Consider the following 72,089-nt stretch of genomic DNA (forward strand, 5'->3'; position numbering starts at 1 on the left):
GTAAGGTTTGATGATTTATAACCTTTCCGGGCGCAAAGCAGTTGAATATGTTTGAATATGTTAATCCGGGTAAGGTTTGATGATTTATGACCTTTCCAGGCAAGTTTAGTCATTTTTGACTATGTTTATAATTTTCGGGCATGCTTTGAAGTGTTTACACTTTCCGGGTAGAGTACACTGGTGTACTCATTTCCCGAGCAAGCTTGAAGTCTTGAGATGATTATGTGTTATAGCTAGCTTTTAACAAGAAATTCTTGTTTCGGGCAAGCTTTTCATTTTATATGCTGATTGATTTTCCAAGAAAACTTTGTGAACTTAGGATTAGTACACCGAGTAAGCTTTGTGATTTGTGTGAATATGTTGTGAGGAATGGTTTGTTAATCTTTCCGGGCAGATTTAGATATTATTGTTTAAGTTTGTCACGTTCGGGTATTGTTTGACATGTTGAAATCCCTCGGGTAGGGACATACCTGATGATTGATTATGTGTATCCTAGTAAGATTATTGCTAAGTTAGGTGTTTCGGGCAAGCTATTTGAAATTTTAACTGTGGCACACTTAACTGTTTATGTGTTTTTAATTTCATTCCTAGCAAGCTCTGTGATATTTGTGTTTATGATTTCTTTGAAACTACTAGTGTTTTCAGGCAAACTGTAACGCCCTGGAATTTGACTGGTAAACTAAAATCAAGAAATCATCGGAAACTATACACTTTGGGTTCTGGACGATAAGTTCGGAATCCATATCATTGGAAAATCTGTTTATTTCAGCTAAAAATGTTTATTTCATAAAAAGAACTTTTATGTTTGAAAAAAAATATTAATTTTGTGTTTTCGAAAAATAAAAGGTTTTTATTTAAAAAGATTTCAAGCGATTACTTGAAAAATGATTTTTATAAAATTTTTACTGAAAAGTTCTAGCTCGTTAAAACTTATGAACTCAGCTAGCCTTGACCCGTAGGTAACCGAAACCCGAACCCGATAGAACCGAGTATATAAGCGTAGTGCAAGAACAAACTCCACCATTTTCTTTCATCTCTTCCACACCCACACCCAAACACCCCAATTCTAGAGAGAGAGTAGTGAGAGAAAGTTGTTCAATCCAAAATTCGAGTTCACCAATCTGTTTACTGTTGTTTTTGGTAAGAGCTTCTTAAAAATCATACGTTTTAATCATCAAATCCGGCCCCGAATCGAGCAAAAACCCCAACTTTTGTTTCAAGTGTGTTCTTGGTCAAAAATCGTCATTTTTGGTGTCAAAAAGCATACTTTTGTTGTTATAAACGTTAGGAATCAATAGCCCTATGAATTCCGAGCATTTCCATGTATAAAACATTGATTTTGGGCGAAAAATCATGAAAATCTTCAAAATCCCGTAGGTTTCTCCGTCATCCGGCTTGAAGGAGTCGAATAGGCCCTATTCGGTCGAATAGACCAATCGAACCATCTCCTATTCGGTCGAACAAGAGACCATTCGGTCGAACCAGTGGGCAAACGAACAGACTAACCGAATCAGAATACACATTCGACCGAATACGATTGTATTCGACCGAATGGACATCCTACTCGACCGAACGAGTCCTCAATCGACTGAACGTGTTCTTCCCAGCCCCTTTGACCGAACCAGTACCATATTCGACCGAACAAGTAGCTGATTCGATCGAACCTGCCCTTATTCGACCGAATGTGCCAGAATCAGCTTGTTTTCAACTTTAAAACTTGCTTTTGCTCGAGGTCGCGTAGGCTTATACTCTTAGACTTAAAGCGTGTTGTTAACCTATTATGTCCTTGTCTAGACTTAGAGGATCGACGTTTGGCAGCACTCGACCACCCTAGCAACCATACTTAGCCAACAAGGTGAGTTCATAGCCCCCTTTTTCTTTTAAGCTTTTCAAATCATTGGGGTGGAAACATGGTAACTGTACACGTTTTGACAAAACTCATTTATTCAAACATTCTTTATCATAGACATTCTTGGCAAATCTTTTGCAAACAATGAACATTGGGGAAACAAGTAATCATGGCGGGTTACTCATACCTTAACCTTCTCGGAAGTTGTGTATGTCTAATCAGTTATTCAGGAGTAAACATGGGAATCATTGATCGCTTAGGGAACATTGGACGTTTGGAAATCAAAGTCATGTGCCCGTTATACATTATCATGAAAACACATCATTCATTGGACAGTCTAGTGGTCATGTGAACATAGGCAGTATAGGTCACACTAGTGCATATGTTTGGTCTCCAAGTGGTCGATTGGTAGACAGGCCGTCACTAGATGTGGGATTCTAAAGTGTTCGATTTAGAATACACGTGACCTATGGGGTTCTTAAGTGTTCGATTAAGAATCCGAAGGATTTCCTAAGTGATCGATTAGGAATCCAAGAGATACTAAAGTGGACGCTTTAGAATTCTCTCATGGTATCCAAAGTGATTGATTTGGGTTACCATCATAGAAATCAAGTAGCATCGTGTGGTCTTGTGTGGGTTGATGTCAGGTCTCGTGTGATCATTATGCATTATCATCATTATCATCAAGACATGGTTACATATGATTCTTTGGTATCTTTATACACATATCCTTGATATCATTACACCTGTATGCATGGAAACAATACTTGGGATCATTATACATAACTCTTGCAGTCTTGGTTGAGTTGATAAGCATACTCAAGCATAGTAGGATATGTTGTAGGAGTGGTGGGTTAGCCGATGGTACACCCTATACATAAACCCCTACAACTTAGTTTAGTATGCTTGAGTAGGGCTTATCACTACATTATTAGTTGACCTATCTTTATACCTTGGATTTACAAATATAAACAAGCTTAGCAGAGTAGGTTGTAGGAGTGGAGGGTTAGCCGATGGTACACCCTATATATAAACCCCTACAACCTAGTCTGGTACGCTTGTCTTGTCTTACAAACCTTTTCAAAACCGGGCTTTATACCCAAGCATGGTATGATAAGTTGTAGGAGTGGTGGGTTAGCCGATGGTACACCCTATATATAAACCCCTACAACTTAGTCTAGTATGCTTGTGTATAATCCCTTTTTCCTTAAACCTATGAATTCACTCATATACTTTATGTAGTTGACGCTTTTGTTACATGTTTTCAGGAAATGAAGCAGGAAGTAGCAAATAGCTGATAGAGGCCTTAGATGGAAGACATTTAGGATTGATGTTAGCATTATCCGTTGTACTGGAACGTATTTGCTACCTGTTGAATTGTTGTAATGTTGACATGTTTTAAGTTTATGCATTTAGACTTTTAAATCTATTGTGCTCAATCAATCACGACCCCGTCGCCACGCCTCGGTTTTTCCGACAATTACGACCGGGGTGTGACAGATTGGTATCAGAGCCACAGGTTATAGGGAATTAGGAAACCAACCTAGACTATAACCTAGGACCCTTGACTCTAGATAATTCATGCATCACTATCACATGCCCACACTTATATGCTTGCTATGTGCTTATGTGTTGCATCATTAACTGTGAATCTAGTAGCGATGTACTCTTTGGCAATTCCTTATCCAGTTATTCTTTATTCTCAATTTATCTAATGCGCATTCTTATTCTTTTATAGAATGCCTCCTCGTCGCTCATCCGTCAATGCTGACCCCGCTGACCTCGCTGCCCTCATAGCGCAGCAAATTGCAGCAGTTCTCCCGGGTCTGGTAAACAACATGAGGCAAGAAGGAACCTCGGGTGCACCACAAGCCCCAGAACCGAATCCCACTCTTCAGGCCGATAAGCTCTATAAGGCTTTTACCAACACTAGGCCTACAAGTTTTAGTGGAACCGAGGGAGCCGCTGGTCTTCTCCAGTGGTTCGAGAAAGTCGAAGCTTCATTCAACATGTGCTCCTGCCCGGATGAACTCTGGGTCAAATTCACGGCGAGTATGTTCCACAAACGGGCTCTCACGTGGTGGAATAACGAGATAAGAACCAGGGGACGAGAGGCGGCCCTAGCCCTGCCCTGGGCTGAGTTTGTTGAGCTAGTCACGCAGGAGTTCGTTCCGAGAACCGAGATCCAGAAACTGGAGGCTGAGTTTAGGGCGCACACGATGAAGGGCGCGGATCACATGAAGTACACGGAGAGATTTCATGAACTCTCCTTATTGGTGCCCCATATGGATACCCCAGCTTCTCGCGCTGTCGAGCAATACATCAGCGGTCTTCCGGACTCCATGAGGGGCATTGCGGTTGGAGTTGACCCCACTACACTTAAGCCAGCGATCGATCTCACTGCCCGTCTGACCAGGGAACAGCTCAAGTCTGGTGTTCTGCAACGGGATAAGGGCAAATCCTCCGAGGGGAAAGCGAAAAAGGGGAGCAATAGGAAGCGGAAAGCGACCAACTTAGCTGCAATCACTGATGCTACGCCTATCAACTCCATAGCCCCCGCTCCAGCCACAACAGCTCAGGGAAGACCAAGGAAGGAATATACTGGGCTACATCCCAAGTGCAACTTATGTTCTTATCATCACCCAACTAGAGAGTCGTGCCGCAAGTGCACGAATTGTGGACGATTCGGGCACCTGGTGGAGCGATGCAGGAGTCCTGGCAACCAACTGGCTGTGGGGAATGCTAACCCTCAGCCTAACCCTGCTCGAGGCTGCTTCGAGTGTGGTGCTATGGACCATTACAGAAATCGATGCCCCCGCGTCACCAACATCCCTCCGGCTCGCGGGAGGGCTTTTACCATTGGAGCTGCCGAAGCACGCCAAAACCCCGATGTTATTACTGGTACGTTTATTCTTAACAACAACTGGGTGTCTGTCCTATTTGATACAGGAGCTGATAGGAGCTTTGTTTCTTGCGAATTGGTTCCTTTGCTGAAATTAAAAATTTCCGAGTTGGACCCTGCCTTTTCTGTTGAACTTGCTAGTGGAGAGTCCAAACAAGTGAAGTCTGTCATCCGAAATTGCACCCTTACTCTTGTCACCACATCGTTCAGTATTGACCTTATACCTTTTCGTCTTGGAAGCTTCGATCTAGTTGTGGGAATGGACTGGCTGTCCAGCAATCACGCGGAAGTAATCTGCGCCGAGAAACTTATTCGTATCCCTTTACCTTCTGGCGAAATTCTAACTATTCAAGGCGAAAAATCGGGTGGATGCCTAGGGATCGTCTCTTGCTTAAAGGCCAGTCGGTACCTTCGAAAGAAGTATCCCGCATTTCTTGCTCATGTTACTCTTAAGGAATCCGAAGACAAGAGACTGCAGGACATTCCAGTTGTGCGTGAATTTTCTGATGTTTTTCCCGAAGATCTGCCTGGACTTCCTCCTAGCAGGCAGGTGGAATTTCGTATCGATCTTATTCCTGGTGCTCTCCCTATTGCTAAGGCACCGTATCGTCTAGCTCCGTCGGAACTTCAAGAATTATCAAATCAGCTTCAAGAACTTCTTAGCAAGGGATTCATTCGCCCTAGCTCGTCTCCATGGGGAGCCCCAGTACTCTTCGTCAAAAAGAAGGATGGGACTTTCCGTATGTGCATTGACTACCGGGAGCTTAATAAACTCACCATCAAAAATCGGTACCCGTTACCGAGAATTGATGATCTCTTTGATCAGCTCCTGGGTGCTACGTTTTTCTCTAAGATCGATCTGCGTTCTGGTTACCATCAGTTGCGTGTTCTGGAAGAGGATATCCCGAAAACTGCGTTCCGAACTCGTTATGGTCATTACGAGTTCATGGTTATGCCTTTTGGAATGACCAATGCTCCCGCCATCTTCATGGATCTGATGAATCGCGTCTGCCGTCCATATCTTGATCTGTTTGTCATTGTTTTCATAGACGATATTCTCATTTATTCTCGTTCGAGGACCGATCATTAGCTTCATCTCAGGCTTATTTTGGAGCTTCTCAGGAAAGAGCGACTATATGCCAAGTTCTCCAAGTGTGAATTTTGGCTAAGGGAAGTTCAATTCTTGGGACATGTCATCAATGTCGACGGCATTCACGTCGACCCTTCCAAGATAGAAGCCATCAGAAATTGGGTAGCGCCTAAAACACCTACCGAAATCCGTTCATTTCTTGGTCTGGCCGGTTACTACCGCCGATTTATCTCAAACTTCTCCAGGATTGCCTTGCCTTTAACCACTTTGACCCGAAAGGGGAACCTTTCGTGTGGGGACAAGATCAAGAGGAAGCTTTCCAAACTCTGAAGAATAAGCTTTGCCATGCACCGATTCTATCACTTCCGGAAGGTGACGATGACTTTACCGTTTATTGCGATGCTTCGAATCAGGGCCTCGGTTGCGTTTTAATGCAACGAGGGAAGGTCATCGCTTACGCTTCTCGACAACTCAAGGTGCACGAGAAGAACTACGCCACACATGACCTGGAGCTGGGTGCAGTGGTGTTTGCCCTGAAAATCTGGAGACATTACCTGTACGGTACGAAGTGTGTCATTTATACCGATCACAAGAGCTTACAACACATCCTCAATCAGAAAGAGTTGAACATGAGGCAGCGACGCTGGGACGAACTTCTCAGCGATTACGATTGTGAAATTCGCTACCACCCGGGAAAGGCTAATGTGGTGGCTGACGCATTGAGTCGTAAAGCAAGGACCCAGCTGTACTCTATTCGGATTCAATCCAACCTTCCTTCCTTAATTCGTGAAGCTCAGAATCAAGCGCTTGTGAATGGTGATCTCAAGGGCGTTTTGTCATGTGGAGCCGAGCAGAAATTCGAAACCAAGTCAGACGGCATCCTCTATTTTCTTGACCGAGCGTGGATCCCGAACTCTGAGCCTCTTCGGACACTTATTCTAAATGAAGCCCACAAGTCCAGATACTCGATTCATCCTGGCAGCAACAAGATGTATCAAGATCTTAAACCCCATTATTGGTGGCCCGGGATGAAGAAAGATATCGCTTCGTACGTGAGGAGATGTTTGACTTGTTCGCGAGTCAAGACAGAGCATCAAAGGCCGTCTGGGCTACTTCAACAACCTATTATTCCTCAGTGGAAGTGGGAAGAGTTAGCTATGGATTTCATCACCAAGCTACCACGGACGCCTAGCGGTCATGACTCAATTTGGGTTATTGTGGACATTCTAACAAAATCCGCCCACTTTATCCCGGTTCGTGAAGACTACACTACGGAAAAGTTGGCGCGGGTATACATTCGTGAGATCGTTTCCCGTCACGGTGTGCCTAAGGGCATCACGTCTGATCGTGACAGCAGTTTTTCTTCCAGGTTCTGGAAATCTTTGCAAAAGGCCTTTGGGACAAGTGTGAAGCTTAGCTCTTCCTATCATCCAGAAACTGATGGGCAGAGCGAGAGGACCATTCAAACCCTAGAAGATATGTTGAGAGCTTGTATCCTCGATTTCGGTAGTAGTTGGGAAGCTCATCTGCCACTGGCAGAATTTTCTTACAACAATAGTTACCACGCTACCATTAAATGCGCGCCGTTTGAAGCTCTTTACGGCCGCAAGTGTCGCTCTCCCTTGTGTTGGTCCGAGACCGGGGATTCACAGATCATCGGCCCCGAACTAATACAGGAGACAACCGATCAAATTGCTTTCATTCAACAGCGACTCAAAGACGCTCGTTGCCGGCATAAGTACTACGCCGACAAACGACGCAAGCCACTCGAGTTTCAAGTTGGTGACCATGCCATGCTGAAAGTTTCCCCCTGGAAGGGCATAGTCCGTTTCGGGAAGAAGGGAAAGTTCGCTCCTAGGTATGTTGGACCATTCAAAATCCTTGAAAGGATCGGACCAGTTGCCTATCGTCTTGAGCTGCCACCGGAACTCAGTAGAGTTCACAACGTTTTTCATGTTTCGCAATTAAAGAAGTGTCTTGTTGACGAGGCCCTTCACATTCCCGTCGACGAGGTTCGAATTAGCGACAATCTGCTTTTCGTTGAAGAACCCGTCGAGATCATGGATCGCGAGGTCAAGAAGACCAAGCGTAGCCGCATACCGCTTGTGAAAGTTCGATGGAATAACAAACGCGGACCCGAGTTTACATGGGAACGCGAAGATCAGATGAAGGAGAAATACCCTCATCTGTTCTCTTAGTCTATATTCTTGTAATCTAATTGTCTAGAAGTCAATATAAATTTGCATCATGTATCAAATAACTGTGTTATTCAATAAATATCATGTTGCCTTGTTATGCTTATAAGTATTCTTTTATTTGCATCCACAAATTTTGGCTACTCAGGGCTCATGCTGGAAAGCACAAATCATATCTACTCAATCATATAAACCTTGGGGAAATTATACATCATTTAAGCCAAAATTTTCCATCATTCTAGCATTCATGGAGCATGGTTGTGTGTATGTGTGTGGTGTTGTGTCAAATTTTCTAGCCGCACGCAATAGAGTTTATACATTGATACAAGGTGAGCTCGTAATTATAGTCCGGAATATAATTGCATCAAGGTCACAGGTGTATACGTGTATAAGAAATATGCTATTGTGCAACTAGGAGTTGTGAACTCAAGGTTCGTGTAGGGAATTATTCGACAAAGGTTGAAGGAGTGGTGGGTTAGCCGCTGGTACACCCTATATATAAACCCCTTCAGCACGAGTTGAATATGTCTGAAGCGAAACTTGGAATTAGGGACTTATAGTTAGCGTGGCAGCTGTGAGACATTAAATTCAAGAATTATTGAGGGAATTATTCACAGAAGATTGAAGGAGTGGTGGGTTAGCCGCTGGTACACCCTATATATAAACCCCTTCAATCTGAAATGAATATGTCTGATGTAAAGCTTGAGGGTGATGCCTTGTAGTTGAAAATAGTGTGTCGTCCTGTGTGTCATTGACCTGATAGGAGTCGAAGGAGACACTCAAGTAAGGTTGAAGGAGTGGTGGGTTAGCCGCCGGTACACCCTATATATAAGCCGCTTCAGCTTGATTTGGGTGGTATCTGAGACAAATATTAGAAGTAGTGGCGCATAGTGGTCATCATGGGATCATGTAATCTTAATCATCGTTGCATCAAGTATACTAAAAATCTAAATTTCGGGACGAAATTCCTCTAAGTTGGGGAAGATGTAACGCCCTGGAATTTGACTGGTAAACTAAAATCAAGAAATCATCGGAAACTATACACTTTGGGTTCCGGACGATAAGTTCGGAATCCATATCATTGGAAAATCTGTTTATTTCAGCTAAAAATGTTTATTTCATAAAAAGAACTTTTATGTTTGAAAAAAAATATTAATTTTGTGTTTTCGAAAAATAAATGGTTTTTATTTAAAAAGATTTCAAGCGATTACTTGAAAAATGATTTTTATAAAATTTTTACTTAAAAGTTCTAGCTCGTTAAAACTTATGAACTCAGCTAGCCTTGACTCGTAGGTAACCGAAACCCGAACCCGATAGAACCGAGTATATAAGCGTAGTGCAAGAACAAACTCCACCATTTTCTTTCATCTCTTCCACACCCACACCCAAAAACCCCAATTCTAGAGAGAGAGTAGTGAGAGAAGTTGTTCAATCCAAAATTCGAGTTCACCAATCTGTTTACTGTTGTTTTTGGTAAGATCTTCTTAAAAATCATACGTTTTTATCATCAAATCCGGCCCCGAATCGAGCAAAAACCCCAACTTTTGTTTCAAGTGTGTTCTTGGTCAAAAATCGTCATTTTTGGTGTCAAAAAGCATTCTTTTGTTGTTATAAACGTTAGGAATCAATAGCCCTATGAATTACGAGCATTTCCATGTATAAAACATTGATTTTGGGCGAAAAATCATGAAAATCGTCAAAATCCCGTAGGTTTCTCCGTCATCCGGCTTGAAGGAGTCGAATAGGCCCTATTCGGTCGAATGGACCAATCGAACCATCTCCTATTCGGTCGAACAAGAGACCATTCGGTCGAACCAGTGGGCAAACGAACAGACTAACCGAATCAGAATACACATTCGACCGAATACGATTGTATTCGACCGAATGCACATCCTACTCGACCGAACGAGTCCTCAATCGACTGAACGTGTTCTTCCAAGCCCCTTTGACCGAACCAGTACCATATTCGACCGAACAAGTAGCTGATTCGATCGAACCTGCCCTTATTCGACCGAATGTGCCAGAATCAGCTTGTTTTCAACTTTAAAACTTGGTTTTTGCTCGAGGTCGCGTAGGCTTATACTCTTAGACTTAAAGCGTGTTGTTAACCTATTATTTCCTTGTCTAGACTTAGAGGATCGACGTTTGGCAGCACTCGACCACCCTAGCAACCATACTTAGCCAACAAGGTGAGTTCATAGCCCCCTTTTTCTTTTAAGCTTTTCAAATCATTGGGGTGGAAACATGGTAACTGTACACGTTTTGACAAAACTCATTTATTCAAACATTCTTTATCATAGACATTCTTGGCAAATCTTTTGCAAACAATGAACATTGGGGAAACAAGTAATCATAGCGGGTTACTCATACCTTAACCTTCTCGGAAGTTGTGTATGTCTAATCAGTTATTCAGGAGTAAACATGGGAATCATTGATCGCTTAGGGAACATTGGACGTTTGGAAATCAAAGTCATGTGCCCGTTATACATTATCATGAAAACACATCATTCATTGGACGGTCTAGTGGTCATGTGAACATAGGCAGTATAGGTCACACTAGTGCATATGTTTGGTCTCCAAGTGGTCGATTGGTAGACAGGCCGTCACTAGATGTGGGATTCTAAAGTGTTCGATTTAGAATACACGTGACCTATGGGGTTCTTAAGTGTTCGATTAAGAATCCGAAGGATTTCCTAAGTGATCGATTAGGAATCCAAGAGATACTAAAGTGGACGCTTTAGAATTCTCTCATGGTATCCAAAGTGATCGATTTGGGTTACCATCATAGAAATCAAGTAGCATCGTGTGGTCTTGTGTGGGTTGATGTCAGGTCTCGTGTGATCATTATGCATTATCATCATTATCATCAAGACATGGTTACATATGATTCTTTGGTATCTTTATACACATATCCTTGATATCATTACACCTGTATGCATGGAAACAATACTTGGGATCATTATACATAACTCTTGCAGTCTTGGTTGAGTTGATAAGCATACTCAAGCATAGTAGGATATGTTGTAGGAGTGGTGGGTTAGCCGATGGTACACCCTATACATAAACCCCTACAACTTAGTTTAGTATGCTTGAGTAGGGCTTATCACTACATTATTAGTTGACCTATCTTTATACCTTGGATTTACAAATATAAACAAGCTTAGCAGAGTAGGTTGTAGGAGTGGAGGGTTAGCCGATGGTACACCCTATATATAAACTCCTACAACCTAGTCTGGTACGCTTGTCTTGTCTTACAAACCTTTTCAAAACCGGGCTTTATACCCAAGCATGGTAGGATAAGTTGTAGGAGTGGTGGGTTAGCCGATGGTACACCCTATATATAAACCCCTACAACTTAGTCTAGTATGCTTGTGTATAATCCCTTTTTCCTTAAACCTATGAATTCACTCATCTACTTTATGTAGTTGACGCTTTTGTTACATGTTTTCAGGAAATGAAGCAGGAAGTAGCAAATAGCTGATAGAGGCCTTAGATGGAAGACATTTAGGATTGATGTTAGCATTATCCGTTGTACTGGAACGTATTTGCTACCTGTTGAATTGTTGTAATGTTGACATGTTTTAAGTTTATGCATTTAGACTTTTAAATCTATTGTGCTCAATCAATCACGACCCCGTCGCCACGCCTCGGTTTTTCTGCCAATTACGACCGGGGTGTGACACAAAACTTGTTTTCCGGGCACACTTTGTATTCCGGGTAAACTTTTGTTCCCTCAATATACTTGGTAATTTCAAAACTTGACTTTCCTATTACACTGTCTGCTAGAAATCCTTTCCGAGCACACTTTGTGTTCAAGGAAGGTTATTCGGGTATACTTTGCATAAGAAGGTTGTTCGGGCAAACTATACATTTGAAAGATTGCTTAGGCACACTATGTTTCCAGGTATGCTTGATTGAATATGTTGTTAAGTATGATTGATTGAGTATGATTCTTATTTCATTAGGGTTTATGCTAGACTAAGTCATTTAATTTGAATTCAAGAAATTTATATGGGGATCTTAATTGATTCCTAGTAAGAATGTTTATTTGATATTTCATACTTGATTATTTGCCTTGTGATTAATTTCTCAAGAAATCTGGCATTTCGGGTAAACTTTCTTCAATAGTGTCTTGACTTTAAACTTATTTAGCTTGACCAAGCAGGGTTTGATGTTTTTACTTTAATCAGGTAAGGTTTGTAAGTGGAAGTATACCGAGTAGACTTTGGATATATTAAACTTTCCGAGTAAGGTTTTGTTAACTTAAAAGATAAATATTGTTTTTAATATATCAAGTGGATAATGTTACTGTTTGACAGCTAATAATTCACAAAATGATAAAAATCATTTAAAACCCACTTTCAAAAGGTATATAAGAGGGAGTTAGGCAAATTTTTCAACATTACTTTTCCATCTCTCTCCTTCCACTGCAACTTCTTACTCACAAAGAAACCTAAACCGACTCATCGCATTCATTAATAATCCAAACCCTAACTTGAATCAGCCCTCTAATTCCGACTCGGTAAGCAACATTAATGTGTTTTCTGATCACGATTAGACTATAATGGGCTTTGATTATGTATCTGATTACTAATACTCTGTTTATGTGTTTAGGTTATAAACTTGTCGAAGAACAGGTTCTTGATGATTATTTCTCTCTTTCTTCTTCATTTTTATAACTTGAAATTATCTAAAGTACTGAATTTTATGACTAATTTCACTTTGAATATGTTTGTTTATGTGATTTAGATATGGCAGACGATGACCCCAAATATGTCTTCGAACCAAAACACAATATGTGTGCACTGTTACAAGTCACACCTGACAATGAGCCAATGGCAAGGATGATAACATGGATACGGTCAAATGTCAGTTTTGCGTTCACTGAAAGCACTGTCATCTACAGAAATCATTCTTTGGATTTCTGGAGATCTGCAAAACTGGTTGAACACATCAATGGTAAAAGAATCGAAACAACCATTGCTAGACAGGAAATACACATTACAGAAAAATTGATAAGAAGATGTCTACGGTTAAATGATGGTGATCATAATTCTATAAACTTCAGCACACCTCACTTGATGAAGATATTTGAAGAGACAATGGGGTATCAGGGAACTGTACATGATGGACAGTTTCAAAAGGGTATGTTCCCTATGTTGTACAGGTTTCTTATTCACCATGTGATACATGGATTTTCCCCAAGGAAGGGGTCATGGACCTTGATGATTCATGATCTGGCAAATGACACGATTGGAATTATGTATGATCTACCCTTCAATTTTTCAAAGATGATATTTGAAGGATTAGTAGGAAACTTGAAGAAGGCTGAAAAGAAAATATTTTTACAATATCCAAGGTTCCTACAGATAATCTTCGACAGTGAACTCCAAGATCTACCAACTGTTGGAACTACACACCTGTTGAAAAAACCCTGACACTTACAGAAGAATCAGAAATCCAGGTGTTTCTAATATGTATAACTCAAATGTCCCATTTGAGATATTTCCATGGTTGTTGGACCATGATCTGAATGTGATGTCAGTACCTGAGTTAAGCTCAAAGGAGGAAGGAGGAGATGATGTAGAGGATGATGATGGTTCTGATGATGGAAATGATGACATAGATGGAGATGAAGGAGGAGTTGGGGTAGCTATGGACATTGTTGCACTTGATCAGGGGGGCAACTTGAGCAAACAGAACAACCTATTCCAACACCCCCACAGTCACCACCACACATTGACCAACCCATTATTCCATCACCACCACAAACTCCACCACATCAAACCACCCAATCCCCACCACAAACATTAACCGTAAGCCTACCAAAAACATCAACACATACATCCCCACCGCCACAAACACCACCTACATATAGCGCAACTCACATAGATTCTTTCATTCCAAGCCCACTTCATACACAATCACCAACACCATCCATATTTCAAACCCACACCACAAACCAAAATAGCCTGAATATGAACAATTCACTACATCACCACCTACAACACCACCCACTGACACTGACCTGCTGATCTTGTTAAAAGAAAATGCTGAGCTAAAGAGAAGGAATGAGGAGGTGACAGAGGAGAATGTGATGCTGTTAGAGAAGTTGGTACAAGCAAACTTGAGAATTCAAGCCCTGGTGCAGGAGGTTGAGAAGACCTCAGCTGCCCCAAAACAGGGGGAGAATGAAGAAATACCAACTGTCTCTGGTGTGAATGTTGAAGAAACTGTAACAGTTGTGGAGACTGCAGACAGTTTGAAATTGATTATGATTGATTATGATGATGGAGAGGAAAGTAGTGAGGAGAGGAGGATTGAGGATGATGAATATGAGGGTGATAGATCAGATGTGGGTGAACATCTATGACTACAATGAAGAAATAGTAAATGTGGAGAGGGATGGTGAGAATGTTGAGACAGAGGAAAGGGTTGAAAAGATGAATGTTGAAGAGAATGTTGAGACAGAGGAAAGGGTTGAAAAGATGAATGTTGAAGAGAATGTTGAGAAAGAAAAAGGAGTTGAAAAGACAAATATTGAAGAAAATGTAGCTATCACTGATGTGGCTACTGATATTCTTAATGATATGGCAACTGATGTCTTAACTGATATACAGACTGATGTTGAAACTGAAGTAATGAATGAAGGAGATACTGCTACTAAGGAGCTGATAGTCACAGAACCAGTAGGACTGAACAACCTGAATGCTCCAAGACTGTAGAGTATGATGAGGAAATGAATGAGCTTGATAGAGACATGATGATTTCCATCCAGAAAGTGAAGAAGAACTAAAGAAAAGACTGGAAAAGGGAAAAGCAAAAGTCACAAAAGAAGAGCCTGTCAAGGCCTATCCAGAAAAATATGTGGCATTTATAGATGATACTATTGCTGCTGCTGCTGCTCTAAGACAACAAAAGAATATTTTAAGAGAAACAAGGGACAGAGAAATACTGGCCCAAATTATGGACCCCGTTGAGTTAGCAGAGCAGGAGAACTTGATCAAACAAGCCAAACTTGCAAAAGAAATGATTGATGATGTGGCTGATCAAGAGATAATTGAAGAGTTGATTAATCTTAGCAGAGTTGAGGAAGCAGACAACTCTTTGGCCTTGGTGGTTAGCATGTTTCAACCACAGAGCCAACCTGAAAATGAATCTGAAGAAATGCGTCAAAAGGAACCTGAAAGGGAACCTGAAAGGCCAACTGGTGAATCTGTAGAAGAAATGATGGCTAATATCACCAGAATCGGGATGGAAAGAGTCAAAAGATTTGAACAAGTATATACAAGAAAGAGGAAGTTAGATGAACATAAAAGAAATGATGAAAGGAAAACAAATAGAGGGAAATGGGATGAAAAGAACAAATGCTATGTTAAGACTCCTGATGATGAAGGTGATAATGAAAATAGCCCAATCAGGGCAATTCTATTGCAGACACTACAACCAGGACAACAAATTCTAGGTGTTCCTGATGTGCCAATCAGAAGTGAACCAGATCATCCACCCTCTGATGAACCAAAGATTGATGCTATGAATGACTTAACTGAAGGAGAGGATGAGTCTGATGATTCTGATGAGAATATTGATGATCAAGGGAAAGGAGGTGAAGCTGTTAATGTTGAGTCCCCACAGGTTGACATGACTGATGAACAAAGGGACAGCATTGTGCAGATTTTATTGAATGCCAGACTGAACAATCCAATGATTATGAAGTTGAAAGCACTGGGTGTAAAGTTTGAGGATGTGGCTCATATGAATGATGATGAACTGAATAAGAAACTAGATGAAGAAAATAATAAAATCAAGAAAGCCATGCAACAAAAGAACAGAAATAATCAAAAGTACATAAAGTATTAGAGAACATGGTTATTCAGAAAAAGATCTAACACATTACAAGTTTGACCAACTTCAAGATCTTTACAACAGTGAAAGATCCAAAGTGATAGAAAAATTTGTCAAAGAAAATGAAGAAGCTAAGAAAATTGAAGCACTGAAGAGAAGGTTTGGAGGTATGTGTGGATACCTGTTAGAAAAGGGGGTGAAACCTGCAATAGTTGAAAACATATCAAGAGAATCAGTGGTAGCCCAGTACAATAAATTGAAAAGAAAAGAAAAGCTGAAAAGAGCACAAGCTGAGAAGTCTACCAAACAAGCTGAACCAACTGATGAAAAGCAAGCAAAGAAAAAACGAATTCAGACCATAAGGGAGAAGTTGAAAGAACAGGTCAGATAAGTTGAAACTCCTACCCCACAAGAAGTAAAGCCTAAACCAGAAGATGAACCCATAGTCCTGTAGGTTCCCCCCGGGGCGTCGCTGATCGATACGAGATCCGCACGAGGTCTAGGAGTGCGGAATCCTCCTAGACTCGTTTATTGGTGTAAAGATGAAGAACACAAACACGTACACGAACAAATACAAGAACGGGATAATCAAATCTGCAGATTCTTATATAATAATCAAAACACTTACATACCAAACATGAAAACAAATGACACGGCCGACCCGAGGTGAGCTCTACCTCGGGCCGTCCCACACGGCTCACTCTCTCGGTTTCTCTCTATCTAATTAAACTTATCACACAATACTCTAATTTCTGGATTACTTACCCTAAACACGACACACATATATATATATATATAAACTTCATGGGCTTGGGCCTGTAGGCGAAGTTGTTACAACTTCGCCTATGGCGAAGTTGATATAACTTCGCCTATGGCAGAAGTTGTGCTAACTTCGCCTATGCCGAAGTTGTTTTAACTTCGCCTGTGGCGTTCCGCTGGTCAGAATTGCATAGCGACGGTCACAAAATGCACCAACAGACTCCCCTTTGACCGTTGCTCTCAATTCTAACAAACACGAAAGATCATCTGTTACAAAAACATGCACCAACAAGTCCCTTAGGAAAATGAAGAAATGATAAATATTCTAAGAAGGGTTATGATTGATCAAAGGGGAATGAGTGAAGCAGACTTCAATGTCTTGGAAAAGGAGGATTTAAAGAACCTTTTCTATATACAAAAGGCTGAATGGGAGAAAGCTTTGATGGAAAGTAATAACCCTAGAAGCTTTGTGAATGGAAGCTTTGTGCCGGCTGGATTGGCAAACACTCCTGGTATGGCAAGAATGCTACTGGATCTTAAAAGACTAGTAGGACATAATGTTGTTGAGGTAGCGAACCTTCCAACCGAAATGGTAGAGGCCATCTATATCAAATCTTTTAATCCGGGGCCTAGTAAACCAAAGAAGTCTATCCCTTTTAGGCCTCCAATTTCAAGAAGACAACCACAAGGAGGAAGAGGTGAATCAAGTAGTTCTGCACAACAAAGAACAAGACCACAATCGGATGTGGATCTACCAAGAGAACTCTATTTTGATTCTGTTACTGAGTCTTTGAAAGTGATTATGGAGAGTAGACAATTGAGAGAGATTGTTGTTAGGAATGACTTCCGTGAATATACTGAAGAACAACTGGAAAGAATGGTCACTCTTAGATTGTATGATTATCGAAATAGAGACAGAATGGCAGGAAGGCAGATGAATGATCTGTCCAAATTTTTGTATGAAAATGTTGACAAAGGGTTCAAGTTCTTAAAAGAAAAGATGTTAGGACATGAAATGTCACATGTATGTCCCCAGTTCTATCAGGTTGGTTCAACATGAAACCAACGATCGTGAAATCAAGTTAACGTACTGAAAATGTCAAACGAAGCTGATTCGATCGAATCAGTGACTGATTCGATCGAACCAGATCTCATTCGATCGAACCAGATCTCATTCGATCGAATGAGTATCTCATTCGATCGAATGAGTCTTCAGTATATAAACGTTACTTGGGAATTTCACATGCAGAGAACAGAATACACACTCACGAACCAGCAGCCTACAGAAAGTCTCTCGACTGTTCTTCGTGTTCTTGGTCGTTTCCTCCAATCCTAGGCGTCAAACCCCTTTAGGAATCGTACCTACGTGCCCGTTGATCACCACCGAATCGCCGTGTTAGAGGATTCCGCACTCTAACACGTTGCCCCGTGAATCGTTGGGAAACCGAGTCCCGAATCGGTCCTACAAAGTGGCATCAGAGCTTAAGGTTCTTGATTCACGAAAGATTCGTGGTGATATTCGTGTTTTTCTCGTGAAAATCATATATTTTGCTTGAAAAATTTTCGAAATCAAGTGTTTTTGTTCTTGGTGTTCATTGTGTTCTTATCAAAAACTCATAAAAGTCATATATTTTGGTTTTTGATCTCAAGATTTGGTGTTAAAATTCCGGGTTTTAACAAGAACATTCATCGTGTTCTTCGTTTTTAAACGTTTGATCCATTTTTGTTTGGTTGGTTATTTGTTTAAGTGTTAATACACTTAAAAGAGTCATTTTTTGCTTCCAAATCAACTAGGATTCGTGTTATTGAATTTACAACCGAAAATCTGGTCAAATCTTCTAAGTTTGGAAATTCCATAAATCCCGATCGAACAAGTCGTATTTTTGGAACTCATTCGATCGAATAAGCCTCTTATTCGATCGAACCAGTTTGAATTTTGACCGAATCAGTTTTCCCGCCGTGATCTGCGCCAAGTCCATTCGATCGAATCAGTTCATCCTTTCGATCGAACCTGCTTCTAGTCGATCGAACAAGTCTCAGATTCGATCCACCCATTCGATCTCTTTCTTAGTCGACTGCCAGAACCCTTTCGATCGAACCGGACATCCATTCGATCGAACCTGTCACCTCATTCGATCGAACTAGATTGTATTCGATCGGATAAGCTTCAGAAGACCAGAACAGTGAATCAGTCAGTCATTCGATTGAATCAACACACATTCGATCGAATAAAGATCACATTCGATCGAATCAGAACACACTCGATCACATAAGTTTAAAAGATCAAAGATTAAAGCAAAGAAGCAAACATGGCTGCCAGTTCAAGTACAAACAAAAGGATCCAATCGATCCTTGAGAGTGATTCAGAATCTGGAAGCTTCAACAAGCCTCCAAAGTTGATGGCACTCAATGAGTTTACTACCTGGAAGACAAGATTCCAGATTCATATCACAGGTGTGAATCCTGGACTATGGGAAGCGGTTCAGACAACGTGGGTGCATCCTACAAACGATGATGGTGAAAGCCTGAGCTACTTTAGGCTGTCAGAAGAACAAAAGATAGCCTTTGATGCTGAAAAGAAAGCCTTCTCCTTACTGTCTCAAGCTCTCTCCAGCGATCTCTTCCATCAGTTTAACCAGTTCACAACAGCATCAACACTTTGGAACGCACTGGTTGAACGATGAGAAGGATCTGAGTCACTTAAAGAAATTCACGCACAGGAGCTAAAGCGTGAATTTGATTTGTTTGGTCCAGAATCCGGAGAAGACATTGAATCGTTGCTGTCAAGGTTCTATCATCTTATGTCAGAGCTAAAGTCCTATAATGTCAAAACAACAGGGACTGAAAAGGTTAGATGTCTCGCTCAAGGACTCCCAACAAGCTGGAACACCTTCCTGACAGTGATGAGAAGAAGTCATCAATTGGAGACGATTCTTCTTTCTGACTTTATAAAAGAAATCAAACAGGAAGACGCTGAATTAAGAGCATCCTCCAGGAAACCCAGAGCAACATCTGACAAGTCGCTATACATGTCAAAATCACCAATGTCAGATTCAAATGACCATGCTCCAATGAAGACTGCGTTTGTCTCCTCAATGTCAAATCAATCTAAGGAGACCGAAACGAGATCTTCTGCACCACCAACATCAAATTCCGGAAATTCAAGTTCTAACTCCGGACCCAAGTCAACTGAAAAGGCAACGTTAAACACTGAAGGCTTGGGAAAGGTAACGGTGGAAGTTGCCAAAGAACATATGGCAACGTTAGGCACAATAATTGAATCATACAGTTTAATGGTGGCTGGTAAACTTGGCAACAGTCATCTGGACAGCGATGACTATGAACAGCTAGATGAAGACGATATGGAACGCATCGACATAATGTGGGCACTTGGCAGCGCGTTCCGTAGGGCTAGAAAGTGGGCTAAGAAAACAGGCCAAGCTCTTTCAATCAACAATAAATCCAAGTTTGGATTTGATAAAACAAAAGTTAAATGCTACAACTGTGGCGAACTTGGTCATTTTGCCAAGGAGTGCTCTAAACCAAAGAGGGAAGGTCACCAATATCCCTTCCGAACTACTTCAACTTCATCTACTCCTGCCGCAGCCGCTGCAAATGTCAACAATGAGAGACAACTGGTCCCTCAGAATCAAACAACAGCGAACAACGCAAACATCAACAATGAAACTGCTCTTGCTGTTCAAGGTGATGAAGGCGAGTCCTGGAACTTCAGCATTAACATGGCTGACATCACCATTGTGGATGGAGACTCAGAATCTGGGTCTGATGATTCCTCAACTGATGAAGAATACGTTGTCGAGGAGCCAGCTACTGAAATGAATGAAGGAGAGCATGAAGCTGAAGTGTCATCAGTGGAGATTAAGGAGGATCAAGCAAAAGAGTCAAATGTTCCTCAATCATGTCCAAGTTCAACAATTCCTGCAGAAGCTGCTACTGTTGAAGAAGTCAACAAGGTACTTTCAAAAGCAAAGTCTGCATCTTTTCTGGAAAGAGCAGGGAATCTTTACTTCGCGTTCATGGCAGAGACGTCAAATGATGCCAAGGTAAGTTCTAACCCTACTACTCCCAAACCAGAAAATACCAAATGTTTAAAATGTGAAATGTCTGAACAAGAAATTCATTCTCTGAAAGAGAGAATTGAAGATCTCGAGGCTTATAAACAAGCAGCCTCAAGATCTTTAATTGAACTGACTGACGCTCTTGCACAAAACTGTTGGGTTTTATACAAGATTATCAAAGTTCAAGTAAACCATATTTAACATGAAAACGCAACGGAAGCTTAGATTTTAAAACTTGTTATGAACATACCATTATGTTAAAACTAAAACCCAAAGAACAAGGATCAAAATTACAAGAACAAGATGCTCACAAATGTAAATTGTACCTTCTTCTACCTTTAGAAGAACAAGTGATTTGTTGAAGGAGATGGTGGATGAATGACAAGCCTCCAAAGAAGAAGACCTCAAGAGTGTGATACCCCAAGCTATTTGTGACAACACCAAGTAATTGCTAGGATTTATGAACACTATATGAGCTCCCAAAGACTCCCAATTTTCTGCCCAAAAGGGGCCGTGAGTTTTGAGAGGGAGAGAGAGAGTATGAACTTAATTCAACACTTGAAAAATTCAAAATTTTAAAGATACAATTGCATGTCTTGGATGTGGAGATAAATCAACTTGTCATCACATGGAGACAAGGCATTTGATTGGGTAAAACCACCACCCCACATGGGTGGCCGGTTTTGTTTTTTTTTTTTTTTTTTTTTTTTTGTTTTTTTGTTTTAACAATTAAAACATCTCCATCTCCATCTTATACTTTATAAAAATAATTTTATAAATCATGCATGCTATCTTAATTATTTAACCAATTAAATAATTAATTTATATAAATAAATTATCCAGATAATTTATTTAAATTATCAAGTGTGTTTGTTTAAAAAACCAATTTTCTAAACACGTAGTGTTCGGTATTCGTTTAAATGATCAAATCATTAAAGAATACATTTGGTGTTGTCTAGCTTGTTATTGGGTATGACCCGACTTGGATCAAACACAGTTAGCCACATTAGTATAAGTATGTGTCTCGGGCATACGTAATTCCAACAATCTCCCACTTGCACGAGATACATAGAAAATTAATGCAAGTGGTGAATACTGCCTAACAACAGTTCACCACCCCTAATGTGTTTGACGAAGTGCCATTCAATAACATCATCCCTTCAAGTCCCTTACTTGATATGATTTAGGTGAATCTATCATTATATCCCTTTGTTACTAGATGTCATGTTGGATCTAAGAGACATAGGTGATCATTCTCTTTACAATTCAACTTTATCAGGCCTTAGACATCTAAACTCTCAACACATAAGAGGAACAAATTCCTTCTTGACTGTATACGCCTCTCACTATCACTTTATACTCCACCCGAGCTCATCCTTATGTACCATCTTTTACGAATAGCGAAGGGGAGAGTCAAAGTGTAATACTTGGTGAAAATCAAGACCCAGTATACATCTCAGGTCTAAGGATAATATGAAATTCTCCTTTACTCAAAATTACTAATGATCAGGTCAATCGACTCCATGTAGTAATATTGAGAGCGGGTCAGTCCAATATTTGTATCCCACAAATATCTATGAACCTTGGCAGCATACCTATGTTCTATATTCATTCCTTATGAATATCCACCAATCCTAGTTCATAATAGTCTTGCTTCATATTTGTTCCCACAAATGTGATCGACTACGGACTTTTAGAATAAGATAACTTATTCATGGATTAAACATGCAAAATTAGAATTTAACTCAAGATTCCATAATCATATAAAAGAGTTAAATTACAAAAGTCTTTTAAACTTTAATACAAAATAGATCAAATCCAATTACTAGAATATCGAAGTCCTAAGCCACTCGCATGACGCTCATGTTTCGGTCTTTCTAGGAGCTTCGTGAATGGATCCGCAAGATTTTGATCAGTTCCAACTTTGCGAATACATATCTTTCCCTTTTCAACTTCATCCCTTATGTAGTTGAATCTCCGCTCTATGTGCCTTGTCTTTTGGTGCGAACGAGGTTCCTTGATTTGTGCAATCGCACCCTCGTTGTCACAAAAGATTTCTAGGGGGTCTTGAATGGAAGAGACCACCCCTAGATCAGTAATGAATTTCTTCAACCATGCAGCTTCCTGAGCTGCCAATGAAGCGGCGATGTATACAGATTCTGTAGTGGACAATGCTACCACTTCCTGTTTTGAGCTCTTCCAAGAGACAGCTCCTCCATTAAGAGTGAACACATACCCAGACTGTGATCGAGAATCATCTCGATCAGTTTGGAAGCTCGCATCCGTGTAACCTTTTATAGCGAGTTCCTCCTCACCAGATCCATATATCAGAAACATATCCTTAGTTCTCCTAAGGTATTTCAATATGTTCTTAACAGCCATCCAATGACTGTTTCCTGGATTCTGTTGGTATCTGCTTGTCATGCTCAAAGCGCATGACACATCCGGTCTAGTACATATCATCGCATACATGATGGATCCTATAGCAGAAGCATATGGGATTTGTTTCATTGTTTCTTGCTCACCCTTTGAGCTTGGACATTGAGCTGAACTCAATATAGTCCCTCTTTGAATAGGTACAAAACCTTTCTTGGAGTTTTCCATCTTGAACCTTTTCAAGATTTTATCAATGTATGTACTTTGGTTCAAACCTATCAAGCGCCTTGACCTATCCCTATAGATCTTTATTCCCAAAATATAGGCAGCTTCACCAAGATCCTTGATGGAAAATCTACTTCCAAGCCAAGCCTTAACGCTTTCCATGGTTGGAATGTCATTTCCAAATAGTAGAATGTCATCGACATACAATACTAAGAAGGTAATTATACTCCCACTAGCCTTTTCATACACACAAGCCTCATCAGCGTTCTTGATGAATCCAAAATTTTTGATTTCTTCATCAAAACGATGATTCCAAGTTCTAGATGCTTGTTTCAATCCATAGATTGATTTCTTTAACTTGCATACTTTATTAGGATGTTTCGGATCGACAAAACCTTCAGGCTGAACCATATAGACATCTTCCTCAAGATATCCATTTAGGAAAGCGGTCTTGACATCCATTTGCCAAATTTCATAATCATAATATGCAGCTATGGCAAATAATATCCTAATAGACTTTAGCATTGCCACAGGCGAAAAAGTTTCATCATAATCAACCCCTTGAGTTTGAGTGAAACCTTTAGCTACAAGTCTTGCTTTATAAGTATCCAAGTTTCCATGCATATCAGTTTTTCTTTTGAAAACCCACTTACTTCCAACAGCTTTGGAGTTGAGTGGTAGTTCAACCAATTCCCAAACTTGGTTGTCATACATGGATTGCATCTCAACGTTCATGGCTTCAAGCCATTTGTCACAATCATTCTTGGACATTGCATCACGGTATGTGGTTGGTTCATCAGAATCTACCACGTAGCAACCTTCTACAAAAAATCCATATCTTTCAGGTGGATTGCTAACTCTACCAGATCTGCGAACGTTTTGTGTGTTTTGATCAACCACTTGATCACTTTCAACAACCTCTTGTTGAGTGCTAGTATCAACCAATTGTGTATCATCTTGTGATTCTTGATCCTCATCAAATTTCACTGTTCTACTATTAGTTCCTTCCTCAAGGAACTTAGTTTCCAAGAACTTACCCTTTCGAGCAATAATAACATTTTGCTCACTAGGATCATAAAAGTAATATCCTAAATCATCTTTAGGATAACCTATAAAGATACACTTAGTGGATCGGACTTCTAATTTGTTTGGGGTGTATTGCTTTACATAAGCTACACAACCCCAAACTCTTAAGAATGATAGCGATGGAGCCTTTCCATGCCATATTTCAAAAGGTGTCTTCTCCACTTTCTTGGTTGGAGCCATATTCAATATGCGAACAGCGGAAAGTAAAGCATAGCCCCAAAATGATATAGGTAAAGTGCTTCTAGCCATCATCGATCGAACCATATCTAATAGGGTACGATTTCTCCTTTCAGACACACCATTATGTTGTGGTGTTCCAGGTGGAGTAAGTTGTGAAATAATTCCACAACTCTTAAGATGATCTTGAAAAACACCACTTAGGTATTCACCTCCTCTATCACTACGAAGTACTTTGATTGTGGTCTTGAGTTGTCTTTCTACTTCAGTTTTGAAGTCTTTGAACATTTCAAAAGCTTCATCTTTGTGTTTCATTAAGTACACATAACCATATCGACTATAATCGTCAATAAAGGTAATGAAGTATCTTTCACCATTCCTAGTCATTGGTCTAAAAGGACCACATACATCCGAATGTATGATACCCAATAATTCTTTTGACCTTTCAAAAGTTTTATTAAAGGGTTGCTTTGTCATTTTGCCTTGTAAACAAGATTCACATACATCAAATGAATCATACTCATTTGTTTCTAGAATACCATTCTTGCGAAGAGTTTGCATGCGATTCTTGCTTATATGTCCAAGGCGACAATGCCAAAGATAGGAATCACCCAAGTCCTTCTTGAGTTTCTTGGTGTTGACATTGTACATTGAACTACTATGTGACGCACCAATTTGATCTATTTCATATATACCATTCATGGGTATAGCTTTAAAATAAAATATGCCATTCATCAAAACATGAATATCATAATCCATAAATTTAAAATCAAAGCCACATTGTTTTAAAAGGGACACGGAAATAATGTTTCTCCTTAACTTAGGAGCATACAAAACATTCTTCAAAATTACTTCCAAACCACTTGGAAGCTTTAACATGTAGTCTCCTTGAGCTTGGACTTCAACTTTTGCTCCATTGCCCATAAAGAGACTAATGTCCCCTTTGTTGAGTTGTTTACTTCTTTTGAACCCCTGCAACAAATTGCAAATGTGAGTTCCACATCCGGTATCAAGTACCCATGTATTTGAAGAAATAACATTCAGTTCAACATATATAGTAAAGATAATACCTGAGGTATGCCCCGCATCCCTCTTATCTTTTAATGCATTGAGATAGGTCGGACAATTCCTTTTCCAATGACCTATCTCTCCACACTCAAAGCATGGATCTTGCGTCGCAACCTTTTGCTTCTTTTCCTTCGGTTTGTAGGGCGTGATGGCTTTCCTCTTTCCCTTTCCTTGGACGTGGCCCTTGCCCTTAGCAACACTTGCTTTGGGTTTGGAGTTATGTCCCCTTTTCCCTTCATCGATTGTTAGAACGGGTAAAACCTTTTTACCCATTCCCGCTTCGGCCGTTCTTAGCATTGCGTGAAGCTCACCAATGCTTTTGTCCCATCCATTCATGTTATAATTCATGACAAAGGTTTCAAACCTTTTGGTCAAAGAGTTGAGGATCAAATCCGTAGCCAACTCATTAGACACGGGACAATTCAACCTACGAAGCTTTTCGATGCAGCTTTTCATCTTTAGGACATAAGATGAGACGCTTTGGGTTTCCTCCATACGACATGCATGAAACGCTCGAACCGTTTCGAAACGTTCGGCTCTAGCTTGTTGAAGGAACATTTCCTTCAATTGAGTTATCATGTCGTATGCCCCATGATGCTCGAAATCCTTTTGGATTTCGGGAATCATAGTCGCTAACATGAGGCAAGAGGCTTGCACCGAATCTTTGGTGTAGTTGACCCAATCGTTATAAGCCTCCTCATCTTCCACGTTAGGCTCGTCGGGAATGGGATCGTCTAAGACATATGATATCTCTTCTTGTTTGAGAACTATTCTCAAGTTGCGATACCAATCCATAAAGTTATTATGGTTTAGACGATCCTTTTCAAGGATGGTTCTTAAGGATAGGTTACGGGTGTTATGGGTAGAGGTGTTAGCATTGTTAGCGGCCATCTACAAAATTTAACAAAGTTTTATTTTAGTATTATAAACAATTTAATTATTAATACCCTTTTATTCCAAATTTTAAAATAATAATTAAATTCTAGAATCCAACGATAAATCAAATTTCGGTTAGGTGACCTTTATCCCGTTATTTGATTTAACAAGGTAGTCAATCTTGACAATTGCAACCCTTTGCAACTTCTAGAGGTATGGGACCATTCGAAATCCTTATTTCGTGTTGGCATGTTTATCCCATCAACACCATTGGACCCCATGCTTAGGTGACCTTTATCACATGGTTTCCAATTCAAGTCGTCCTACTTGTATAAACATGTAAGATTAACATACAAGTGGTTAGGTGACCTTTATCCCACAAATATGTTAATATTACCCTAAGTATATTAGTTTGCTCAAAATGGTTAGGTGACCTTTATCCCATTTAAAGTTCCCTAATACGTTAAGTGTCATACAAAAGGATGGTGTTAGACTTGTTTCCTTGGTAATTATGAAAAAGGGATTTTTAAGTTTTCCAATATTCTAGTTTGAAAAACATTATGCCATATCCTAACATGCATTTAGTAATATGGCGATTTTGAAAACCAATTTTCAAGGTTCAAGTTATAATAAAACCAATTTTATTATATGTGAGTAATCGCTTAGTTTTAATAAACCCATTTAATTAAACTAATTGACGCGATATTACCAAATATATATTAGAACCCGTTTCATGCTTGTTGTCGTTCCTATGTGACGGTTTGGATATCCTAATATCTATCAACCACACATTACATAAAGTAAAACAAACAACCAAGCATACATATGCAAAATATAGTCATAACCGAGAACCGCTAAGTTTGACCATACTTGTTAGCCGAAACAAGTATAGGTCATAAGTCACACCTAAGGGACAAAACATGACACAAGGATGGAATGTTGACTCCCACTTGACCTTGCATCCAAATGCTTCAAGTATCCTTTCCAAGTTGTTGTGTTCTTGTTGGGCTTGTTAATGGGCTCCAAACTTCCAAAAGTCTTCTTGGGCCCAAGAGTGAAATTTATGGGCCTAATGGGCTTGAATCCCATGATGGGCCGGTGAGGCCCAACAAGCCCAAAATTTCGGTCCAAGGCCCAAATCCACCAATTCTTGCATCTTCAATTTTTACAAAATGTATCCTAATACATATTTTTCTAAAAAAAAGAAAATGCAACTAATCTATTTATTACAAACCAACTTATGAATAAATAAATTACACAAGCCTAAGATTATGAATTATTACAACCATATTGAATAATAAACATAATCAACACATCCAAGGTCTAGGTTTCGGTTATGACACATCCAAACATACCAAATGTTCTAAGCATGCAACCTAAGCAACCAATGCCCAAAATCACCAAATAAAATCGGCCCCCCCCCCCCCCCAAGAGGCTACGGCCCAAAATTTTTTTTATTATTTTTTTTTTATTTTCAACATCCAAATGTTAATAATGGTTTCCAAAGATCTTTCCATGCATGTCAAGATCTTACAAATCCATGAGGGGTAAAATCCACCAAAATTTCGGACCCCTTTTTCACCCATGAAAAACCCGAAATCTATGAACATGTAAGAAGCATAAGTCCTTGTAACCGGCTCTTGATGCCATTGTTGGGTTTTATACAAGATTATCAAAGTTCAAGTTAACCATATTTAACATGAAAACGCAACGGAAGCTTAGATTTTAAAACTTGTTATGAACATACCATTATGTTAAAACTAAAACCCAAAGAACAAGGATCAAAATTACAAGAACAAGATGCTCACAAATGTAAATTGTACCTTCTTCTACCTTTAGAAGAACAAGTGATTTGTTGAAGGAGATGGTGGATGAATGACAAGCCTCCAAAGAAGAAGACCTCAAGAGTGTGATACCCCAAGCTATTTGTGACAACACCAAGTAATTGCTAGGATTTATGAACACTATATGAGCTCCCAAAGACTCCCAATTTTCTGCCCAAAAGGGGCCGTGAGTTTTGAGAGGGAGAGAGAGAGTATGAACTTAATTCAACACTTGAAAAATTCAAAATTTTAAAGATACAATTGCATGTCTTGGATGTGGAGATAAATCAACTTGTCATCACATGGAGACAAGGCATTTGATTGGGTAAAACCACCACCCCACATGGGTGGCCGGTTTTGTTTTTTTTTTTTTTTTTTTTTTTTTTGTTTTTTTGTTTTAACAATTAAAACATCTCCATCTCCATCTTATACTTTATAAAAATAATTTTATAAATCATGCATGCTATCTTAATTATTTAACCAATTAAATAATTAATTTATATAAATAAATTATCCAGATAATTTATTTAAATTATCAAGTGTGTTTGTTTAGAAAACCAATTTTCTAAACACGTAGTGTTCGGTATTCGTTTAAATGATCAAATCATTAAAGAATACATTTGGTGTTGTCTAGCTTGTTATTGGGTATGACCCGACTTGGATCAAACACAGTTAGCCACATTAGTATAAGTATGTGTCTCGGGCATACGTAATTCCAACAAAAACAAGGCTTGGAAGCAGAAAGAGTCTGCTTTTAAAGAAAAAGTTGATAGCCTTAAGCGTCAGAACAAGGAATTGGAGATATGTGTTCTAAATCAACAAGATTCTATAAATTTTCATATCAATAAAAATAATGTCTTGAAAAAGGAAATGGGGAACACAAAAGCTGATCTTGAATCATTGACTTTCAAATTAAAAAGTTACTCCAATTCCTCTTATTTGCTAGAACACATTATCCCCGACTTCCGGTGCAAAAAGGAAAGAGGTGTGGGATATCACAATGTCCCACCCCCTGTGCTGAACCAATTTGTGAGCTCACCAGGAGCTGTGCCAGATGATGACTCAAATGTTAAAACACCCAAGGACACAAACCAAATTTCAAAGTCCAAGGGTAAAGAAGTCATTGACCCGGCTCCTGAGACCAAACCAAATGTTGTTGCCACAGACTTAGGTTCTACAACTAAGTCAGGCCCATCCACATCTAAATCAAAGGCAACAACAAGTAATTCTCAGAAGAACAAGTTTAATCATAAATCTGAGAAAGTGCATGTGGAACATGGTACCCAGTTTGTCAAGGAGGGTAACTTTAATGAAAAACATAATTTTCCAAAACCCCCTCCCAGACAAACTTCACCCCAAAATGTCAAATCCAAGGGGTACTATGGTAACAAACAACAACAAAGTTATTACTCTCCACCACGTCAAAGGGGGAGAAACTACTGTTTCTCATGTGGAGAGGTTGGCCATATAGCAAGATTTTGCTACAAGTATCCGGATCCTAGGTATGTCAAGTCATCTCCTATGAGGCGACCGACCGTTGACATTCAAAGTCAAACTCGGTCTCACACACCGCGGTCGGTTTCTCCTAGGAAACCTCAGCCAACCTCACCACACAGATCACCGAATCCCTCAAACCCAAGTGTTTCCACTTCAACAAATGAAAGTCAGTCTTCAACCAGCTATGTCAAACATGTTGAGAAGAAGACTGACAGTTGGAAACAAAAGAAAAACAACACTGTTGATAACGATGTCAAACCAGAAAACAGTGTTAATGAGGGTAAATGGATTGAATTGTTAATTCGTGATGATAATGGAAAACCCAGACCATAAAGGCTTGGGTTTCCAATGATATTTAAACCTTTTGTTTTTTGTGTGCAGGTTGCTCTGTATGATCCAAGATTCAACATGTGGATCATCGACTCAGGAGCTTCCAGGCACATGACTGGAAACATGAATCTCCTATCCAGTGTCAGACAGATAAAAGGAGGTGCAGTTTCCTTTGCAGGAAATCAAGGTGGTTACATCACGGCCCAAGGAATTGTTTCTAATGGGCGAATTTCGTTTGATAAGGTTAATTTCATCAAGGAGTTGGAGAACAACCTGTTGTCGATAAGTCAAATCTGCGACAAGGGTTTCAAAGTTATGTTTGATGATCGAGACTGCCACATCTTGGCTAAGGATTTCACCATTTCTGAAGACAAGGTTTTAATGTCAGCCGCACGCCAGAGTGATCTCTACATTCTGGATATGGCTAAGGCAGGGTCATCGTCTCCAACAGTGACATGTTTTGTGTCCAAGGCATCCGAACGTGATACTGTCATATGGCATACACGGATGGGACACATTAATGTCAGGAACATGAACAAGCTTGTGCACAACAGGCTAGTTGAGGGAGTTAATCTGAGAAGTTTCCGTCTCCCTGATTCGTGTGTGCAGTGCAAAGCGGGAAAGCAAGTAAAAAGGTCCCACAAGTCTAAGAGTTTCCACTCGATTGATATTCCATTGGAACTCCTTCATATGGATCTTTTTGGCCCAATCAGCGTCAAAAGTATCTCTGGGCACTCATACTGTCTAGTGGTTACTGATGAATATTCGAGATTCTCTTGGGTGTTTTTCTTGAAAGCAAAGTCCGAGACATTTGGGTGTATAAATCTGCTAGTTACAACTCTTGAGTCACAGTACAATCTGAAGGTTCGGAGAATGCGTACAGATAACGGGACAGAGTTTAAGAATGCGAATGTTGAAAACTTCTGCAAAGAAAGAGGTATTGTTCAGGAGTTCAGTGCCCCGTATGTTCCACAAATGAATGGGGTTGCTGAAAGGAAAAATCGAACGTTAATCGAGAGAGCTAGAACAATGTTAGCAGACTCAGTGTTGCCTGTCACGTTTTGGAGTGAGGCAATTGCCAACGCCTGTTTCACATTGAATCGGGTAGGCATTGTCAAGCGCCACGGCAAGACAAGCTTCGAGCTTCTTCAACGACGGAGACCTAACTTAGAGCACCTGGAACCATTTGGAGCTCTTTGCACGTTACTTAAAAGGCAAGTCGGTAATAAGTTCGAAGAGAAGATCATCAACGGCTATTTTCTGGGTTACAGTGTACCTCTCAAACGGGTCTTCAACAGATCAACAAAATTAGTTGAAGAATGGTACCATGTCGACGTTCAACGCTATACAGAACCAGCCAAGGGGTCAGGAGAAGACTGGTTGTTTGATTTTGACAAATTGTTCAAGTCATTCAATTTGTATGAGGTTGCTATTCAGATGATGTATGAGGCGCAAAATGCACCTCCTGATGAATCACAGCAATCTTCAACTCATCCTGGTTCATCATCGTCTTCCTCCACAGAGTCTAGCGAGCAAGTTCAAGAGTCATCCGAATCTGAATCTGAAGATGAATCACCAGCAGATGATGTACAATCGGCACCGACACAGGTTACTCCACAACCTTCATCGTCAAATCAAGAAGCGCCAAATGCAGATCAGCCTCTAACGTCTACTTCAGAGGCACCAACCGCTCCAGTTCCTGAGCCGAACTTAACTAACTTGGAACAAAATGTTGTCGTTCCTGACAATCCGGTGGTCAGGACTGAACGTGATCATCCACAAGACAACATTATAGGGGACATTCAACAGGGTGTCAAAACACGTCGACAACTGAATTTTGGCCTCTACACTGAAATGATGGAGTCAGGATCAGTTGCGCTAAATGCCCATGAATGCTTCTTAGCACAAGAAGAACCACGCAGCATCACCGATGCGCTGAAAGACGCTAACTGGGTCTCAGCCATGCAAGAAGAATTATTACAGTTCAAGAGACTTGGTGTGTGGAAGCTGGTGGATCTCCCCAAAGGACAGAAGAAAATTGGCACTAAGTGGGTACTCAAATGTAAACGCGACGATCGTGGAGTGATTGTTCGCAACAAAGCCCGCCTGGTGGTCCAAGGGTTTAGGCAAATCGAAGGCCTAGACTACAATGAGGTGTATGCTCCGGTTGCGCGTTTGGAAGCAATCCGGATGTTCTTGGCGTATGCGTCTTTCAAGAGATTCAAAGTATATCAGATGGACGTCAAGAGTGCCTTTTTGTACGGTCACATCGAAGAGACAGTATATGTGGCACAACCTCCAGGTTTTGAAGACCCAAATCACAAGGACAAAGCCTACCTGCTCAACAAGGCTTTGTACGGTCTTCACCAAGCCCCGAGAGCTTGGTACAAGGAACTATCCAAACACCTTCTGAACAACGGGTTTAGAAGAGGAACGATCGACTGCACGTTATTTACAAAGGAGAAAGAAGTAGATCTCATTATGGTACAAGTGTACGTGGACGACATCATTTTCGGGTCCACGAATAAAACACTATGCAAGGAGTTTGAACAAGTGATGCAAGAAAAATTTGAAATGAGCTCCATGGGTGAGATGAAGTTCTTCTTAGGACTTCAGGTTGATCAAACAGACTCCGGTGTCTTCATTCATCAGACAAAATACGTCAATGACATCTTGAAACGGTTCGAGATGTTGAGTTCCTCTTCACAAGGAACTCCGTTAGAGGTTAATCACGGGATTAATCCTGACGAGAAGGGTGAATTGATCAATCCAACTCACTATAGAGGGATCATCGGATCTCTAATGTACCTGACTACTTCTCGGCCGGACATAATGTTTGCTACGTGTCTCTGTGCACGTTACCAGTCAAAGCCGAAGGTCTCCCATCTTATTGCAGTCAAAAGAATTTTGCGTTATCTGAAGGGTACTCCAGATTGGGGTCTTTGGTATCCTCATGATGATAACTTTGATCTACATGCGTATAGTGATTCGGACTATGGTGGTTGTAAACTCGATTACAAATCAACAACAGCAGGATGTCAGTTCTTTGGAAGTCGTTTAGTAACGTGGCAATGCAAAAAGCAGACGTCAGTCTCCACTTCAACAGCTGAGGCGGAATATATTGCGGCTGCCAGTTGCTGTTCTCAAGTTATTTGGATTCAGCAACAGATGCGTGACTACGGTATTGAATGTTCTACTACTCCCATATATATTGATAATTCTGCTGCAATTTCAATTACCAAAAATCCTGTCTATTTTAGCAAAACGAAGCACATCGAAATTCGATATCACTTCCTTCGTGACTGTTACGAAAAGAAGTTAATCGATGTGGTAAAAATCCCCACTCAGGAACAACGCGCTGATCTCTTCACTAAATCATTTGACAAACCACGGTTTTTATATTTGCTAGAGATCAACGGCGTTAAACGTCAATCAGATGATGTTCCTGAAGATATCATTTAAATTGTTTTTCATTTTTTCTTTTCTTAAAAATTTGAAAAATCCAAAAAGATTTTGTTTTTATAATTTTTAGGGGGAGAAAGGTTTCAAGAAAAACCAAAAACAATATAAAATACAAAAACCTAAAAACATCAAAAATTTTAAAATTTTGAGAAGTTGATCTTGTTACAAGAAAGATGATAGTACACAGACGCTATCATACTGAGACATCAAAAAGATTTTTATTTCTGTATAGCTTATTCTCATTTTCCTTATATTAAAAAAAAAAAAAAATCGTCACTATCGCTTAGAATTATGTCGGTTGCTTCAGTTTGAAGGACATATCTTCGGATATGTTTGGTCCTTACTTCTACTAGTAGATTATGAGGATAACCATTAAGCAGATGACTGAAAGTGACCGGGGCGGTTTATGATGTGTTTTTATTCTTTCGCTGAAAAATAGTCGTTCATACTTAGTTAGAAGGACACATACTCGTATGTGGTCGGTCCAGCTGATCCATTGGATCGTCAGGATAGCCGTTTACCTGAAGACTTTGACTTGATCGGGGCGAAATAATTTAAATTTTTTTTTTTCCAAAAACATTCAAATATTCAGAAAATGAGAAATTGTATCCAACCTTTGGGAAGTGATGGCACACTGACAGTAGCAAGATGTTAAAAAGATATAAAGTGAAAAATTGGTCATGCATAGTACTAATGTGATATATTGGTAGGCTTATCTTACTGAATTGAGTCTGGATTTGACCTATCTAAATCATTTAGATTGTCAGCTATGGGTGTACATCTAAGATAATTGACGAGACGTCACTGTCTAAAGATCAATATCAATTGAAGATATGTCTTATCACGCGTACACGAATTACCATCGGCCCAAATTGGTTCCCCCAAAAGCTAAATTCTTAAAAAAAAAATGTTAGATCTTCGTGTTGCAGGTCTGCTTTCATCGAAAGTCCCTTCTAAATCAAATGCTTTAAACATTGATTAAGGAGGAGTATTAAATATTTTATACTTCACCGGCTTTGGAATGATCTCCCTCTGTGATACGTAAGTATCGACCTGGACTGCGCTCTTCCATGCTGTGATATCTAAAGTTATTATCTCCCTCTGTGATACGTAAGTATCGACCTGGACAGCGCTGATAACTTGGATATCTGTATTAAATATCTTATGCTCCACCGGTTTGGATTGATCTCCCTCTGTGATACGTAAGTATCGATCTGGACAGTGCTCTTCCATACTGGTATATCTAAAGTTATTATCTCCCTCTGTGATACGTAAGTATCGACCTGGACAGCGCTGATAACTTAGATATCTCCTGAAAAAATATTAAATAAATGATTTTGGGACAAGTAGATGAATACCGAACACGTATGTGAAAACATGATAAAATCATCAAGTTGCTAATTAAATTCGCAAGAATGAGAAAAGCAACAAAATTTGATGAAAAGCGAACAAAGGGGATCCTATAAGCTTATGGTTGTTTGTCAAAAATAAGATGCGCCGATTTGACTGTTCAATATGTTGTGAGGTCCTACATGAGTCAATCAAAATATGGTGGGATACATAGCTGTGATCACAAGCAATTATCAAATGGTCATTGACAGACGAGAGGATGTTTGTTTAAGTTTAAATGGACAAATATACCCATAATCGCATCGGTAATATGCATCGACCAAAAGAAATTATATTGAACTTACTGAGTGCTACAATGTCAGTACTGATCCCATGTTCGGATCTTTCTCACAAAAAGAATGTTCATTATGTCTAGTTTAATATTGTATACTCTTTTATTAAGAAAAATCAAAAACATGTGAAAAATCACGAAAAGTCTCAGTAGATAGTCAAATAAGTCTGTATGATTTCTTATTATAGATCCTTCTCAACCAAAAATATTGTATTTTAAATTTTATACAGTTACTTATTTCAGTTTGAATATTATAAAAATTCAAAAAGATTTTTATTCTGAATTATTTTTATTTTTATTCTGCTTTAATGTTGATGAGAAATCATCCTGTGACAGGTAGTCTGATCCCTGTCCCTCCCTTATTTCTATTTATTTTTCATTTTATTTAGTTCTGTTTGTTTGAAAAATCGATGAGAAATCATCGTGACAGGTAGTCTGATCCCTGTCTGATCCTACTAAATGTTTATCCAGTGTGTAGGAATGAAAGAAAACTTCATGCAGGTTGCTAAATGTTTATCTGCGCAACCGACTACTGTGCATGAAAGAAAGAAGAAGTGACAAGAAAACCCAAAGATGGTTGTGCCTGATATTTTTCCGTGTGTTTACTAATGTCTTATGATCTATATGTTCTGTAGGAACTAAGCTCTCATTATCGGAAAATGTCTAAGAAAACTAACCAAGTATCAAAAGTTTATGTTTTCTTGCAGGTTCAAAGGCACCACGATCGATGGCAGGGAATAAAAAGTTTAAAAGTTTATTTTTCCAAAGTTTTTCCCTCATTCGATCGAATATGTTGCTATTCGATCGAGTAAATCGATCGAATGAGCCGATTCGATCGAGTCAGTTGTTGTGAGAATGAGAAGTGTTGCGAGAGACTTATTCGATCGAATAGACTCTCATTCGATCGATTGGTCCAATCGAACAAGTCCATTCGATCGAATGAGTCCAGAAACAGTATAAATACTCAGACTCATTCGATCGGTCAGTATTATTCGAAAAAATTTACGGAAATTTACTCTCAAAATTGTTTACGCGAAACCCTCGTTTTGATCCATTCATCTTACTCGATTTTTCACGTACATCAATAAAATGTAAGATTTTTTGGATTTTAACCGTGTTTTGATCATGTTTTTGGTCGTTTTAGTTCTCGGAAACGGACTTTAGAACGAAACTGATATTGAACTGTTTTTAATCGTTTATGTCTTGTAGTTTAATGTTGATACATGTTCATAAACTTCAACTGATGCTATCTGTGTGTTGCGTATCTTTAAACGATCGAAAATGTCGATCGGGTTTCTTCAGATTCTGGGCTGAGGTTGAAGGAGTCGAATCAGTCTACTCGATCGAACGAGTCTCTTGTTCGATCGAATGAGACTTATTCGATCAGTAGTTCGATCGAATCAGAGGTCAAAGATGAGATCTATCTCATTCGACTGTCTTTGATCGAACTAGATCTCACTCGATCGAATGAGTAGCTCACTCGATCGAATGAGTAGCTCATTCGATCGAATCTTTGCTCATTCGATTGAACCAGTCCAGAAAGTTTGAAAATGTTAAACGCATTCAGTCTTTTCGATATCTGTTCGTTCTAACACGTTTATGTTTGCAGATAAAATGGCTGAAGTTGCAGAAGTTTTCGTTCCCTTCAAAACATCAATCAAGCACAATATTGTAGCCTTTCTCGACGAAAAGGCAAGCCATGGGAAAGACTTTGCAACAATGATCAAATTCCTGAAACGGTCCAGGATTCACGGACCTATCTCAAGGGTAGTAGAACCCATTATGTCAATTCAACAGGAATTCTGGAGGAATGTCTCGCACGACAAAACTGTTGTGCCGTCGGTAATTCGCTCCAATGTTAGAGGGCACGGAATTGTTGTATCTGCCCAAATCCTAAGGGAAGTCTGTGGGTTTGCTGATGCTGATTCAGATCCTACTGGGTTACATCCTGCTGGAACCAGAGGATGTTTTGCAAGAATGAAGTACGATGGTGACCTGAATGCTGGTCTACTCCATAAAGCCAATCTGTGTCCAGAGTTCAAATATCTGGCACACGTGGTGATGCACTGCTTAGGGCCTCAAAGAACAAGTTTTGACAAATTGAGGGAAAGCATGCAGTTCACAATGGCTGCATTAGTGATGAACCGCCCCTACAACTTCTCGCAGATGACCTTCAGCCATATGGTGGAAAATCTGACAATAAAACAAGGGGCGGGCGAGAAATTTCTACAGTACCCGAGATTTGTGCAAATGATCGTCGATAGTCAAGCTCCGGGTCTACTGAAAGAAAATGAGGGTGATGTGGTGAAACTGGACCACATGAAGAACGAAACCCTCAACCGTTTAAAATCTTACAAGGATCGCCCCACAAGACCACCACACAAACGGTGTTTTGGGCACGTGACAAATCCGTCTTACAAGGCTCCTCCGAAGAGGAAGTGGAGGAATGCCGCCAGTGATTCAGACGTCGAGAACTTACCTTATCAGAAAACCAGCGACGAATCTGACACTGAGGAGGAAGCGGGTACCGGCAGACACCAGAACAGATGCCGAAAAAGAGGCTGATTCATTCTTTAACGTTGAGGTTCTGGATGCTGGTGATGAAGCAAGTGCATCGGATGTGCACTTTGCTGGTGAGGTTAGGGCCGAGGATGTTGCGGGCGAAGAAAGGCCTGCGAAGAGGCTAAAGAAGAAGGTTACAAGGAAGTATCGGAGTTTATTTTCTGATGTCCCACGTCCTCCAATGTTACAATCAGTTGGGACTTCGTCTGCTGCTCCTCCCGTTCAACAAGCACCGCCACCAACACAGCAACCAGCAACACAACCGTCAACTCAACCTCAACCTGAAATGTCTATACCTCCTCAGGTTGCAACAGAACTGGCTGATCTTCACAAGGCTATGATGAAGATGTTCATGTTCAAGACTGGGCAAGAAGAGCTGAACAGACGGCAAGAAGAACAAAATCGACTGAAAGATGAGCAGATTGCCCAACTTCGAGCCGAAAACGACATGCTCAGAATTGAAAACAGTCAGCTGAATGCGACTGTCGCTGATCAGGGCTCTTCTATCAAGGAACTAAGAGAGTCAAATCTAAGCCTTGAGGCGAAAGTAACCGAATTGAAAGGAGATGTTCTACGTTTGGAAGGTCCAACAAATGTTGATGTGGACACAGACGAACTTGACTCTTCAGATGATGGAGGTGAAGGTACTAAAGAGTGAATTGAGTGAATGTAGTGAGGATTTAAATGTTAAATCTTGTTAAATGATGATTTTTGTATAGACTCAGTTTCATATGTAATGATATTGTATTTCATGTTTATGATATTACATATGTTTACTTAAAATTGTTGTTAAATTGTGGTTGTTTAATCAAACAGGTGATGATGATCCGTTTAATGTCCAACCCTGCAATCAAAAACTGCAGCAGAATTTTTCACGTTTCTACTGGACAATCCAAATGAGCAGCGAAACTTCGCAAGTGGAGACTTGGAAGAAGGTGAAATTTCTCATAATTTCACAGAAGAAGAATTGGAACAAATGTTTGAATTATCCAACGTAGAAACAGGCAAGTATCTGGCTTTGCCTCCAACAGAACAAATGTCTTCTTCTGCTGCTACACCTGATTCATCATCATCAACGGCCACTGATCCCTCACACGTCGATCCCTCTCAATTTGATGACGTTGAAATGGAAGACTTGTCAAATGAAGAGTATCCTGAATACTATACATCTCAAAATGACGATCTTCCTAACTCTGCAAGTTTCTTCCAAAATGTAACAGATGAGGAAATACAGAAAAAGGCTGAAGAAAGGTCAAACAATATGGAACAGCCTTCTGAAGCGGATCAAGCCGATTTTTTAGAGAAAACAGAGGAATGCAAGAAAGCATTCAATGCTATTCTTGAGAAGATAAGATCCAGACGACAAGCGAAGCCGACCATTCCTCATACAACGTCATATACAATGAAGGGTCGCAGAACTTCAGGAGAAATTATCGCTTGGGCATGTCTGAAGGATCTTAACTGCGTAGCTGTCAAGAGAGAAAGGGGGGTTGAATACTTTCAACGTATTACTGATTTGAAGACCCTTCCTACTTATGATCTGAACCGTCTGAATTATCTTGATATGCTATACGCCAACTCATCTCCATTTGCCACGTATTATCAGAGTGTGTTGCGAAAAGAGTACAACACAAAATGGAAGATGATCACACCACAAAGGCCGAAGAGATATATAAGCAAAAAGGAGATCGATCCGATCACCAACAGGCCAAAAGTTATTTTGAAGTACATGCCACCACTCACAATGAAGAAGATTCCTCTTAGAAAGATGAAGCAGGACTTCTACAAATCATTCAGGCATTGGTACTATGATGGAAGACTGCATGAGGCAGTTATTGTGCTCAATGACTATGGAAACTGGAGCACAATTCGTATTTTTGATCCAATGTGGCTCACAAATTTGTCAAGGGAGGATGTCTATACGTTGTACAAGACAGAGATTCTTTATGCTCCTGAAGACATAGAGCAAGCGTTAACGTATAGAAATGTCATTAGGATTTGCTTTGCCTATGACATACATGCAGGATCAAATTGGAAAGAACAACAGAAGAAGTATGCCCAAGAAACTAAAGATTAATTGCCATGTCTTTCGTTTATCTTGTTTCTTGTTGTAATTCAAAGTTAAATCTTCTGATTGTAATTGTTTTGAATTGAATGAAATATGATTTGGAATATTGTGATGGATTATGCTTTAATGTCAATTTTACAAATCTAATACAATTGTGCTTAAATGTTAATCTAAAATTCCAATTGACAGCGTCTCAGGATATGCGGAACCTATGGTAAGTCTGACTGACTGTACCATTTGATCAAGAGAGAACTCCATGAAGAAAGGAGTTTGTGGATGCAACGTATGCACCACTAGTTTTGAGAAAAGAGAGAGTGAGATAACTCCAAGGGGGAGTTACGATCGAGCAAGAGAACTCGATTGGTTACAGGCAAATAGAACTGGCTCCAAGGGGGAGTTTGTTAGGACATGAAATGTCACATGTATGTCCCCAGTTCTATCAGGTTGGTTCAACTGAAACCAACGATCGTGAAATCAAGTTAACGTACTGAAAATGTCAAACGAAGCTGATTCGATCGAATCAGTGACTAATTCGATCGAACCAGATCTCATTCGATCGAACCAGATCTCATTCGATCGAACCAGATCTCATTCGATCGAATGAGTATCTCATTCGACCGAATGAGTCTTCAGTATATAAACGTTACTTGGGAAATTTCACATGCAGAGAACAGAATACACACTCACGAACCAGCAGCCTACAGAAAGTATCTCGACTGTTCTTCGTGTTCTTGGTCGTTTCCTCCAATCCTAGGCGTCAAACCCCTTTAGGAATCGTACCTACGTGCCCGTTGATCACCACCGAATCGCCGTGTTAGAGGATTCCGCACTCTAACACGTTGCCCCGTGAATCGTTGGGAAACCGAGTCCCGAATCGGTCCTACAAAAGAGAAGCTGGAGTTTGATTCAGCTTCACAAGTCAAAGAGGACAGAAAAATTGAAAAGAATGGACATTGCTGAAAGAGATTTTATGAGTATAAAGAATCCACTGTCAAATATGAACACATGCATAAGTCTTAGAAGAAGAATGATCCGCCCCAACTACATAGTATAAAAGAATGGCATCATAGCTGAAATTGAGTATAAAGAAAAGGATGACCATTACTTGCTGAGAAACTCAGATGTAAAAATATTGGGGATCATTAAGAAAGATGAAGACTTGACCTGCCTTCATGATGAAGATTTAATAGATATAAGGGATTTGGTTGTACAAGAAAGTCATACTCATTACCGAATCCTTAATATCTTCAAAATGAAAGCTACATCTGAGATAATCAATAGAAGACAAGCCGCTCATAATGCAAGAAAGAGACAAGATTAATAGAGTAGGCTTTGTGATGTAATGTCTTCGGACAGCTTTTGAATATGTAATTTGTTTATGTTATTTGAATATGTAAATTTGACTATGAATTTGATGTGTATTTTTGACTAAGTGTAAGTAACCTTAGAAATGTTTTGGGTTAGCTGAGGTGTTCCAATCTAGGGGGGAGATTGTTGAGTCAAACAATTGACCTAAGGGGGAGATTGTTGAGTCAAAGATTTGACCAAAATGAAGTACATGGAAGATTGGAATCTTCTCAACCTCCTCAGAATTCCCTAAGTATGAATTCGGGCACACCTTAGTCATCCGAGCAAGCTTTTACTTAGCCGGGTATGATATTTTATCTATCGGGCAAGGTTAACTTCATATAGTCTTCTTTAGTGGATATCCGAGTATGGTTTGCAAATTAGTGTATTACCGGGCAAGGTTCACTAGTTTATGTAAATCCGGGAAATGTTCACTTATCAAGCAAGTATGTTCTTCATAGCCAAGTAAAGTTCACTCCCGAGTAAGCTTTTGGCTAACCAAGTCCATAAAGCCAAGTGATTGGAAGACCGGGCAAGGCATTCATTAATAATAGTGGTCCGAACAAGCTTGATGCAAATGAAATATCTCTAAGTAACATCAGGCAAGGTTAAACTCAAACAAGGAACAGTACTCCCGAGTACACTTTTCTAATAAGTTACTTTATAGCAAAGAGTTGAAATGGACGATTGAAGAACAAGGTTGCTCGTAAGGGTTTGTCGGGCAAAGTCTGGCAAAGTCAAAAAGACTAAAGTCTACCCGGTGAGTATTTTACTTGGTAAAATACTCTACAAGAAAAGTCTACCCGGAAACTGATCTCGGGCACACTTGTGTTACCAACTCCTGAAGGATGGCAGAGTACACAGCGTACTCGGAGAATGAAGATTAATGCAAAGCCTACCCGGAAGACTTGTTTTACACTTAGACTATTTTCTGATCATGTAATTTGAATATGTATTTACGTTTGGGGTTTCTAGAAGGAATGACAGCTTACTAGGATGGCAGGACTATAAATAGAATAATTTAGGGCACGCCTCCCACGGATTTGAGCCATTTCACTTTTCGGATAATAAACAATATTTCTTGAGAGTGACGGCTGTCCTAGGATTTGTACGGATAAACCCTCCTTCAAGAAACCCTAAATCGATTATCCTATTTGTATGATGAATGTTATATAAATGGAAATCTTTTGAGTGAATCTTGTTTGTGTTGGTTATCATTGAATACTGATTATGCAACCGTATGTTTGTTATTGATTCTGCCTTTAACAACGGTCATCTTTCTAAATATAGCAACCCGTCATTAACTCCCTTGTCGACACATCTATTTGTGTGAGTTATGACATGATTAAGTAAGATCCAGCTGAAATCGAGGGACCAGAAAAATTGGCTACTATAACGAACCGGTCCTCATATCGAATTAGACCTTATGACGAGAACTGGTCCTCATAAAGAATTGGACCTTAACGAATGGGGCTAGTTCGTCATTCTTTCGTTCACGGATTTGAATACGAATTAAGGCTAGTTCGTTACTCTTCCGTTAACGAATCAGGGTTAGGTCAGAGAATGTCAGAAACATTCTCTTACATTCCCTTACCTCGTACACCTTTTCCGGCCACATCATCGCCGGAAAAACGGGCGGTGGCCGGAAAAACGTATTTTCGCACCGTTTTTCACCATTTTTTGTCCCATTCGATCCAGATCTGAGCTAGGGTGACCCCTAACCGCATCCTTTGATCGGTTTATACCCGATTCCACCCGGATCTCGTGACTTTAACGGTTTAAGGGTGTCGGCTCGTCGTTCGCGACTAAATCTAGCGGGTTTGGGTCTGTACACTATCATATTTTCATTACCTCGGGTCGGTTCTTGGTTTTCCTTCTTGGTACGGCTAAGAGAAAGAGAGAAACTAGAGGGAGCTTAAGTGTGTGTTTTGGGTGGTGTATGGAATAGATGAGAATGATTGAAGTACGAATAATTATGGTTTATATACCATGGGTCATGGGCTTAAGCCCATGATCTATTTTCCTTCCTTATTAACCCAATTCCATTAATTACCCATCTTTAGTTAGCCTAACACAAGCCCAACTCATAATTTATTTTATTAACTGAAGCGAGAAAACGGGATGTTACATAATTTCAACTAAATAATGAATTTTAATAAAAAAAAATGAAAATAGATTGTTGAGATAGCCACGAACCATTGTAGGTTTTCAACAAGAAAATCATGAAAATGTCAATAAATAAAATGAGTGATTGAGTTATCCACGGAGCACCACGCAAATTCCATTAAGAAGGAAAAATCAATTTAATAATCAAAATTACATTAATTAATGGAAGATATAATTTAATAACAGAAATTGAACTTTAAATGATAAAAAACTCAATTTAATAATAATATTACAATAATTAAATTTTAACAAGAAACAATTTAAAGGATGGAAGGTTAATTGTGTAATATGAGAAGCAACATGAGATTAACCAAACATAAAGTACTAAAATTTTAATAAATTAAAGTTAAGGGTGAAAACTGAAACGTGTTTGAATATTTGAGAATAAATTAATGAATGAGAGAAGACATAACTAAATGATAACTGTTTAAAACTGGTGATAATTGTGTTTTTATAACTGAAGTATTGTGTTGGATCATATGAATTAAAACTAATTTGATTAATTGGAGTACAGTGAATAAATCAAATCATGAAACTTTGATTAAATAAAATCAAATAAATAAACGAATTCTCTTTGATGAGTTGGGCTTTCCATGAGCCTTCCATGGCATTTTATTGTCCGAACTTGTTAGCATACCATAATAAATTTGTGACTTGGGCTTCCCATGAACTTTCTATGACATTTTATTGGCATAACTGAATAACGTGACATCAATTTGTGAGTTGGGCCTCCTATGAGTGTTCCATGACATTTTAAATGACCCAACTATTTAACGAATTATTAAACAATTAAGTTGATCGGCCCATGAGAGTTACATGACATTTTAATTGATTCAACTAAATAACGATTTAACGAAACAAAATATGAGTAGTTGAAGCATCTTATGAACCACCACGGATGATAATGATTCAGCAAAATATCATAATTAAAACGGGTTGAGAAAATGGATAGTTGGAGTGTCCGTGGTTTGACATGGGTTTTTCATCCAACTAAACATTTTAAAATAATAATATAAAATATTTGGAATTCCTAAATTAAGCCACGAAATCACCGTGAATTCGGTTTGATAATTTAAGGAAGGAAATCGTCACATTGGTTACATTGACCAGTTAAAGTTCCGATCGTATGACATTTGTTTCGCTTTGGCCTATAAGATCGAGTACGGTGGTCAGGTTATCCTCCAGGTAATGAATATCGTCTTACCTTTGATTCTGGGAATCGTTTTGCCAAGGCCTGACTCAAAGTTCTCTCCCCCTTCCAGTTACTACCTGAACTTGTCATACTTCCTTGCCTTAAGGTGAAGGAGTAAAAACAAAACAAGGGAATCCTTAAGGAATATCCAATAAATTAAAGAATAAAAAAAATCAAAGGTTTTTATAAAAATTGAAGAGAGAAATATTTTGTGAGTGAGACATAGCCTAGGAATTGTGTGTGTTCACATGATTAAATAATAAAATAAATAAATATTCATAAGCTGTAAACCATTTAAATAAACATATAAGGCCACAAATAAGCACGTATAGGGGTATAGGGTCCTAAGCATGCTACTGGGCAATTTCTAATGCCCTTATCTTATAGCCTTCGCCTTTGATACCAATCTATCGCACCCTAACCTAAGGCGGAAATGCTGGGGCGCGAACTAGTTGCTCACAAGTCACTCTCTTGCAAATTATGACAATATCCAATTTATTTATTTACAATTTCCAAATCAAGTACACATCTTTCAATCAAGTACAAAATTAATCAAAAACAAATAACATCGATAAATATATTAAATTTCTTTGTCTTTCTTTTATTAAGTATCCTAATGTCCCTTTTCTAAATGATCTTCTCATTCACTTCAAATCATATGATAACCTACAATATGCGTACAAAATATATAGTTTTGTCAACACGAGGTTGAGTGAAAAAATCAGAAGTTTTTGATATTATAATAATATATGAATAAATTATCAAACCCATACCGTGAGTATCAACAATTAAACAAATGCAAGTAATTGGTGTCAGTTAACCATGCCTCACGAACATGGGCTATGGCTACTATGACAAAACAAATAAAAATAAGGGTGTATGTTGACCATGCCTCACAAATACGGGATATGGCTACTATGACGATATAAATGAGTTATGCAAAAATCAATGATGGACCTCTTCGAATGCTATAATTAAACAAATAAGCAAGTAAACAAATAGCAAATAATCATTTAATCGATCATCACACAATATTAACGGTTTGCTAGTAGGGTATAGTATGTAATATGTAAAGTATTAATAGGTATGCATAAGTACCCAAAGGTTTTAAAAGTAGTAAAATAGGGGAGTGATTACTCACCTTATTAATTAGGCGAGTTAAACGATAAAATAAAGATACTGAACGAGTTGCGTGCCTTATGCGAGCTGACTGATCTGACACGATTTGACACAAACTGACCTGGAACTTTGATACAATAAACTTTATCTAAAAAACTAGAACATAGCCACTGTAATCATATCAAGCGAAGGTATAAAACACAAGTTACAAGATTTTAACGCTTTAAGCGAGCTGGTACCTGTTAGGCCACGATTTTTATACTAAGGATCCTTTATCCTTGACTGTCTTTTGGATGGTTTATCCTTGAAATATATATTAGGATATAAGGGATCGACGATCCTCGGTATTACTTGTTTACTAATGATTGCACTTAGTATGGTGATGTGTTTGACAGGTATAGCAACTTTAAGACATGTTTGTACAAGTTATCCTCACGAGACATCCTATAGCTGGAACATGGATCCAGGATCCTACCTCAATGAAGCTATTAATAGATGAAGTTACATGAAGATAAACGTGCAAATATCAAAAACGGCTATATGACTAATTCTTCCGCTTATTTCGCTACTGAGTGGCTATTGGCACGTGGTCAAAGATCGTAGAGAGGCTAAGTGGAAGACTTCCGGATAGATAGGAGATAATGTTGATGTTATTTTCTTATTTGAACGAGATTTGATCGAATAGGAAAACACATGTACTCATACACACGCTAGAGCCGAACTAAACACTCTCTCTACACTTGCTTTTATTGTAATTTTCGATCATATTCTCCAACATACTTGTAATCACGTTTTGTTCATTAATAAACTTGACGGTGATAGTTTTCACCGTCCGAGGGCTTTTTGTTCCGGGGACCACGATAACCACATACTCATCGACCAAAGGTTACCTTGTTGATCATTGACTAAAATACTTCGACAAAAGATTATCCTATTAATCCTTGACCGGAGTTGTTTTACCAATGATTACCTCGATATGTTTTGACCGAAGTAAGACTATCGTGATTAAGGGTTTTTTCCCTCGTGATCAAATCATTTTTGTTCACCATTATTACGCTTATACACTCATCATTCCCGTGTTAGCACCTTACCTCACATAACAGATTTGGATACTTGATCCTTAGCTGATTTTTGTCCAAAACAACTTCGACCAAAGATTATCCTATTAATCCTTGACCGGAGTTGTTTTACCAATGATTACCTTGATAAGTTTTGACCGAAGTAAGACTATCGTTATTAAGGGCTTTTTCCCTCGTGATCTAATCATTTTGTTCACCATTATTACGCTCATACATTAGTCGTTATCGAATTAGCACCGCACCTCACATAACAGATTTGGATACTTGATCCTTAATTAATTTTTGTCCAAAACAATTTGGCGCCCACCGTGGGGAAATTGGTGCTATAATCCGAATTATTCCTATCAATTTACAATTTTTCATAACCATATCACTTGCTATGGCCTCTCAATCCACCTCTGCATCATTAACTATGCCATCTTCGGTTTCTCTCTCCTCAAGGACCTTGCCGCCGATGCCTCCGCCAATCACGGAAGCACCAAAGGCTGCTACTTCGGGGAGTAAGACACAAATACCAGTCTTCCAGAGCTCGAGAACAACCGCCGCTACTTCAGCGGTAAACTCTAACAATGATGTTTCATATATGTTTTCACAGGTTAAAGCATATATGGAGAAGCATCCTTCGTGAGATAGAAGATCTCAGGAAGAATAAGAAGCCAGCAGAAGATCTCACCCCTCTGGTGCCCAGGATGCTGGATTTCAACAGTCCATGATCCATGGCTCAGCTTTCGCAAGGATCTTCAATGTTTCAGCCAGGATCCTCTATCCTGCAACCAGGGTCCATGGGTCAACAGGCTCAAGGATCCTCAATGTTTCAGCCAGGATCCTCTATCCTGCAACCAGGGTCCATGGGTCAACAGGCTCAAGGATCCTCAATGTTTCAGCCAGGATCATCCATCCTTCAACAAGGGTCCATGGGTCCGCAGGCTCAAGGATCCTCACACTTTCAGTCAGGATCACATATCCTTTAACAAGGATCCATGGGTCCTCAGGTTCAAGGGTACTCGGATTCCCAGCAAGGACCACCTAGCTTCAATCACGGGTCAATGGGTCAGCCAATGCAGAGTTCCTCGATGTTCCAAAGGGGATCAGGGATGCTTCCGCCAGGATCCTCTAGGGTTCCTTATCAAGGATCCTTCTTTCAAGATCCTGGATCCTTCGGATCCCAACATCAACGTTCTTCGGATCCTTCGGACCCACTCCGATTGCTGATTCCTCTTATCCTAGATACTCGTCCGGGATGCCAAACTTCACCCAACAGAGAAGTAACTGGTATGATCCTATATCCTTAAACACAAACCATGGTTCCATGAAGAATGCAGGTATCAACCAGGCGATGGCTAAGGAGTTGCAAAAACTCAAGGACATGATATCCAGTGTTCCCGGGGTGATACGTCCGATTCCTGAGATACCGGAGGGAAGTCATAAGCTATCCAGATTCGCTCCACCTATCTGTGACGCGGAAATTCCAAAGCGGTTCCAAACTCCCAACATGAAGATTTGTGACGGGAGCACCGATTCTGAGGAGCACGTTGCCCAATATAGGGAAAGAATGGAAATTAATCCTGATCCTGAAAGACTCAAAAAGGCTTGCCTTTGCAAAGGATTTGGAGCCACACTAATGGGAGCCGCACTGAATTGGCTGCTAAGTCTCCCCCCTTTCTCTCATTTGATTAATTTGTTTAACACTCAATTTTTATGTAGTCGAAAATTTGAGAGGTTAACCAGTGATTTATATCGTGTTATCCAGCCTAGTGATAAATCTCTTAGGGATTTTGTTACCAGGTTCGGAAAGGAAGCTCTAGAAATCCCAAACCTTGATATGACTACTGCTGTTGAACCATTCAAGATGGGAATTAAAAAGAGCTCCTCTTATTATGATGATTTAGTGATGACTCCGTGCAGGACATTAGATGAAGTCAGGAACAGGGCATTAAGATACATCCGGTTAGAAGAAGATAAAAATATCCAGGATCTCTGGGACAAACGAAACAAGAAACTCCCGAAAAGAATAAAGGATCCTGGAATAGGAACAACAATTCAAAGCCGTACGCCAAGTTCAACAAACAGAACGTACGGGCAGTTGAAGAAGGAGATGACGATGAAGACTATCCTTGCATCTCCGACTATTGTTTCTCTGTAGATACTCATGGCTTGATCTGTGCCATGAAGGATCTGGGAGAAAGAGCAAGGTGGCCCAAAAAGAATGAGAAGGTTGTCGGCTTCAAGGACAAATCTAAGTGGTGTGCCTTCCATGAAGATTTTGTCCACGAGACAGACGAGTGCATCGGCTTAAGGAGGGAAATTGGATACCTCCTGAGCAAGGGTCACATTAAAGAACTCTTAGGAAGGAAGAAATCCAGGATCCTGAAGATCTTCCACAGAAAGCGACACCTCCACCGCCAGATGCTCATGTGATCAACTTTGTCTCCAGAGACTACGAATTATTTAAAGATTCTTATGCCATAGAAGAAAGTCCCGTACAAGAATTCGAGTTGGATAATGAGAGAAGATCGCTCATCCCCACCACTCGAGTGACTAATCAGAGAATCTTTTTCAATTCAAGTATCCAAGATCCTCCTTAGAACAAGCTGGATGTGCAAGCGGTCAATTTCATCTCTGGAGGTTCAGACATATGTGGAACCTCTTTCTCTGCAGCAAAAAGACTCGCCAAAGAGATCAAGATGGATAACGGGGATCATCCAATAGTGTTAACCACATTAACAACAGACAAGAAAATCTTCTTCGATGAGGAAGACAAGCTGAACATTCAGGATCCTCATCACGACGGTTTGATTATTACTTTGTTTATCTCTAACCATTATGTACGCAGGATCCTAGTGGATGGAGGCAGCTCGGTCAACATCATCCAACATGATGTCCTCAATATGATGAAAATCCCGGATTCAAAAATTATTCCTAGAACATCGGTGCTAGTCGAATTCAGTGGTGAAACCAATAAGACATTGGGGGACATCAACCTTCCAATTTATATCGAAGGGTTAAATTCGTATAAAAAATTTTGTGTTATATATAACATTTCCTGTTGCAATGTTATTTTAGGTAGGCCTTGGCTCCATGGAATGAAGGCTGTAGCTTCAACCTATCACCAATGCATCAAGCTACCTACTCTTTGGGGAGTTGTAAATATAGTGGGTGACCAGGCGGAGGCCAAAAACTATTATTCATCATCAATGAAGCCAACAGCCAAGCCGACTATAGCATAGCAACTACAGCAACATCCTAGGGACGTGCTGGAAGCTTGGGAGAAAGACCTTAAAAAAGTATCATTGGACCCCGAGGATCCAAAAACAAAGGTGTTCCTAGGATCCAGTATCCCCAGTAAGATCGAGGAGGATATAATATCCTTCTTAGGGCAAAGAAGATCTACTTTTGCCTTCAAGCACTCAGATATGACAGGTATTTCAAAAAAGGTAATCACCCATAAACTCGGCCTTGATTTAACTGTTAAACCCGTCCATCAGAAGTGAAGAAAATTTGCTCCTGAGAGGAACAAAATCATACAAGAAGAAGTTGAAAAACTTCTTAAGGACGGTATGATCAGAGAGGTTCAGTATCTTCGATGGCTAGCTAATGTGGTCGTTGTTTCAAAAAAGAATGGAAAGTGGAGGGTGTGTGTCGATTTTACCGATTTAAACAAGGCATGCTCCAAGGATCCTTTCCCATTACCACATATAGATGCCATGGTGGACGCAATGGCTGGACATGAAATGCTCGCCTTTATGGATGCTTCCTCTGGATTTCAACAAATTCAGATGGAACCATCTAATCAAGAGAATACAGCATTCATGACTCAAACCGGCATATATTGTTATACTGCTATGCCGTTTGGCCTAAGAAATGCAGGAGCAACGTACCGAAGACTAGTCAACATGATGTTCAAGGACCAGTTGGGAAAGACTATGGAGGTATACATAGATGATATGGTGGTAAAGTCAAAAAAGCAGAGGATCACTGCAGGGACCTTGAAGAAGCATTCAATATCCTTGATCAATATAACATGAAACTGAATCCATCCAAATGCCACTTTGGTGTTAAGGCTGGAAAGTTTCTGGGGTATATGGTCACAAAAAGAGGAATTGAAGAGAGCCCAGAGCAAATAGAAGCCATTATCAATCTGAAGTCTCCTACAAATGCTAAAGATGTCCAAAGACTCACCGGAAGAATGGCGGCTTTGAATAGATTCATTTCAATATCCTCGGAGAAGTGCAAAGACCTCTATGATATTCTCAGAAAGAACAAGAAATTTGAGTGGACTGAAAGGCATGAGGCTGCACTTAAGGCCTTAAAGGATTACTCATCCTCAGCACCAGCCTTGATGAAGCCTATAGATGGAGAACCTTTACTTCTCAACCTCGCAGTGTCAGGTAATGCAGTAAGTGCCGTCTTGGTAAAGGACAATGATGGTGAACAACACCTTGTATATTATGTAAGTAAGAGTCTTTTGGATGCAGAATCCAGGTACTCCCATTTAGAGAAATTAATTCTCTCACTTATTATGGCCTCAACTAAACTGAGACATTATTTTGAAACTCATTCTATTATTTTGAGAACTAACTATCCTGTAAAGAATGTTCTTAGAAAACCAGAGTTGTCAGGTAGAATGGCTAAGTGGGCTGTAAAATTAAGTGCATATGATATCCAATACGAGCCAAGACCAGCAATCAAGTCTCAAGAACTAGCGGACTTTGTGGCTGATTTCACTAGTGATCTACAAAAAGAAGCTGACTTGGAGGTCCAACAACTGGAAAGGACCAAGGATCCTTGGATACCTTTCACTAATGGAGCATACAACGTGAGAAGAATAGGATTGGGGATCCTACTGAAATCGCCACAGGGGGGACATATTACCCCAGTCCATAGCCTGTGAGTTCCAGGCAACAAACAATGAAGCAGAGTACGAGGCCCTAATCACAGGTTTGAAATTAGCCAAAAGAATGAGGATCAGGTATCTTCAAGTTTATGTAGATTCTTTATTGATAACTAACCACTTTAATGGCTCATATGTTGTTAAAGGTGAGAAACTAATAAAATATTTAGATGTTGTGAAGGAGTTATCAAAATCCTTCGAAATATTTAGTATTACACAGGTACCGAGGGAAGAAAACGCTGGGGCAGACGCCCTGGCAAACTTAGCCTCATCTCTGAAGATTCCTGAGGATTTGAAAATCCCAATAATCCATATTTTCTCGCCAGCAATAGGAGAACAGGAAGTTGGAGAAATAACGAATGATAAAGAAATCGTACTCAGGGATCCTTTATCCTCGAATAATAAAGGATCATGGATCCATCCAATCAAGAACTACATTCAGATTGGAGAAATTCCAGCCACAGAAAATCCCAAGTCCTTCAAACTCAAGGTATCCCAATATATTTTATTAGATGATATGGTATATAGAAAATCTCTTGCAGGTACATATCTGAGGTGCATCGAGGATCCTGAGATCCAAGAAGTACTCAAGGATTTTCACGAAGGAGATTGCGGCAATTACACAGGTGGAAGAGCGTTATTTTCCAGGATACTCAGAACTGGATACTTCTGGCCAACAATGAAGAAGGATGCAGTGGAATATTCAAGGAAATGTGATGCTTGCCAAAGACACGCGAACATCCTTCATCAGCCAGCGGAGCCTCTATATCCTATATCCTCCTCATGGCCTTTTATAAAATGGGGCATGGATATTGTAGGCAAGCTACCAAAAGCACCCGGTGGACAGGTCTTTATGCTTGCTATGACTGACTACTTCTCCAAATGGATTGAGGCAGAAGCATTTGTACAAGTCCGAGAATGGGAAGTAATATCTTTCATTAAATGAAATATTATAACTAGATTTGGTATTCCTGCTGAAATTATATGTGACAATGGTTCCCAGTTTATCGGGAGTAGAACCACTAATTTTTGTGACAGTTGGGGCATCAAAAAGATTACTTCCACTCCGGTTCATCCTCAAGCCAATGGTCAAACAGTGTCTAGCAACAAGATCATCATCGACAATCTAAAGAATAAGCTAGGATCGAAGAAGGGAAAATGGACTGAAAAACTTCCTTATGTTCTTTGGGCAGACAGGACTACACCCACAGAAATGGTGGTTCCTACTGCGAGAACCAGCATCCGTGATCCTGAAGCCAATGAAGAAATCCTTCTTGAAGACTTGGATACTATAGAAGAACTCAGAGACCTAGCAAAAATCAGAATGGCAGCTTATCAACAAAGGGTAGCTGGGATGTATAACAAAAATATCAGAATTAGAAGGTTTCAAGAATGAGATCTAGTATTGAGGAAAGCCTTCCAAAACACAACAAATCCGGCTGATGGTAAACTAGCACCCAAATGGGAAGGACCTTATCAAATTGAGTCGGAAGCAGGAAAGGGGGCATATCATTTGATCACTATGGAAGGCAACAGGTTACCAAGAGCATGGAATGCCATCCACCTCAAGAAATATTTTTTTCTACTCAGGATCCACTATCCTCAGAGGATATGTTATCCAGAAAAAGGATCTAGGATCCTTAAATCGGTAGCATCTTTCTGATCTATTATTCTTGTTGAATTATTATTATTAATTTAAAGATAATATATTCTTAACACTTTATATTTTCCTTGGCCTTGCCCACGTTTGGATATGACCCCCGATGGTCATATCCCCTAAGGTTTAAAGGTTTTCACCTTTCTCACGATCGCTAGTTGCGCACGCTATCCAACATATAGTTCGGGGCAGCGGGACCAGTACACGCTTAGTGGCTAACAATTTCGTTGTCTCCTGCTATATGGAGGATCCTACGAATTATGGAAGACGTACCATTCCTCCGGTTTATTACGTTTTCACGTTATCTCACGTTTGGGCTAAATTCCGGTTTGGGCGAGTCCCCAGTTTACATCCGAATCTTTGGGCCAGTCCCCAGTTTGGGCTTGTCCCCGGTTTATTTTATGGGTTTGTCCCCAGTTTGTTGGGCTTCTCCCCAATTTCACGATCTTGTCCCCAGATTACACGGGCTTATCCCCAGTTGCACGGGCTTGTCCCCAAAATATTTGTTGGGCTTGTCCCCAGTTTGATGGGTTTGATCCCAATTAATAATATGAATTATTTGCAGCAGATTTTCTATGTTTTTCCTGAAGATCAAGAAACTAAGGATCCCGGATCCTAAAGCTACTCTTGTAATGAACATTAGGAGTTCAATACTTCTAGTAACTTAGGTCTATCTAAATCTTCTGGTATGATCTTTATTGATTAACTTAAGTTTGATATTTGTTGCAATAAATGACAGCTGTGTTCCACTGTCACCCGCCATTTTGGGGGAAATTGTTAGGCCATGATTTTTATACTAAGGATCCTTTATCTTGACTGTCTTTTGGATGGTTTATCCTTGAAATATATATCAGGATATAAAGGATCGACGATCCTTGGTATTACTTGTTTACTAATGATTGCATTTAGTATGGTGATGTGTTAGATAGGTATAGCAACTTTAAGACGTGCTTGTACAAGTTATCCTCACGAGACATCTTATTGCTGGAACATGGATCCAAGATCCTACCTCAATGAAGCTATTAATATATGAAGTCATATGAAGATAAACGTGCAAATATCAACAACGGCTATATGACTAATTCTTCCGCTTATTTAGCTACTGAGTGGCTATTGGCACGTGGTCAAAGATCGTGGAGCGGCTAAGTGGAAGACTTCCGGATAGATAGGAGATATTGTTGTTGTTATTTTCTTATTTAAACGAGATTTTATAGAGTAGGAAAACACATTTACTCATATACACACTAAAGCAGAACTAAACACTCTCTCTACACTAGCTTTTATTGTAATCTCGATCATATTCTCCAACATACTTGTAAACACGTTTTGTTAATTAATAAACTTGACGGTGATAGTTTTTACCATCCGAGGGTTTTTTGTGGTGGAAACCACGATAACCACATACTCATCGACCAAAGGTTACCTTGTTGATCATTGACTAAAATACTTCGACCAAAGATTATCCTATTAATCCTTGACCGGAGTTGTTTTACCAACGATTACCTAGATAAGTTTTGACCGAAGTAAGACTATCGTGATTAAGGGCATTTTCCCTCGTGATCAAATCATTTTTGTTCACCATTATTACGCTTATACACTCATCATTCCCGTGTTAGCACCTTACCTCACATAACAGATTTGAATACTTGATCCTTAGCTGATTTTTGTCTAAAACAACTTCGACCAAAGATTATCCTGTTAATCCTTGACCGGAGGTGTTTTACCAACGATTACCTTGATAAGTTTTGACCGAAGTAAGACTATCGTGATTAATGGCTTTTTCCCTCGTGATCAAATCATTTTGTTCACCATTATTACGCTCATACATTTGTCGTTATCGAATTAGCACCGCACCTCACATAACAGATTTGGATACCTGATCCTTAATTGATTTTTGTCCAAAATAGTACCGTTCAGAATTGGAACTCCGAATTGGGAGTCGATTTCTAGCTAGTACAATCAAAATTTAAACACAAACAAAAAATTCTTCTGGTTCGAAATCTAATTCCGACCAGAAGGTAGAGAAATCGGATTGTCAAATATTTGACTATTAGGCCTTAAAACGGGTCGAAGAGCAATTAACTGACAAAACCCCATTAAACTAGTAAAATTGGTTGAGGGATGCTGTTAGTTAGATAAAAAAATCACCGTTTTTCATGAAGACAACTTACCCGAAATGATTACGGAACAATGAGAAAACACGAGTTAAAGGTCTTGAAGCTTAAAAGTCAAACCGTATAATGAAGATTCGTGGATAAAACACCATGAACACCAAACAAGGATGGATTTGGATGAAAGGGCTGCTGTTGCAGATGTATTTAGGGTTTTGGAGACTAGGGTTTTAAGGAAAACAATTTAAATTTGTTTATGAATAGTATAATAAGTAAACGGGCTCGTTTAGGAACTAAATCGAACAATAAATCACAAAATCGGGTATAATGACAGATATTTTGACTATGCATAAAATAAAATGAGTGTGGACCTGTTATAACATTATAGGATTATCTTGGGGATTAAATTTCTAGTTTTTAGGTAAATATAGTCCTTGTTATAACATTTATAAATGCGATTTTTAGTCGTATTAAGCGATTTTAAGGGTTTTTAAGAGGTTTTTTGACGAGTTTGAAAGTTATAAGAGTGTAAACTAAGTTAAGCAAAGGTAAATACCAATAAATAAAGGTGCCAATAAATAAAGGTTTTTATTAATACGAAAGATCCAAATTACATTGCCGAGTCGGGAAAACGAATACAAATACAAACACGAAAAAATCTGAAATTTCACACGTACATACATACATTCATACACACATACATACATACATACATACATACTGATGTGCTAAAAGTAGTCAAATAATAAATAACTAATATTATACTAATCTAGACACTAAGTAATACTCTAGACCCTTAAACTTAACTTAAACTACTAACCGGCAAGTGAACCGATCAACTCTAGTACAGCTAATAAGTCCGGATATCGAACCCACGAGACTCTTTAAATTACGAAATTAGCAAACAAGACTCAACTACAAGACACGACTATTTATTAATAATATTTGAGGGGGAATTTAATACTAATAATTAAAACTTAATAATAATTAACTAATGATTACTTTAATTAAACTAATAATAAACTAATTAATAAAATATAAAACCCTAACCCTAATTATTATAATAATAATAAAACATAATCATTACTAATTAATTAATTAATTTAATATAAAAACTTAACCTAATTAATTTAACTAAAGAAAACAATTAAGAAAACTTGGATTGATTCAGATTATAAAGATAACTACCCAAGCCAGAATCCCCAAGGTTACGGTTTTTAAATAAATGGAAAACTCAAGTTATGGAATTGGGATCATGAAATAGACACTTGAAAGAAAACCCGAAAAGGACCCTTGAACTTCAAGAAGACGCCTATGGATTTCTAACATGTTTTAAAACTCACAAGCTTATTAATTAAACTTCCGTACGGTTATTTAATCGCTTATGTCTAAGTATCTGTTATGACGAAAACCTACCTTACAACGCGGAATTCAAAGATAGCAAAGCAGACTCAATTAACTTAATAGACTAAGCTGACAATCAAACATAGACGGACTCCTTACGAAGGACTAAATCTAGCAATCCCGACAAGCAAAGATCTATCAATAGCCTATCACCTTACAGCTTTTTAGACTAGCAGCTTACTTTTACCTGTTTAATTGATTTTATTGTTTCAATGATTTTAATCGATATTAATCACAAACTAGTCAAGAACACACAGTAAATGACCTAACAAAACCCTATCGTATGAAACAATCAACAAGGGAAATGTGAAACAATAAATCCAAGTAAACAAAACCAAGAAATCATAAGCAGTAATTAAATCAAAACTCAACAGTTTACTTAGAACATAAAATCCATAACGAAACGAAATCCAAACAAAATCAAACCGAACTAAGGTTCATCACGACCTAGGTAGTTTATGGTATTTAGCCTAGCATCATATTGTCTAAATCAAACAAAACAAGTAATACTGAAAACATGGTGAAAATCTAAAGAACGAAGAATCAAGGATGATAAAACCCGTAAAATTTCAAACGTGAACGTGTAGCTCTTCACCGGCTGTCTTCTTGCCTTCAAAATCACCACGAAACTCGAAAGATAGCACCAAGAACTCCCAATTTCATCTGGTGGCTTCAGGTTATGTTCAGGTTTAAGTTAAATGTGTTTAAATACCCAAAACAAGGCCCAACTCGAAGCAAAAACGAAATAAAATCCCTCCAGCAGCCCCTAGGCGCCGCGCGACGGGCCTTAGCCTCCCCAGTCGCACGGCGCAGCGTGCTTCATTAAGGGGGCGGTCAGACCGGCTTACCGGTTCTCTGTTCTGACTCCTTCCTGACGCGTTCCGGATCTCCGTTTCGGCTCGTTTTAGCTAGTTTTTCGCCCTTTTAATCACGATCAAATCCCGGAACCTACAAAACATAAAAATGTTAGTAGTATATAAATCTTACTAAAAACGAACAAAAATTATTAAAATATTAATTAAAATATACAAGGAAAACATAAACATTTAGCATTATATCACATACATACATAGAGATAGTATACATACATAGATACATGAAAATTAAGCAGCATACCACAAACATACATACATGCATACATGCATGCATGCATACATACATACATACATACATACATACATAGTTAAAAATTATATGTAATATGTGATATATATAATAAATTAGTTAGGTGTGTGCTTTGCCAACAACCTTACATTTAATTAAAAATTATATGAGTTAGTTGAAACCTTGCTAAATCTTAGTTACAAATAGAACACATTTGCGTATTTTTATCACACTACTTGAAATTATGATATACATGTGTATTTCGTAAACTATGAATAATATTTCACTACTTCCTCTTCCAAAACCACCATATCCTTGTCTAAGACAAGTTAAATACGTTGGGATTGTTGATTACGGAAAAGTTAAACTTCAGACGAAAATAAAGGAGCAGGCGGTGTTGCGTTGTTAGCATACTACAACGATGGAGTTGTTGGTCTCAGAATCCATATTGAGATCCTTGTATTCCGTGACTACCATATTTGATCACAGGTTGCTCGTTGGGGTTTGCATTGGACGTGCTTAATAGGATCAGGAGGACAATCCTTGTGACTAACATTGATATATTTTGTGTTGTTTGATATGCCACCTTTGTAATGTTAAAATAATATTTGAATTATATTTTATTGAATAAATATTGTCTTGATTTTTTTGTTATACAATTTGTGTAATATTTTGTATACTATTTTGTTAAATTTTTAATAAGTTATTTTATAAATAGAAATGATGTGATAAACAAACTTTTTTAAATGAAAAACATAAAAAAAACTATTGAAATCAATTTTACGACGATTATAAAATTGTTTCACTTCTCTAAATAATTTACACCGGTTTTGACAACTCAGTTGTATAATGTCAATTTTACAAAATTTTATATTAAAATAATAATATTTGAACTAATATACAAAGGTTATTATGAAAATTTTATTATTATTATTTCTTTGAATAATTTAGACCGTTTTAGAAAAGCCTTGTTAATCTTAACATTTACACTGGTTCATTATGTCAAAAACACCGGTTTACATTGTTACATGTTTTGTCATAAATGAACATCTTGTCAATTAAATTAATTCTTTTGCGTTTGCGTGTTAATTTGAACGGTCACATCTAATCGAGTGCATGGCTCGATAAAATCGCATTATAATTCGGTAGAATGTGAAATGAATATTGTTGGGATCAAGATTCGACAAAGGAAAGATTGGAATCTTCTCAACCTCCTCTGGAAATGGCTAAGTATGGAAAACGAGCAAACTCAGTACTTCGAGCAAGCCTAGAACTCATTCAAGCAGGTACTTTACTATTGAGCAAAGTTATCTTCTAGAAATCTTCATAGTGTTAGTTAGAGCAAACTGCACTTCATCAAGCAAGATTGTTCTTTGTAACATTCTTTAATTTTCAAACCCGAAAACCCAAGCCGGTTTTAAATTTTCGGTTTTTTTCTATTTAAATTTATATATTTTTATAATATTATTAATTAATCTCAATTTTCGTTTCATGTAGTTTATGTGATCATTTATTTGAAAATATACTTCTTACCACCTTTTAGTATTGCATACTCATTTAAAATATTCATAATTATGATAATTTATTCATGAACTTTTTCCATGCAAATCACTAGAATAAAACTTGGATTATTATTATTACCATCTTTTTCATATGTTGTTTTTTTTAACTAATAAAAATAAACCAATGAATGTTTTATTTAAATAAAATTTATTGAAAGAGTTAAACACTTTGAAAATATTTTAAACCATTTTAATTTTTGTTTTTAATTATATTAAAAATGATTAATTTTCATAAATTCCATAAGACATAACAACTATATACTTTTACTATAAAAGGAGGACAAATCCTTCATTATTTTCACACCCTAATTAACCATTTTCTTAAGATTGAAAGCACTAACAAGCAAGTTTTAGGATTTCATGCACTTTATAGTTTTTGTTTTGATTTAATGTTGAATGTTCATAATTTTTTCTTCATGATCATGATACTTTTATAAGAAAAATATTATATTTTGGTTATAAGAAATCACTATGATCAAGGATATCCATGATAAACACTTTGATTTTCTAAATATTATGTCAAAACTAGTTATTTTGCAAGAACAAATATATATATTATCTAGATGTTATTATCCATTGATCATCATAAACTTATAAACATTTTTATTTTAAATAAGATGATATATATAAAATGATGTTAGTTAAAGATTTCTTACAATAGAACTAGTATACTTGATTTCTCTAAATAATTAATTATTGTTTATTTGATTTCAGCATAAACTTTAAGTTAATTAATTAGTAAATTAATTAATTAAATTACTAGAATAAAAATAAAACGTTTAATCATAAATTGTTATTAATATTGTTATTTAATCTTATATTAATAACTTATAATTATTCATCTACAAATCATTTTTCAACTAATAAATATCAAATGATTATATAAACTTAAATTCATTTTTGTTAAATTTATTTTAAATATTAAAATACCCATTTGCCATAAGTTAATTAACTTTATAATTCCGGTAGCTAATCCTTGATTTTGTATCTTCGTTATTATTTATAGTTTCGTGAGATTCGATTGCTTCGTTTGTTAACTCGCTTTCGGTTATTATTTCAAGTTGTCTCCAATAAAAAGGTGAGTCCACCATTTTAACATTTTCTTTATTACTTTTAGGGGTAGCATATATATTCTATCCAAATTAAAATTTTGTTTATTCATTATTTACAAACCCCAATTCGATACATGAACTTGTGTGTTTACTTGTTACTTGCTCAAAACTACTTGTACATGGATTACTTCAAGATAGTATGATCATACGCCCCCATATGCGCTCAAGACATTTGCTGTTATGAGTGGAAAATGGTCTCATTATCTGATTACGTTGGTACACAATCTCAGCCGTAAAGAACCTTACTTGCGCTTACCCAAGTACGTTGGTTGTTACCAACTGGAAATGACCTTACTTGCTCATTTACACTTGTTCATGGAATTGTAGATTTTTATGTACTTATATCAAACTGTGGAAGCTCACCAACTATTCATATACTTGACCATTATTTTATATATATGCTATAGGTACATTTATTAGAGGATGGTTCCGTGATGAAGACACTAGAATTAGGATATCTTAAAACAAATATTGAGATGTTTTATTTGTTATGTATTTCTTTATGTTTCAAACTTGTGTACTTGAACGCTTTGAATGAATTATGATAATATGGCCACGTAATAGTGTCACATATGTTTTGAACAATTTGTACGTCACACTCGGGCGTTTCCGCTTAAGCCGGGGTGTTATATTCTTCAAGTCGAGAAAAGTTGGTTTCATGGCAAACTCTTGACTTAACCAAGCTGAAACCAAGTATTTTGGTGGATCTAGCAAGGTTTATTAATAAAATGTGGTCCAAGAACACTTGAAGGATGTTATTGAAGAAATTACTCTAAAGACTTCCAACGAGCAAGGTTCAACCTGAGCAAGCTACAGTGTCACCAGCACACTTAGCTTGTTATAATAAGTTAAAGACAAAAGGTTGAAAGAATCAATGAAGAACAAGTTTGCTCGTAGGATTTTATCAAGCGAAGAATGATATTATTATGAAGATTGAAGCCTGCTTGAAGAATATTTTCTATGGAAAATATTCTATGTAAAGCTTACTCGGAGAACTGTTCCAAGCACACTAATGGTTACAAAGGTTGCTCGACAAGGATAAAAGCTTACAAGCTTACTCGAAGACCTGTTTACACTTATAATATTTTTGAATACGGTTGAATATGTAATGTACCAATCATTAAGGTTTCTAGAAGGTGTCAGGTGTGCCTATTTAAGGAAACTTTAGGGCACATTTATGACAACGTACATAGGGCGAATATTGTGATTTGACGGCTGACACTTTCTCGTAAAAGAATATTTCTGTACGGAAAGCAGTCTAACAATACAAACATTCCACCTAGAAACCCTAATCGATTTTCATTGTATCTTTCATAATATTAGTGGAAATCTTTTGAGTGACTTTGTGTGTTTGTTTCATTTCTGTTCTATCTTGAATATCATTGTTTCCGCCTTTGATATTCATTGGATCTTCACAAGAGTAGACCTCGTAACTGTCTTGACAACACGTTGTTGTTGGTTACGAGAATGATTTTTGTGGTGGATAGATCGGTCCTGACAATTGGTATCAGCGCTTCGTTTATGCACTTGTGAAGATTTGTTGCTACAGATTGTGAAGTTATTACTGAATATTTGTTGATTTTGAAGAAGAAGAATGATGACGTCAGCTAAGCATTGTTCCATTGATTAGTGATGTCAGCAGCTCTTTTCTTCATTTTCTCAGATTTACAATCTGTTGAGGTTTTAAAGTTCTCTATTATCATAATTACATTGATTATATCTTATTTGAGTCTAGATCTTGGTCTTATCCATCCAGTTTAATCAGATCTAAGGATTTTATTCTCAAATCTAAGTGTTTTTCTAAATTTGTCAAGTTTTAAGTAACCTTAATTTCTAAAATAATTTCAAAAGTACCAAAAACATTGCTGAACTAATTTAAGACCAATAAGTGTCTACTAACAAGATTCCAAGGTTGTTAGGACAAGAAACTTACATCAAATGGAAGGTTCTGTTTAAAGAAGCTGTGAGTTATAATGATGTTGAAATGTGGAACTCCATAAAAATGGTCCTGTTGCTGATGGTTCAAACAATAACCAAGCCGTGGAAAGGAAAATGAGAAAGAAAGATGACAAAGCACTTTCCATGCTGAAACTTTGTATGTAATGGGATATCCTGATTAGTGTGAATCACCACACTACTTCAAAGGGCATGTTCGATGCTCTGGTTGAAATGTTTGAAGACATCAAGAAAGACCGACTAAAGCAACAACTTGATATGTTGAAGTTTAGGGATGGAGAAAGATTAAATTCTATGTTGCAACAATTTTTGGCTATTATCAATGAGGTAAGAACCATTGATCTTGCCATCACTGATTTTAATCTTAACAAAAAACTGTTGTGTTAATTTTCTAGTAAATGGTACACTGCTAGTAAATTTATCAAAAAGAAGGAAAATTTCCCAAATTTTAAGCTTGATGATGTTATCTGTTTCTACAAGCTGCTGAGCATGAGATGATTAAAAATCACATGATAAAGAAAAAGAAAAAAAGCCATCTTTTCAAATTGCAAATGCTCTTATTGCATCAATGTGAAAATTGTCAACAAAGAATCTACAAGTACCCATCATTGAAGAACCAAATGAATTTAATTCAGAAACCCCAAGAGTGTTTATGGATGGTCAATATGGAAGTCAAGGTGGACGTCAAGATTTAATATTCAATTGATGGATGATAGTGATACATCCTAAATGGCAAGTGGACATGCTTTTTATGTTGCTAAAAACATTAATCAAGGAAATGATTATCAAGCTCTCTTCTCTATGTTCATTGATTCACAATGCATTTGTGGCCAAGAATTTAATTCACGCAAGTTTAGTGCAAGAAGATCTTGAAAAAATTGATGCTGATGACTTGGAGGATATGGATCTCAAGTGGCAAGCTTCCATGTTGACTGTGAGAAGCAAAAGGTTATACAATAGAATTGGTAGATCTTTGGTTTCTGGACCTAATGACATAATTGGATTTGACAAGTCCAAGGCAATATGCTACAATTGCCAACTACTAGGTCATTTTGCCAGAGAATGTAACCAGCCAAGACAATTTCAAAACAATAATCAACAAAAACCAGTTCTAATACCAAAATCAAAATCAAGGCCACAAAGATAGTTCAAGAATAACAACAACTTTTAGGCTCAGAACCATCAATAAATAGTCCCACAACCACAACCATTTCAAAGAAACCAACAAATCCCTCCACAAGCTCCTACCAATCAAAACAAGAACAATACCAATTAGCCAAGAAACCAAGGAAATGTTGCTTTGGCTCAACCACAACAAGATGATGTGTTTGACTGGAGTAACCCTGCTGAAGACATTGAAAAGGCTAATGTGGCATTCATGGCAAAGATTGGAAATGAAGCTGAATCTTTTTCATCTCAGGTACATTCAAATCCCACAAACTTTGAACTACTTGAAATGAACGAAACTTTAAGAAAAGAAGTTGGTAAATTGCAAAGTGAGTGTTTTAAGAAACAGAGCATGATAAATGTCCATAAAATGAGTGAGTTAACAATGAAAACCAAATCAAGAGTTTGGAACAAGACTGTATGGACAGTTACAACATTCAGTCAAGATATACCACTAAAATTGATGGTTTAAAGAAAATGTATCTTGATGAGAAGCTGAAGAATGCTCGACTTCAAGTTGAGGTTGATTTTCTAAAGAATCTGGTATGCACTGGTAACATTTGTGAAAAGTTGAAGAAATTAAAGAGGAAAATAAGTACAAGGTTTTTCCTCCACCCTTTTAATGATAATTACTCATTAAAGGTGGACAAGGAAAATGGAAGTGCTTATCTTGATCAATTCATAAATGTGTTTGAAGATAGAAAGGAGTTTGTTGAAAACTATAAAATGGTTGAGGTTGATGAGAAATGTGAGTTTGTGATGAAGGTTGTTGAAAAATGAAAGTTCGATATCAAACGGATCGTTAATATTTATGATTACTAAACAATTTTCAATGGCGGAAACACTAAACAAAGGGATAAACACATGCAACTCACACAAACATTTACTAATATTCATATAACATGTAAGTACAAGTGATTTGCAAGAACTGTTACAAAATGACATGAAAACTCCTATTTATACTAATATTAAGCACCGTATAAGTTGGGTGTAGCGTATAAGACTTATACGCTAAGTCATATATGTTTGACCAAACTTATGCGCCACCTATCAACTAGATTTAACATTATCCACTCGTTAAAACCATACAAGACCTAGCATTAGACCAAATGCTCTAACAGTCTCCCCCTTGGATATTACATGGTTTTGGTGTCTAAGCAGTAGATTATTATGCTCCAACAAACTCCCCCTCGAATATTGCTTAGACTAACAAACTCTATCTCCAAGTCATCTCCCCCTATCGTCTTGATAGTCTAACACTCTTCTCCTTAAGCTTCCAGAATCGACATGTATAACTGTTGAATTTTCTGAACTTTCGGATTTGACGGATATGTCTTTTTCAACATAAACTTGATCGGATGAGTCCTTTTTCTTAACGAACCAATGATATAACTTTGATTTGGATCTTTTCACATAAAATTTCAACTTTTCAAACCTTTGGCCATTAAATTTTTCAAATCAACCTTCTCAACAATTTTTGGTATCCCCGAAACACTTTTAACAGTTTCGGCTTTTCTTGTGAAAGTTTGTTTCAGAGGATCCTTTGGAATATGATCCCATGTTGAGATCTTTTCATAGGAAGAGAAAAAGATTTGAAAGGAGTAAACTGAAATTTGATCTCATTATGCATCATTTGCTCTTAAACTTTGAACCCAAATGAGAAAAACTGTTTACAATAAGGTTCAAGTCAAAAAGTATAGCATTTTCACTTTGAATATGTATGCATATGTAATTTCGAGTAAACTTTGATGTTTTATTTGAAGTTCAAACTCATTTGAGCATACTTGATACTTATTTTCTATAAATATATCTGATCATGTATTTTCGAGTAAACTTTGATGTTTATGTACTTTCAAGTAAACTTAGGTGTTGTATTAGAAGGTCATCTCATTCAAGCATACTTAATAAATATATGATATGAATGTGTCTAAATATGTTTTGAAGGTGTGTTTTGAGTAAACTTAGGTGTTTTAGTTGAAACTTATCTATTTCAAGCATACTTTATGACTTTTATTTGAATTTTATCAAAATGGATATTTTTCGAGTAATCTTGACTATTCACTTGATGTTTAGCTCAATAGAGTAAACCTGGTATATCTTTAAGAATACTTGTTAAAATATTAATTTTGCAAATCTTGAATATGTCTGAATAATTTCTCTGAAATTGCAAGTATATTTGAGTAAACTTCGTTTATCGAGCAAACTTCATGCTTAGAGCACACTTGTATATTAAAATAATATCTCAACTGTACTTCAAGCATACTTGCATATTTCAAGTGCTTTCGAGCAAACTTTACTCCATGAGCACACTTGTATGTTTAAAAATTAATAGAACAAGTCTTCTCAAGCATACTTTGCACTTTTGAAGTATTGTCAAGTAAACTTTTTTACGAGTATACTTCAATGTTTGTCTCTTAATATTGTAATCTCTTTTGTGTTTCTAAGTAGAATCGAGTAAACTTTACATTGGTATGGTAGTCGAGTAAGCTTGACATTTAGAACTATTTCTAAGTTACGATTTTGGGATCTTTATTGATCTCGAGTAACGTTGTCTATTTGATCAAATATACTTGATTATTTGGCTTGTGATTAATTTCTCGAGCAATCTTATATATATGAGTAAGCTTCCTTCATTTATATATACTTAGTCTATTTCTAATAACTTTAATACCTGAGCAAACTTTGGGAATGAGCGAGCTTGGATAATACACTTTATCGAGCAAATTTGTGCTTGTATATTTGAAATTGGGTTTTGGCATTATTCATGAATTAAATGAAAAAAATCATTTAAAACTACTTTCAAATGCACAAAGGTACACTATAAGATGGGCACTCAGAAAATTTTTTATTTCATCTTTTCCCTCTCTTTCTCTCTTTTGCATTATTATCCATTTGCTCGCAACTTAGAACCCAAACGTTGCTCTAAATTCCTACCCATAATTAGTTATCCACCTAATTTCGACTCTGTAAGCTTCAATTGAATGATTTCCGACACTCATTATATGATTTTAGGGTTTCAATTTTTATGTTTATTGACATCTCTTTTTTCTGTGTAGGTTATCAATTTGTCGAAGAACAGGTTCATAAAGATTATCCTTATATATTGTCTTCTTCAATTTTAACTCTATGCATATTCAATTAATGATCTTTAATAACTAATTATTGCTTTGAATGTGTTTTTGTTTGAGTTTGTGCAGAAAAATGGTATATCCTTTTGAGGTAGAGCACAATATGTGTGCCTTTCTCCAAATCAAAGAGGAGAATAGGCCTGATGATTCACTGGTTTGTTCGCTTCAATCTTTGATTTGCAATGACAGAAAGCCTAGTGATATACAGAAATCGTCATCTTGATTTTTGGATATGGGTACAACTGAAGGATGATATCACGGATTGAGGCCATGGTGGCAGAAAGGGATAATGAATCACGGAGAACCTGATAAGGGCAATGTAACAACTCGGGTTTTCCAAATATATACTACCCGACGCGTTTTCATTTTTGGGAAACTTTATTTAATAAACGTCACCTTTATCGAGTTAGTATTATTTTATTCTTATTATTTATTATATATATATATATTTAATATAACTATAATAACTTTCAAGTATATACTAAAATGACCCTAAACAATAGTTTTAACCCTATATGTTTCCAACTTCATACAACAAGGACTAGAATGCAAATTTCTATTATAACCCATCAAAGAAATCTGGATACCCAAGATCCAAACCCAAACCCATTATCCTTTTCGTAAACCCAATTTCAATTGCGTATCTTGGACCTTAATTCTCAAATCTATTACGTCAATTGAATCAATATATGCATTATACATTCCTAATTTGGCCTAACCGACACTTCTATTATGTTAAACGAATCAAATCAGATCTGCAATTCATAATATACATAGCCGAACGTAACCCTAACTCGTTATACAAGTAAACGAACTTTATAATTCAATTAAACCTGGAGAAAACATCAGTAAGCAGTCGCGAATCTAACAGCCGCTTCATACATATTCATGATCCTTGTTGGGCTGTCGGGTATAGTTGTCATACACCATCAAATCATCATCTTTATAGGTAATATTTATATTCATTGAATTCGTATTCCTATCCTAAACAAAAGCCCTAACGTTAATTGAATCAAAAGTTATCGGTTTGATCGATTGTTTGATTTAGGGTTTATGTTTCAAATATGGTACAACGAGCTTATGGTTATTATGTGGTTGTTTGGTGTTTAAACCAACTGATCAGTTATTGCAGTTAGTTTGCACATTGGTTGTGGGGCTGGAGTGCGCGAGTTTGAATCCCCTCTAGCCCAGTTTTGCTTCTTTTTTTATTATTATTGTTTTAAAGGTTTAAACAAATTAGAAACCATTATAATTAATGTTAAACATCAAGTAAATAGTATTTTATTTAACCGACACATTAACCAATCATCTTTTCCGAATCCTTCTTAAGAGCCATATATAAATGTATTTATTTGTATACATATATAAATATATGTATGAATATGTATTATGTATAAAATTGATTTTAATCTTGTTAATTAATGCATTAAAAACTAGTTTAAGAATTTAATAAAATATCATATTTTATATAAGTATTGTTATTTGTCCCTTATTATTTACAATAATTATTTATAAATTTTTTTTTACAAAATAGTGAAAATATATATAAACACATTAAAGGTATTTTAGTTTAAAAAAAATATTTTAAGACGATCTCTTTATATAATCAACCCAAAGTTTTATAAATATTTATGTAAGTATTATCATTATAAGAATGTCGTATATCTTATTTGATTAAATTAACTTTTATACATATATTATAAGCACGTATTTTTTATATAATAATTTATAATATTAATTATATATAAATATATATTCAAAGGTTTATTAAAAGATTTATAAAACAATAAGTTTAAACGTATATTTAACAAAGTTATAATCGATCCTCAAAGTCTCAAGTTCTATTGTTCTCGTCAAATCCTTATGTTTGTTTCCGTAATAATTGTTACTTATGATTCGTTCATCGATACATCTCGAGCGTGACGTTATCCTTACCGTCTTACTGTACTTAATCTCGTTTGCTTATTCGATCAGGTGAGTACCACATTCACCTATTTTACTTGTTTTCCACGTTTTGGGGACATATGCGTAAATTATATTTCTCATATATGCTTATACTCCAAACGTCAACTATTGTCTTATGTGTTAACAACTTATTTCTTACTTGTTTATGTGCTTATTTGCTTTATATGCTTTCGCATTCAGAGAGGTCCAGCATAATCTCATAATAGTATGATCATACGCAGTCGTGATAGCCTTTGTGTGATTCTCGACATCTCAGTTATACTTGTTCATTTGGTTAATTTGTTATTCTCATATGACTTGTTGCGATTACTTATTTTTATATATACTATATGTACATTTAAACTGGTGTGTTGCTCACTCAACCTTGTGTTGACAAAACTACTTTATTTTCAACGCATATGCAGGTATTCGTGTGATGTGAAGTAATTAGAAGATCACTTAAGGATGTATGCTAGAAGAAAATATTAACGAGACAATATTAATTATGACTTTTGATTGTTTGCACTTTTCTTTTGTTTGAATATTGTATGGATTTTGTTTTATATGTAATTTAATTAATAGATATTGAAACTTATAATGTGCATGAAAGTAACCTTGAGAGCTGTGACAATCAGTTCACGCCACGACCTTTCCGCCATAGGTTGGGGTGTGACAGATTGGTATCAAAGCCGAATGTTTAAGATAGGTCGTTAGAAATTGCCTTAGACACATGTTTAGGAGCCCTATACGTGCCTATCTATTTACCTTTATGTGTTCAATTTTAAATTGTTTACAGCTTTCGTATATAATTAGTTATTATTTATTGTATTGTTATGCACACACACACAAACTCCGAGGCTATGCCTCAACATTCAAAGAAAACTTTTCAAAATTAGATTGCTTTTTTACTTTCGGGAAATTCCTTAAGAACTCCCACATGTTGTTTTCGCTCGTACACCTTAAGGCTAGGTTATGTGGCATGTCCCTATAATAAATGAAATGGGATAGAAACTGTGAGTTGGGCCTTGGCAAAACGGTTCCAAGAACCAAAGGTAAGACGTTATTCCTTACCTGGACGATAGCCTGACCATAGTACTCGACCATATGGACCCGAGCGAGACTCAAAAATGTCATATGACCGACACCCTAAGCTGTCAACCTTGATCACATTAGTGGTTGCATCCCTATAATATTTTTAAACAGAATTCATGGTGGTTCGTGGCTAAACTCGGTTTTCCCGATCATTGTTTTATGTTATTTAAATGGTTAGTTGGGTGAAAAATCCATGGAACCCATGGGCACTCCTACTATCCTTTCTTATCTTGTTTTCGTGTTTCTGTTGGATTTCATCAAACGTGGTGGCTCACGAGATGCTCCAACTACTCATATTTCTCTCGTTGGTTCGTTATTTGGATTGGTTGGTTAAAACACCATGTAAAGCTCATTGGATCGACAAACTTTATTGCATTGTTAATTCGTTAATTAGTTGGGACAATCAAATTTCCATGTAACGCTCATGGGCTGTCCAACTCAATGGTTTTTATTCGTTAGTTTGTTGGGCCATTCAAATTGCAATGGAAAGCACATGAGAGGCCAACATCCACAATTTATATTTCGTTAGTTTATTGTAAATTTAATAAAAATCTGTCACACCCCAACCTACGACGGAAATGCCGGGGCGTGAACTGATTGTCACAACTCACAAGGTTACTATCATGAAATTATAAAGCGACGATATCTAATTAATTTATTTATTATCAAACAAAATTCATGTACAACAAAACTAAAGAAAATTACAAATATAAAACCAACTATTCTTGTATATGTTTTATCCTAAAGTCATCTCTATGTGAGCTTCATTTCGATAAGCAATCCAAATCTATAACCTGCAAATGAGTATAAAATATATGTTTGTCAACACCACATGTTGAGTGAGTAGATCACCAGTTTTGACACAAGCAAAAATGATAATAATATATAATGATATAAGTTAATAAAAATAGGCAAAACTGTTATCTGTGTGTATAAACAATTAAACCATAGCACATACATAAACAATTAACCATAAAGAAGGGCTAAACTGTTGCCATGCCAATAGGCATTGTTACCAAAAATGAGGTGTCGGTGAAACTATCGCCAATGCGATCGGGCTCCGGCCACTACGACGGTCGTATGATCATACTATAATGAGATTATGTTGGACCTCTCCGAATGCGATTCAAGTAAGCAAGTAAGCAAATAGCAAGTAACATGCAATCATTCAATTGATACACATCACAAAGATCACAGTTTGCGTTTGAGAAATAATAAGACAGATAATATGATAAATGGTACGCAAATGTCCCCAAAACATTTGAAAACTAGTAAAATAGGGGAGTGATTACTCACCTGATCGAATGAACGAAATATACATGATGATGCGAGAATGATGAACACTTCGGGATTTACCGTCAAGGATTCCTAATTAAATAATATAGTTTTATGAGTTAAGTAATAATGAGATGCACATATAATAAATTTTTAGGATTTCGATGTGATTTTAGCATGTTTACGATTAGGATGGTTATTGATTGATCGATTGAACTCTACGGTTAATGTTATTGTGAAATTATTAGTTTAAATAAATAAATATGAGTTTAATAGTTATATGATTATTTAAATAATATTTAACTAAATTTAACGCAATTATATATGTGTACACATATAAATACCACTTGTATTAATTAATTTAAGACAAACGTTAAATCAAACGATATATATATATATATATATATATATACACATATATATATATAAGCATATTTTATGAAAATGTTCACGATGAAAATACATGAATTAGAAGTGTCGAGTTTTAATAAAGCAAAGTTTATTATTTTTATTATATAATTATATTACATGTATGTATATATATATATATATATATATATATATATATATACACATAAACAAAAACTTCTAATGAGATTTATAGACAAGAAAACATAACTTATGGATGTCGGTTGGATGAAAATATCATTTATATTTAATTTTAGTTATGAGATATTTATTTCATTATTAAAAAGATTTAAACAATGAAAAAGAATTAAAATTACCCAAAACTGGGCTGGCCAGGGCTCGAACCTGCGTCCCAGGCCAGCTCAGTACATAGACGCACACCTCACAACCAGCTGAGCCAGGGTCAGATGTTGATTAAATCATAA

Source organism: Bidens hawaiensis, unplaced genomic scaffold (assembly GCF_021521415.1).
Source record: "Bidens hawaiensis isolate Kalapana, Puna unplaced genomic scaffold, B.hawaiensis_p1.1 tig00002323_1, whole genome shotgun sequence".
Classification (NCBI taxonomy): Eukaryota; Viridiplantae; Streptophyta; class Magnoliopsida; order Asterales; family Asteraceae; genus Bidens; species Bidens hawaiensis.